Here is a 72,089-nt window from a genome sequence, read left to right on the forward strand (position 1 = left end):
GCCTCTTTTTTGGTGTGTGTGTTGTGTTCTGGTTTCAGAATGGAGAACACAGTTGGAGAACAAATAGCATGTATAGCTGCTGTAAATGGGACCCCCCGGACCCTCCCAGGTTTGGGCCGAGCCCCCATTGTTAACCACGTCTTGCTCCGCCCCTGCTCAGTGTGTGGATTGGTTTCTGCCATATAGTCTTTGAATTCACAATGTTGCACTGGATTACTGATCTGTATGAATGAAATAGCACAAATCATGTCCGGTTTCTCCAAAAGCTAAAGCCCTTGCTTCTCGTTGATTGCTGTTTCCATCTTCAGAGTCAGACAGAACGAGACCGGGCTATTACCAGAGTCCCAGCTCTCTGAGTGCTGCTGTCCTCCTTTTATATTCTGACTAAATGAATAGGCGCTTGAATTAAGTAATCTCCATTAACTCTCAGCGGAGTTATAAGAAGGGTCAATACTCTTTGGCCCGGCTATTCTTTAGATTTGGACGGCTCCCTTCTGACCCATTACCGAAGGTGATTCTCCAGATTTTTTTTTTGTGGAAGGATGACTCTGGAACTTAGCTCTGCCACTTCTCTTCCTGCCAAAAGACAAAATTGGCCTGCGGGGGAGAGGAAAAGTTGTCATTAAAATTACGTATCCCTTGACCCCACTTGAAGGTCGTATACTGGCAGCAATTACTGAGTGTGACTTTAAGGAGAGGCTCTGCTGGTCGTTAGTGTAGACAGTCCCCCGGCTTATCCCCCTGGGGGAGAAGAGAGAGAGAGAGTGTGTGTGTGTGTGTGTGTGAGTGAGGGGCTGGAGGACCAGAGTGCAGTATCCAATCCTTAAGCTCCTGGTTGGCCTGTGAGGGCTCCACTATAGGAGGAGAATGACAGCAGAGAGGTGCTGGAGTGTCCTCTAGTAAATGTCAAAACCCTCGATGAGAAGACTCTCTGAAGGACAGACATCTGAAACGTTACTGATGGGACAAAGCGCTCACATCTGGTGATCATGACAGCATGATATCAACACTATACAGCCATAACTCCTTTCAGCTGTTAGTAACACCTGCTGTCTGTGGGCTGTTTCTCTAGAAAATCCTCTGAGTCATTTCTCTCATATGTTTTACATGGGGGGGGGGGGGAGATTTTTAGAAGAAAAAGAAAGGTGGGTAGAAAAGAGAAACAGCCAACGAAGTAGACAAATACTTAAAGTTCATCAACAGGAAAAAAAACATTACGTCAAACTGAACGCTTGAAAGTTTAACTGACAAACAAAACAGCACACACACACACAGACACACACACAGTATTGATTTGCATTGTCATCTCTCTGTTGATGTGAAAATCAATGGTGGAAGTAACTCAACTATTCACTCAAGTACAGTTTCATTTACAGGTATTTTCTACACTACTACCCTTCTACATAAAAGGACATATTGTACTTTGTACTCCTCTACATTTATCTGACTGTAGAGTTTCTCTGTTGTTGTGTTGCCTCTAAATATTTTTAGGATTTTTTACGACGTATCCTCATACGGTTCATATACCTTACAAAGAGTTACGAGTTGTTGTTGTTCTTCAGTGTGTTTTCACCACCACAGAGTTACTCTTAAATACTTGATGACACCCTGTCACAAATTTCCCCAAGTGCTTTCTGTTGTAGCACTCTGGCTAATTAGATGGGTGATAGGAGTGGCACTGATTGACATTATAAAAGCTGCACTATTACCCCCCCCCCCCCCCCCTCCCCCTCTCTCTTTCTCTCTCTGTTCAAAGTTGCCATCAGAGGAATTATTTAAGAGAAAAAAGATTCTCCCCTGACAGATATTATCATTACAACCCTTTATGGAAAGTGCTAACTTACCTTTTTCTCCTCCCTTTCCTCTCGTTTTCTCTCTCCATCCGTGCCTCTCACTCCCCCAACGGGTGAAAAAAAAGGCAAGGAGAGAGGAAGGAGGAATAGAAAAGTGAGTGAGCTCTGTCAGCTGGAGTGAGTGCACTGCTAAGTCTGGCTACACTACAAAGGTTAGCAGATCTGACTGTCAATAGTGTCTTGTGGGTGGGAGGGGGGTGGAGGGAGGAGACGTGGGGTGAGGTGCTGGTGGGGGTGGTTGGGGGGGCGATCGCTTTGAGAGAAAGAGATACTTTGATATTTCGGAATGTTAGAAGGGTGAACGTGGAGAACTGGAGGTTGGGGATCTAATTACCGGGCCATAATTGGGGGCTGGGGAATAGGTTGCCGTCCTCTCAACTCGCTGCAGATCAATTATGTTAAGAGAACATCTGTAAGTAGAGCTTAATGAGGTCCATTAGAGCAACATGCGCTGCCTTCCCTAACGGTGCTTGTCAGCTTCTTGGATGAGCTGGAGTGTGCTGCTGACTGGGGACCTGGTGGAGGGGCTTAAATAGGAGAGGAGGCTCCACTCTCCGCCGCTTCTTTCTTCTTCCCTGCCAGAGAAACCAGAGAGACGCACAGACGAGACAGGGGTGAGGAAGCAGCAAAAGAGGGGGGAGAGAAAGAGAGAGAGAGAGAGAGAGAGACGACCTGTGAGCCGGGGTCCGGGACGCGCAGAGAGCCGCTGGTGTGGGGAGCCGAGTTTTAGGCTGATTTGACAACCTGAGATCCTGTCGCCAAGTTTTCTTTAAGACAACCCGGAGTTGCACGAGCTCCGAGGGAAAAAAGTTGCCTCGTGGACACTTTGATTCAAAGTGAAGAGGACGGAGAAGACGAGCCCCGCTGCAGCGACCCCCTGACTCTTTTGTTTTGGGCATCTCTGGCTGGACTTGTAAAGGTACGTGTTCGGTCCCGTTGTGTGTTTCTGGACTTTTAACGCGTAAAGTGTCGTCAAGACATAAACACCACCAGCGCACAGCGTCTTCATCACCTAGTGCCCCCCCCCTCTCCATCCGCTGTTCATCACACGGCGCGCTGGTTAAACGAAGCAGCCGCCGTCGGTTTTTTGTGGCGCAGATCCCTGCTGTCATTTTATTTCTTCATTTAGAGACGCGTGCGGAAGGTTGAGGTCAGGTACAAACATGACGAGCTTCTCCTCCGCTTTCTGTCCGTGTGCGCGCACACGTTTGATGGTTATAAACAGGTGCGCGTGTCCTTTGGAGGACTGGATCCGCGCGCCGCGATCTCCCTCCATCCTCCACCGCAGCCGTGTCTCTCCTCCATTCACACGGGAAGATGAATAACCGATCGGAAGGGCACCGGGAGAGAGGTGGCAGCCCCCCCCCCCCCCCCCCCCAAACACACACGCGCGCTGCAGAAAATTGCATGATTACCGAGATAGGCCGCCTTGAAATAATTCAATCCATGACAAAACCTAATTACTGGCAGGTAATACCCTGTCAGCTTTAATGCATCTCATCACTCATAATGGCGCAGAGAGCATTTTATGACCCATCTCATTATCGCTGCGTTTTAGGCTCGAGCCGCATGCCAACTATTGACTTGTATCTCCTCCTCCACAGCCTCCCTCCCTCCCTCCCTCCTTCTCCCTACCAGAATATTCAAGGGACTAACTTCCACTTGTCTAGGCCGCGTGTTGGAACACTGAATGGTGCGTATATATGCAACAGGTGTGTGTGTGTGTGTGTGCGTGTGTGTGTGTGCGTGCCCGTGGGCCTTGCTGTGGTCACAAAGTATGCAATAACAAGGCACAAAGAATAATCCCGTCCTCTTATTACCGGAAACATTGACATAACGGCTGTGGAGCAGAGAGGCGATCATCGTCGGTGGAGCCCGGGACCTCACATGACGCCCGGGAACGCTGGAGGAAGAGGAATCAGTGACCTTGATTGATCTAATTGTCGTGTTGTATCTGCGCTCTACTTTTCCTTTTTCTCCCACTCATTGATAACAGAAACACACGAGTGACTGACTCATACGCACTCATTGTTTTAATGATCGTTTTAATGATAGTCCTATTCGAGTCAAGTCTAACACAATGTGCGTGTGTGCGCGTGACTGTACCTCCGTTTAACTCGGTCTGGACTTGACGCTGTTGTTAACACTGTGAACAACCACGTCAGCAGGTGTCAGAAGGTGTGTGTTTTATGTCTCCTCGTGAGGTGCCCCTGAACGCAGCATGTCCACCTTAAATTCAAGACTAAACTTGTCCTGACGTTCAGACCGCTCTGCGCGCGCCTTTAGACAAACTGTGTTCCTGTCTAATATAATGAGCGCCGCGCGCACCCGCGACTCCAAGATTAAAGGACGTTGAGGGGGGCGGAAATGGGCGTTCCAGGGCCGCGCACGCGATGCATGCCTCTCCGTCATATAGTGGAGCGGCTTGTAATAAGTGAATGACCTTATCGTGGCGGTGTAATGTTTCTCCGGAGAGGGATTGTTTTTTTTTTGGAGGTAATAAAGCTCGGCTCCCCCCCACGTCTCTTGCCACTCTCGCTGATGCATCGGGGACACCGGCCGGCCTGAGCCCCACGCGCACTCCTGCCGCACGCTCACACCGCTTGAACACTTGTAGCCGTCTCCCACAAACCGGTTCGCTCTGACCCACGTGGAGCTCATTCCATCCTGAAGAGCGGCGCGGCGCGCGATGTCAGTTTGGTGAACTTTTTGCTGCTGTTGTTGTTTTTGTCCCGTTCAGAGGAGCATCTGTAGCTGGAGTTCATTCTCACTTCTGCTTCACTTGTTGACAAAGGTGAGTGCGCTGGAGAAGCTTCCTCTGCTGTAAACGTCCTCCGTCACCAGAACGAAGCTGGGAGGGTTTCACAGATAAACAGATAGACCGGCTATGTGAGTGAATACAGGGGAGTCGTGGAAGAGCAGGTTTAATGCTTGGGAAGGGGTGGGTGAACCGTTCCATCGGTGCACGGTGCCCCGGTGGCGGGGCTACGTCAAAAGCGCTGATTAGCGGAGCAGCGTGCAGCAGCAGCCGCTGCGTGTAGCGGGGTTAGAAGGTGTGAGCTCCGCGGAGGGGGAGAAGCGTCTCTCCCTTTTTGTCGTTCTGTCATTCGCTGTCTGCGTCTCTCCGCGCGGCGATGTAAAAAAACGTTCTCTCACGCGCCGCGTGACGACCCGACGGCAGCGAACAAGCTCGCTCGAGCTCCTCATCACATCCGCCTGCGTTTTATTGCCCCCCCCCCCCCCCCCGCCCCCCTTCCCCCTCCCCCCCTCCGCCTTCTTTTCCTCACTGCTCGCTGGTCGCCGTGCTGGATTGTTCCCTCTAACAAAGCGCCCGATCCCAGCCTGCCTGCAGACAGCTGCTCTCCGGGACCAGGCGGCTTTGCGGGTGTTGCGTGGTGAGGCGCCTCAGCGGGTTCAACAAATGCAGAAAAGGGAGAAAAGTTTCGGTAAGAACGCTTACTTTGCGCTTCGGTTTGTGTGTGAAAAATGGCACGTTTCGCGCGTGTGCAAAACGTGTGTGTGTGTGTTTAGCGTGCTCTGCGACGTTGCAAGTTGCAGCATCTCTCTCCGTCGTAGAGGGCGACGCGTCCAGATCCGACCTGCTGCTGCTGTGAAGCCGGCCGACTCTCCGCGTTATTCCGCTGATAACCTTTTCATCGGGACATCACGGGGACGTGCTCTGATGTCGTGTCGGTTGAGAGGCTGCTTGTCAAAGCCGCATGGCAAATTGAGTCTCTGTGTTCAATCCCTTATTGGCCTTTTACCAGCGCTCCGCTGCCATGGCAACAGTAATTAAACTGATAGGGTGAAATGTCAGCATCTCTCTGCCGCCGAACAGCTGGGACTGAAATAGCAGCTCCGCTCCGTGCCCCTCGCCATCATCCTCCATCCGGCTCGGATGGTGATACATGTGGCCGAGGACGCGCGGCGGCAGCAGCATCAGCAGCCTTGAAGTCCACAATGAGAGAGGGAGGGAGGGAGGATACAAGCCGGAGCACAAACAAAACAGATATGATTAGGGCTCCGAGCAGCTGTGATTCCCTTCATGGAGAAAACGAGGCTTTTGTTCACCACTTCCCCTCGGCAGTCGGAAGAGCGAAGTGGTCAAATTCCTGCCATGCTTCTTCTTCTTCTTCTTCTTCTTCTTCTTCTTCTTCTTCTTCTTCTTCTTCTTCTTCTATTCTCCCCCCCCCCCCCCCCCCGGTCTCCCGGGGTTGATTGCATAGTAAAAAAAGGGGGGAGTCTAAACTCTTCCCTCTTTTGGTTTGGTAATGAGCAGCGGGACTTTGTAGTGTTAACGAGGCCCGGACGGATCAGCGCCGCTGAACGGACGCAGCCGGCCGAGCAGCCGCGCTACAGAATCCAGCCAATTAACAGATGAACAGCGCCAACGCAGGGAGCAGTGCGACCCGTTCCATAGGCTCCGCAGATGATTTATCACCAAACATATAGACTGTGTGGCACGTGACAACAAGTGATCTTCATGTACTTGTACTGATAGATTATTTAATTTCAGCACCGTGCCAGTGTTTTGCATGCTTGAAGCCTGTTTAACGCGACTCAGTTAGTTTGAAAACACATTTGTTTTTTTCCTACTTCCAGGAGTACGAGTGTATTTATTTACAACATTGGAATAGAAGTAGAAAGTTGCTTGAGGACGATGAGCATCAGGTTCCACATAGTGTAATGTTGTCAATGCAGACTGTTCAGAACACACAGCACTGACAGCTGACAGGATTTGTACAACTTTACTGCACGTTAACTAGAATCAATGGAAACTACTGGTTTCTAGGAAGAAAGACAAAAATACATCCCAAAAAAAGTAAAACACCACAGCATCCTTTACCTTTACCAGCGGTCAGGCTTTGATTGACACTAAAAAGTGTTTGTACTAATGACACAGCGAGAACGTCTTTGAGCTAAAATAGTGAAATAGAAAGTCCAGTATTTAAAATGACTAAATCTAAGAGACACCGAGCGTGTGTGTGTGTGTGTGTGTGTGTGTGTGTTGAATGGGGCACAAAGGGGAGTGGGGGTGTGCCTCTCCTCGGGGAATGGCAGGAGAATACTAATTCCAGCCTGGTGCGAAGCGGGATAATGGGGCTCGCCCCCCCAATGGGCCAACAAAGGCTCTCCACGGTCAGCTCAGGCCAAACAATACAGGCTGCTGCAAAGCTCTCGCCTGTAGCCACGCCCCTTTAAACACAGAGGAGGTCAATGTAAAAAAACGTGTCCTGGCAGAAATGTGAAACTGTGGCTTTGTGTCTGTGTGGGCCTCGTGTGGGTCTCACTGCACTTCCACAGGGCAGCTGCTGGTGCTGGTCTGTCTCTTCTTCTGGCTGTTGTTTTACAGCGACTATGACTGCGTCCCTTTGACACCGACTGATAAACCACATTTTTCTAAAGTGTTGCTTTAATGCCTCTTTAAATTGGGATTCATTTGATTTATTCTATTAGCGTTATCTTCCATAACAACACTATGGACGTGAGTTACAATGAAATGACCTCCTCACCTGTTTTTACCAGATCAGATCTCCTCAAAGTATTCTCCGTGTGTGTGTGTGTGTGTGTGTGTGTGTGTGTGTGTGTGTGTGTGTGTGTGTGTGTGTGTGTGTGTGTGTGCGCGCTCACAGACCAAAGACTACATCCTCTTTGAGTAATGTGCTAATCAGTTAACGTTTCCATGACAATTAAAGTCCAGCGCTCCTCATTTCAAAGGGTTAGTATTGAAGGTAGCGCTGGTGTGAGAGATGTCCTGCTAGGGCTCAGAGATGTGGAGAACATCAAATATCTAAATGATTCTGACCAACTGCCTCCATATTGCGGTGATATTGTAGGGTTGACTGTTGGTGCTTTTACAAAATGTACGCAATGAAACTTTGAATAAATACTGATCAGTAATGTGGATATAAAATAATACAACAGCTGGTAACTTACTGTAATGCAGCCTTTAAAACCAGGAAGAGACGGCACTTCTGACACATTAAGATACACAGTATATATACTGTATAGTCTCATATCAGGATATCCGTACAGTCGTATTACGTCTAGTATGCATACTGCATACATTTTTGGACTGCACTTAATTGAAGCTTTTTTTCCCCTTTAGTACGCTGGACTTTATTTTTAGTACACTTAGTGTGAACACTATTTGCTCACAATCAGTGTGTAGTTCTTAATTAAGACACAGCTAAACTGAGACTCCACTGCCAGTAAACTTCCCTGAGAAGAAGTAGTTCTGTTCTTCACAGCTCGTTGTACAGTCCGCAGAGGAATATCGGCAAAGTCTACCAACTTTTTCAGTGTACTTTATTTTGTCCCTCAAACCCCTCTGAGAACTGTGTCGTCCAGATGCTGCTCTTTCATATAACATGGCTCCAGACCCACTGTTTAAGAATTGAATCAGTGTTTTTGTTACATTTGAACATGTGCATTGCCGACATGCAGTGTATGAGACCTCATGTGCTGTGTTGCAGTCCAGGTTAAAGTCTGTGTTTTTTGACAATTAGGAAAGCAAAAGATATCGTCTACGAATGCTCGTTTTAACTTGTGTCTTATTTAAATAGTTAAATACGTGAATATTGTTCTGACTTTATACTGCTGCTTAAAGATCGAGGAGCACAATGAGAGCATGTGAAAAACTGTTTTGTTCCCATTATCCATCCATCGCTTCACTTATCAACTACAACCTTTTTAAAAAGACCTCATGCATGTTAAACAGTATTGTGAAAGCCTCACACTCCTTTCTTGGTCATTGGAGCGTCGCCCTGTCTTCTTTTTTGAAACGTTCTCCTCGTCCGTCAGTGCGCTGGTGTTGGACGAGCGTCTGAAGCCTCTCTCTCTCTCTCTCTGTGCTTCTCACAGGTATACAAATGCTCTCCGTCCAGCCGGACACCAAGCCAAAAGGCTGTGCCGGCTGCAACCGGAAGATCAAGGACCGCTACCTGCTGAAGGCCCTCGATAAGTACTGGCACGAGGACTGCCTCAAGTGTGCCTGCTGTGACTGCAGGCTGGGCGAGGTGGGCTCCACGCTCTACACCAAAGCCAACCTCATCCTGTGCCGGAGAGACTACCTACGGTAAGAAAGACGCCGTCTGGGCCACGTTGGACAAAACGCCGCGCGCCATACAGATACCGCACACATGTGGTCACAACATTTAGAGTTCAGGTTGAGCTCTCTTTTATTTTGTGGAATGGAATAAAGCCCGTTTTTATTCACAGGAAGGCTTTGGGCTGTGACCTGTGGCCTGTGGCCTTGTTTTAAAGTGTCAATCCTTAGGACTTGAGCCCAGGTTGATTTCGTGGAAACAGTGGAAGTGTGCAGAGTTCAGCAGTCTGGGGTCTTTTTGTTGATGCATGAGCTTCACGTGTTCAGACAGTAGTTTTTGTGTGTATACAATCGAGGAAAACAGTTTGTAATGCTGCAAATACATATTGGAATACGTTCAGTGGGATTGATCACATCCGTCAGTGATAGTGACTTAACAGACATTTATTGAGATGAAAATCTTCCAGATTGCCATTTTAAGGCTTCAAAATTTGTCATAACCCAGCAATTAGACCGTTGCAAATGTATGCAAATTATGGTATGGCATTCAGAGTATTTAATCAGATACATTTTTGTTCCTTGTGTTTTATTTTTACTGTAATATTTGTATTATTAATATCATTATTTTTGGTGTATTCAGAAAACACTAATATAACATTTCTATAATTTACTCGCCTGTTAAAGTCTGAAATTGGTTTTAAAATATGGTGTGTCAGCGTTATTTCAGGAAAAGCAGGGCTGTTTGAACATGAAGAAATATTTGGTGTCACTCATTGCCATACAGAATTTTTTTTAGTTTTTTTTTAGGTTATAGGTTGTCTTTAAAAAAAATACAACTTTGAAATATGGCAGCTTGTGAGTGAAACCGACAAAGCCTATGAGCATGACGAGTAATAAATACTCTGGTGAATCCATGTTAACTCTCATGTAGACTCTCCGACATTAGGGGTCAAGAGGTTACATCAAGAATGTCAGTTATTCTCAAAAGCATCACAATTAATAAATAAGTCCGTTAACAAAAGTGACAACGAACCCGTTACAGTCTCATCCACGTGTCAGAGGAGACTGGGACATAAATGCAACGAGTCGTTACAACCAATCAAGATAAGGATCCGCACTATGGATCTCTGGATTGACAGAGCGATGCACCAATCGGATCAAGCGTAAGCCTAACCTATGGAACAGCAGCATGTCATTGTGACTGATAGGATTAACTCCTACCTTTCCTTCTGCTTTTATCTGAATTGAATTTATTTGCTGGAATAGAGTTCACTCACCTGTTTGGAAAAGATTGTTTTTACTTCCAAGAAATAGAAGTTCAGCTCTTTCTATTTGCAGTGCAGCGTGTTTTGTTGTTTTTTGCATCTTTAAGAAACTCTTTAGTAATAAATGCGAGTATACTATATGGTCAACTATATGAGCCTTTTAAAAACAATTTAAATCCTTATGTCCAATATGAATCAACCTCATTTCCCAAAAGTGATCAAAGGGATCATCTCTCCTCATTGACTGTCAATTTGAACACAAATCAGTATTTCTTTTTGCATTGCTGGTCAAGAAGGAGATTTCTTTCCTGTCCTTGAGCACAGCATCATTTCTCAGTGTTGTGGTTGCACTGAGACCTGGTGGGAGACAAACAGCCGCTGGCTTTACAGTAGTTTACATAAGAATGTGTAGTTTATGGAGGCCTGCACATGTAAAGCTTTCTGCAGAGACTGACACTGATTTCTGTTTGACCTCACTTCAGCTGGACAAAGGTTCCAGACATTCTGAACTGGATTTCTGAGAGGCTTCTGTGCTGATGTTTAATGTGACATAGTGTATATATGTATAAATGGTACTTCATATAATAACATTGTGACAGACATCTCTTTATTAAAAACACAAATGGATGACAGTAGAGATGTTCCAACATGGATTCCAATGTGACAGCACTGCGTTAAAATGTAATTTATTTATCGAGTAGTTTCAACCATCCCAAAGCCTTTGACGCTGTTACTGTCACCTAAAACATTTGCATAAAAAATAGCCAACATTAACTAGCCGTCCTGCTAATTTCAACACAGATTTGTTGTTGACATTATCGTAGCATTATCATAGAAATAATTAGGGTGCACAAGAGTGTTACAGCACAGGTGTGTAGTATTAGTTTGCACATGTGCAGTAGCTATCAGGCAGCGAGGACATGTGTTTCTGTTGTTTCTGTGTTGTAGACACTTCATAATATTGTATGGTATTGTAGCTGACACAAATCATTTTAGAATCGAATAAATACAAAACAAATCAATTATTAATACATGGTTTATAGACTCAATAAGTCATATTTTTAGAAAAAAATGAATTTAGAGGACGCTTATACCTAATGTAAAAAGAAATCTGCTGTCAAGCTAATGTATGTCGGACGATGTGTGTGTGTTGGTTTCAGGCCTTGGCACACTGCTATGTGCTGCACACTCGCATGCTTTGAGGAGAAGCTGCTGTGCCAGAGAATACATCCAAAAGGTTTGGAGCCTCACTGCTGGATTATCCACCCACAGTCAGGCTCACTTACTCAGCGTGCACACTCACTCCGGCTCAATGTGCAACCTGGTGCTGGTGGAACATTTGAGACCCTTTTTTATCATAAAGTATGTTTCCGTCTATGCACTTTTCACATGTGACCAAAATGAGTGAGGCTAATGCAGAAACAGCTGCAGCTCAGGTAGCTCTCTCTCACCATCCATTCCTTGGAAGGTGGGTCAATGCCACGCTCGCCCTGTCCACATATTGAGAAAAACATCGAAATGCATCTTGCACCCACTTTGTGTGACTGAGGGGTAAAATGTGGAATAAAGTGTCAAACAACACATTAGGTCAGAGGTCGGGGTCTCTAAGCCAAACCCCTCTGTTTGAAGTGTTGTTGAATAGTTAGAGTTAAGATGATCACACTTTCTTTGGATAGCAATCCGAGTCTTAAAATACTGCGTATCTATTGTGTTTAGTCGTCATTTCCCACAAGCCAAACACCACGGTGCTTACTCTAAATGTCTTTACTGGACTTGTTGGCTTGTACAGAAGCTTCCGTCAGCACCACAGCTGGTGGTCAGTCTGATGCAACACAATAAAACAGAGAGAGAAGCAGGTGTTTCATGTTTTGTTTGCAGTGTTGATTTGAAATTCTACTGATGCAAAACTCCTGCTCTCTTTGTGTCCTACAGACCAATACACAGACCAGGTATTTATCTCCACCCAGTGACAACGCTCACCTTAAAACAACTGTTGCACTGGGTGACACTTTCATTCATGACCATGAACACGCTGTAGTTCATTTTGACTTAATAATACTTACACCGTCCTGCTGCTTTAATGTATTAATCGGCCACGTAAAATAGTATCCAGCTAACGCACCATTCACTCCTGATTGAGTAACGTTTGCTAAAAACTACCGTGCCCAGCTGTTAGGAAGTTACTTACTGTAATGCAGCCTTTAAAACCAGGAAGAGACGGCACTTCTGACACACTAAGATACACAGTATATATACTGTATAGTCTCATATCAGGATATGTTTATTTTACAAACAAAGTTTTTAAAGATTTCCTTCTTAAGTAGGAATCAATGGCTAACACGTGCATAACACAAATGTCCGTTTGTTGACAGTAAGAAAATGTAGAATGGCCATCCCTTGGATATGACTCAAACTACTTTGTAAAGGTTAGAAAAAACATCATGGTTTGAGTCTGAATAATAACGTAATGCAACAAGGTGACGCAACAACGTAATGCAACAGGTACAAATAAAAGTAACCTGAACGTAACAACGTAACGCAACAACGTAACGCAACAAGGTGACGCAACAACGTAATGCAACAACAGGTACAAATAAAAGTAACCTGAATGTAACAACGTAACAACGTAACGCAACAACGTAACGCAACAACGTAACGCAACAACGTAACGCAACAACGTAACACAACAAAGGTAACCTGAACGCAACAACGTAACGCAACGACGTAACGCAACAACGTAACGCAACAACGTAACGCAACAACGTAATGCAACAGGTACAAATAAAAGTAACCTGAACGCAACAACGTAACGCAACAACGTAACGCAACAACGTAACGCAACAACGTAACGCAACAACGTAACGCAACAACGTAACGCAACAACGTAACCTAACCGCAACCAAACTTAGCATTAACGTTATGAAGCAAGTGGTAAGTCCATATTTCCTTTTGGTTTTAAACGGGACACGAACAGTGGTCTCCTTGGTGAAAGTCCTAGGTTTGAATGATTTATCCACCCTTAATAGACTTTCTTGCTCTGTATACTTGTAATTTTGCCACGTAACTTCCAATAACGCTCGCTCCATACATTACGTCACTAACTCTGCCCAAATGTACAAACGTCCACATTCAAAAAAGAAAAGCCGTGCTTTGCAGAAATGACAGCATTTCTTCCAGGCGACTAGGCTGCTTAGTCTCCCATGTATATATCCACACATCAAGCTGGGTACCAGGCCCACAGATAAGGCTATTGTATAGCAGAGCTCCAGAACACAAAAACTGTAAATGTCATCAACGAATCAGCTGATTGGGCATTGTTTTCCCCAACGCCAATGCATTCAGTAGCAGCCAGGTAGGGGGCCGGGGCGTTTCAGAACAGGTGTGCAGGCTAAGAGGAAGACCCATCCCAACATGTTATTCTTTCATCTTCAAAGTTCAAGGTGACTGAATTGATTTGATGCTCGGTCTCACGCAAGTGGCCCGTCCCAGCGAATGCGCCCTGACATCTCCTCACTGCTGGCTAATGAATGGCAAATATAGCGAACCGCAGCACTCGGCATCTGCGGAGCGACAAAGAAAGCCGGGGTCCGTCGCTGAGGCAATCAACGGCCGCACCATCACAAAGCAATACAATTTTACACACGCGCACACACACGCACACACGCACACACACAGACTCCCTTACTCAAAAGGCGACCTCAAATGTATTATTTCTACTTATGTTTATCGCAGTCTGTCAGCCCAGGTTAGCGACAGGAGAGGAAAAAAATAAGGACGTCCGCACATTGGGTCCATTTTTGTATTCCATTGGCTTCAACTGTAAATTACTAGGGCCTTCATCACACACCCCCACCCCCCTCCTCCAAGTCAATCCTTTTCTGCTAAGCAGGGTGGCATGTTATTAGGCCTGACATAACCAGGGTTAATAGAATTCTTCAGGGGTCTACAACCATCCCACTAGCAGAGAAATAATAATCCTTTATCGCAACACATGCACAAACAACTGAGGGGAAGGAAAATAAAAATAAATACAGGGAGAAAAAATCTTTAGCAGTGATCAAATATGATGTACAGAGGAGTGTGTGTGTGTGTGTGTGTGTGTGTAACTAAGCCATCCCTTCATAAACCTGCGACTGCAAACATAATTACAGGTATTATCTCCTGGAGCTTGATTTGTGCTTCGCTCTCTGCGAATGTGGAGAAAACGCAGCGAGAACATTTTATCAACAAATGATCCCCTTTGAAACGGAGGCTTCCATTGATGGTGCTGGTAATAGCGCGACGGCACTGTTTATGCTGATGTGTGATTTCCTCAGTACAGAGCGATAATGTTTAAAAGCCCCAGAGGAGGGAGGAGAGCAGACAGACTGACACGTTTAAGTTCAAAAAACGCTGAGGAAATGAAGACGGCCTGCTGAGTGCCACCCGCTCACACACACACACACACACACACACACACACACACACACACACACACACACACGGTGCCGGCTCCAAGGCCGGGTGCAGGCGTGAAAAAAGCTGTTGGGCATCAGTTAATGGAAAACTGTAAATTCCAGGCATCCATTTTAAAGACAGCACCAGGAGAACACTTATTTATTTATCTATCTATTCATTCATTTTTTTTAATCCAACTTCAATTTTCCTCTACACTGGTTTTACTAAGATTGTAAATGCAAGCAAACTCACAGAGCCGTCAACACGGCTGGATTTATTAACGTTTTGGAAAGCTGGCTATCAGCGAGAGATAACCAACATGTAGAGCATGGTTCAGTGTAATAACTTACCCCCCCCCCCCCCCCTCCTTCAGGATCAACTTTGCAGTCCACAGCCACCTTGTATAACCACATATGTAAATGTAAATGAAAAATGTATCTTTTTTTCATCTCACATGGCGCTTGTGACGCATTGTCAGTTTGTATGTCGGCGTGAGGCATGACTGTGACATCAAGTCGAGCTTTATCTCCAGGGACCGGCAGGGAGTGAGGAGGGAAAAGGCTCCGGCTGTCTGGAACTCATCTGTTCTTTTCAGAAATCTCATTTAGATGCATTCCTCCTTATGAACATGTGTCACACCTTTTGTGTCATTACTCACAAAGTGGAGAAATATAGTTTTCTTAGCTCAGACGCACACATTCAATGAAGTGTTCAAGGCCACATTCTGAATCCATTCCTCGTGTCATTTTCTCTTTTTACATCGTGGCGACGTTCACCTCCGCCACATATGTTAATTATTATTATTTAAATGTTGACTCATGCAGCTTAACTGTGAGATAGCGATATTAACCTGCACACATATTTTCCTTCTCTAACTTGAAAATATTATTTTGTTTGTGTGTTCGGAATATTTCCCAAATCAAACAAGCCTAACGTGGTTTCAGATTGAAGTTGAGGATAAAATCATTTTGTGTGCAGCTTGTTTAATCATCCCAAAATGTGCCTAATTTACGTTTGTAGCTAATGTGTATGCTTGTGTGCTTGTGGTGCCTGTGGCTCAGGAGATAGAGCGGGTCGTCCATTAATCTGAGGACGGCAGTCTGATCCCAGTCCACATGGTGAAGTGTCCCTATACCCCAAATTGCTCCCAAAGCATTAGCCATTGGTGTGTGAGTGTGTGTTTGAATGAGCGATTTACATTGGAACCTGATGAGCTGGTGGCACCTTATATGGCAGCCTCTGTATTAACCTGTGTGTGTGGTTAAGTGGTTCAATGTTGGCATGTAGTGTGAAGGGCTTTGAGCGGTCTGAAGACTAGAAAGATGCTACGTATATCAATGCAGGTCTTTCACCATTTGTATAAGCGCTTGGCCTCTAGCTGATCTCAGAACACAAACTCCAGAACTTTCTTGCTCTGGCGCTGCAGACCCATCTTCATTTCTTCTCTCTGTTCCTCAATGATTTGGAGTCCAAAAGCCTCAAGATACACACACTGTTTATTGCGAAAGCTGAAACTTTAAGTACACATTCAGAGCAAATTCACATCCACTTGCGTCTCTACCTGGGCTTCATATGCACGCTCTCTAACATTAGCTCCACATTCAGTCTGAACAGATCTGTTCTATGAGTACAGACGATCAATGTAGACTCTGAAGGTGGCTTTACAGTAACAGTAACGTGTATCATTGTGTATAATTGACATGAATCAACACTGACAACAGCCACTATGAAAGACTAAACTACAAGCTTGTTTGTGTTGCTAACTGGCTAATGTAGCTTTACTGACTGAGTGACACATCACTCAGTAGTGATTGGTTATGAAAAATAAAAACTCCCCCCACTAACGACATAGAGGAAGCACCAGAGAGCAGTCAGTGTCGGACTGAATAATGGAGTGGTAATTAAATGTCCATTCAGCGTGAAAGTCAGGCTAAAGATCCAGCTTCGTTCTAACCAGATTACACACACACATTCCTCAGAGCAGCCTGGACTCCCAGCTACAGAGCCGTCATTGTTACAGCTGCGATGGATGGCAAGCGGTTCCACAAAGACCTGAAGGCCCGCGACTTCACAACAGCCAGTGCACAACGTCCCGCTCACCCGACGAGCGCCGCGCTCCTGGGAGATGTGCAGGAAGCTGGGTGTAGTTTGTCATCAGCATCTCTCCTCCCTGATTCTCTGCAGGCTGAAAGATTCAGGCCAGCTCCTCTTCCTCTAACGACTAATGCGCAGATGTTCAGCCATTCTCCCAACTCACGCTGAAGGGCACAAGGACCGCTGGTCAATGAGCGCTCTGCTGAGAGAGGAGCAACGTTGCACTGGTGTCTACCGTTAAGTCTGACTTCAAATCACTGCTCACCATTTGTTGTGTTACAATCTTATATGTTTGTTCCCCATGAAGAGCTTATTGCTATCGCTAAGAATAATGTTCATATTGAACGAATATGCAGCAATGGAGGTAGACGAGCAACGTGTCACACTTTTATGCTGGAGACTGGAGTCCCGTCAACATACCGTAGTTCATTTAGCAAAACCTGGATCCTTCCCTACCCATCCCATAGTGTAGCTGTTATGTGCAGGTATTAAAATCAATGTTATTGAATGTAATCAGCATTCTGTCTGGCAACAGGCTCACTGGTAAACGCCGTGCTTTCTTGTTACAGTTTCTTATGCAGAGGTTCGTTTTAATTGCCACACAGTGATGACATAACTTCAGTCATGAAACTGCATTTTCATGATTAGGGGAGTGTGACCAGTATACCCACTGGTACGCCATGAAACTAACCACCTAAAACCAGCAACACCTGTGGGTATGTAGGACTGTTGAGATCCCGTCTAACAACGTATCCTCATACGACTGTATGACGTCTTACGAGAAGCTATTTGTCATCTTTTGTGCGTTCTCCTACGACTGTCCAACAACGTGAATGATCAGTACGCCAACCAGTGCACAAGCTGTTAATGCAGCAAAAGTGTTTGGTCCGGTTCAGGAAATGATTGTGGTTTGGGTTAAAATAAGTAATATGTTTGTTGCATAAAATAAGTATGTTTATTATGTAGGTGTCGTTAAAAATCCCGTTCAACGATGACTTTTGGTTTCACATGAGACAGCAGCCTTCTGAGTGTCTCCTTAAGAACCACAATCTGGAAACAAAGTTGTTTCCTGTGAACACGGAAGTTTACTCTGAAAGGACAGTGAATGCATGTAGAGCGTCATGGTTTGACACGTGATGAGTTGGGAGTGAGAACATGTTGAAATGACAATGCAGAACAGTGCAAATTAGAAAATCTGGACTGGATAGTTATTGATATAAAACCATGAGATATTAGCTGTTTAGCTCGATGCGCCAACTGAAGCGAGATGTGTGACATCAAATATAATGTTTTATGTTTGCATCTCCCACGTCTGCACCTGTGCTGGGGGGTAAGAGGAGAATGAAAGGTTACCGTGCCTGCTGTGTCAGTGGATGCCACCATCATTACTTCCTCCTTGTGCCTTGGCGCATTTTCTACTCTTTCTTTGGCGTGACAGCAGCAGAACAGCGCTCTGTTAACTGCAGTTTAAATCTAAAAGTTGAGTCACACACTGGCAGACCAACAGGCTTTAGCTCATCCACTTATTTGATCTCTGAAATGGTTAAGTGCGCTTCCCGTTTACTGAAGTCAGTATCATGTAAATGTCACAAACCCGCCCTAAAGGTTTGTGCAGGTTTGAATCTACCGCAAAGATAAATGAGTTTCTTTGAGGTCTATTCTTTTTCTTCTTCTTTTGGCACCACTTGAGCACTTGAGGGGGACAATGTGCCTGGAATGCGTCCGTTCATTCGGGCCCTAGATTGCATCCCGTCTCTGCTGCTTGTTATTACAATAGAACACTCGGCATGCAGAAAGGGCCTCTCCTGCTCAAGCTCTTAATGGAACTTAACGGTGGAGAATGCAGCACTCGGTCTGTCAGCCTTGCCACTTTACCTTCTTATTCCATCATCTTTGTCACACACACACACACACACACACCGTGTGCCTCTCCATCTCCCTCTTAAGTCTGGGCCCTCTCGGCCTTCTTTGATGCTGCTAATCAGGCTCTCCATCACTTTAGAGGGCCGTAGATAGATGATTACCTGATTCTAATTACATACAAGGGGGAAACATTTGTTTGATGTCTTTTGTGTGTTTCTCTGGCTTCCTATAGCTTTCACTCCCCTTCTCCTCTAAACCCGCCTCCCCCCTCCCCCCCCCCCCCCCTCTCCCCTGGAGACTCCTCTGTATGAGGCCGGTCATACGCGCAGCAGCGAGGCGGCCTCAGCGCTACAAGGTGAACTATTCCCCGGCACGTGTTATTATTAATAACTGCCAGAGAGAGGGGTCACCCAAGACAACTCTTTGAAAAGAACCGCGGGCGAAGCAAGTAGGCCGCAGCTGGGGTGTGTTGTAAAACAATACCCCCTTCACCCTGAGGAGACGCGCTGCTTAAAGCAGGAATAATGCATGGTGGGAGCGAGGGGGGAGCGAGGGGGGAGCTGCGCAGCCACATTTTTCGGGGCCGTGAAAAATTAAGATGTCACCACCTGGCGCTTTGAAGCATACCTTCACCACTGAGCTGAAGGTATTAGAATATGAATAGGTCGGGGCTATAACTTTCAACACCCTTGTCTCCCTTTCTCTCTTTCTCCCTGCTTTGTCGTTAAACTTCCGATGGCGGCGTTAAATTCAAATGGCGTGTGAGCGCAGGGAGGAGGGGGGGGGAATGCTAATCGCCAGTCAAATGACGGGATATCTCTAGTTAGTGGAATCATGGGGTTTTATAGCCATTCCAGCTGTGCCTTGTCTAATTGTCTGTTGTGAGTAAATACAGGTCAAAGCAGGACAGTGTTCTCGCACCCTGAAAGCTTGACAGCGCGATCCACACAGTGTATCTGAATCACACCTGTTCCTGTTTCCTGTGGATTTCTCTTCCACTCGGTTTGCATGCATCACAAATCCAGCTTCAACGTCCTCCGTCTCTGAATGAAATTGCTTTTCGCGGGGTCAAGGTTCACAGAGTGGTCCATGTTATGATTTGATCTGATCTGTGCCGAGGAACAGAACGGGGGTAATTCTACCCCGTGCAGCTTCCTATTCTCCTGCCTCGGCGTAAAGGCCTAAATTGTTGCATTACTTTCTCCTGTTTGTTTTGGGGATTTGAAGGGAAGTGAGATGAGTCCTGGTGATTCCTCCCACACAGCCAGTGAGAGGAGTGTCTGCTGGACTGTTACAGTGAGAGAGATGATCTCCAAGATTGTCTGAAGGGAAAACTCCAACATTATTTATTCTGTTAACTCAGAGATCCCTGAGAATGGCCGTTGATCCTCTCTAAGAAACCAATTATGGGCTTGTATTTTCTACCACTGATAATACAGCCTGGCATGTAGCCAGAGCAGTGATGTAACCTCGTACTGGAGGCAAAGAATGAACAGTCCTGTGTACATAAGATGCTCTGTTTCTCTCCCACATATGATTGAAGGTATGGTTTTCTGAAGATTAGGAAAGTGAGAGTTGACAGAACCACCAAGTGACTGTTGCCTTTCTATTCATTCAAATGACCTTTTCAATATTTCTTTTTTGTTGTAAATGTATCTCCCAACTTGGTGCACCTTTACATTTCTTATGTTTTGCTTTAAAATAGTCACATTTAATGATAGCAGCTCTTAAAATATCACAATCAGCTAAGGAAGTTATAATTCGACCCAGGGAAAGAAGATGTACCTTCATCAGGAAAAAACACAGTAAGAAAATAGAATAACATGGTACAACGTCATATATCTGTATCTTATCTACATCTAAGCAGTGCAACTTTATTCACATGGGTTTCACATTAAAAGCTTACCGAGGGACTGTGTTCAGGGGTTTGACCGTGAAACATATGTGCAGGAAATGTAGCGTAACACCAATTGAAACATGGCAAAGTAAGATTCCTGCAACATCATTGGGTCCTATTTCATCATGCTTTTATAGGTAACATAACCTGATGTGCCTCATGGTTTGTTACACAGAACCATCTGAGAAGCCGTCATTGGAAACTGTTTGGAAAAGAACACGCACCTTCAACAATATAAGCTTGGCAGGTGATTGGATGAATCATCTGTCAATTGAATTCTGATCGAAGCGAGTCGGAAGAAGAAACACGCTCCAGTTCTGATATAATGGATACTATCGCAGCATCTACGCACACACCTAAGCCCCGCCCATAGCTGGCAGTGGCTCCTGATAGGACGCTGATTGGTCCCTCACACTTTAGTTTCAGTCAGAACTTGAAGCCTAACCAGATGGATTCTCACGTGATCTTGTGATATCGCGAGAATCCAGCTGATGAATAACGGCCATTGTAACAAATCTCAGCTTTCATCTAAGATCCAGCAGCACCAACAACAATCACTGGTGCACGGTGTTTAGCAGTGACTCACTGTACACTAGCCTGGAAATATCTCACCTGTGAATGTGCTTGAGGATAAACTCTGTTTGTTACCCAGCGTTCAATCAGACAAACATTATTGTAGTAGATGTTTTTTCCAGGGATTTGACCACAAGCTCCACTCTGAGACCATCACAAACACGCTGAGTGTGAGCAGGAGGTGAGGTGCTGGACACATGACTCAGTAGCTGAGTGGGCTGCGCTGGTGCAGGCTTCTCTTGTTCTGTTGATTCCTCACAGCCACATGGTCCTGGTGGAGTTATGTCATTCTCAGAGGTTGGAGATCGTACAGCTTCACCAGAGGGGCCACCAGGTTCACTTCTTCTCACTGAGACACGTCTGTGTTGTGATGATGTGGTACAGCTGAAAATGGTCCTATTATATTCACTGTTTGTGAACTAAATTACGAGGCAGAATTCTGCAAAGGAATGTACAAGGTGCACATGTTGCAGAAATCAATATAAATGGAGAATTTGCTTGGCTCTATGTCTTAAGCTTTATATTTTGATTTCTTTTTGCCTTTAATAGACGTGTAGCAAAGGGCCGCAAGTCGGACTCAAACCCGGGTGTCTGCGGTCAGGGCTCAGCCTTAGTACAGGGCGCCCGCTCTAGGTTACAGAAATATTTCTGCCTATATCACAATGTTGGGATGAAAATATAATCACTTAAAGGTATGGCTTTCTGGTTTTCGGGGGGAAACAGAGGACACAGAACTACCAAGTGACTTTTTGTTTTGGCTTTCCAATCATTCGATTTCCTTTATAGTATTTATTTTTCTTGTAAAGGATCCCCTCCGTGGTGCACCTTAACCATGAAGGGATTTCTTTGGTTTAAACAAATGTATTGATGAATCACAAGCAGCTAAGAAAGTTAGAATTCGACCCAGTAAAAGAAGACCTGAATTCAGTAAGAGTACAGAATAACATGGTATAACCTCATATATCTGTAGCTATCTACGTGTTTGAAGTGCAGTTGTATTCCAATCTAAAGTAAAAAACCATAATAGATGTCAAATATTACTTAAAGCAAGAAACTTTCATTTTGTGGTAATTTGGCGGTCCCTGTGGACGGTAGCGGTAGTGTTTCTGAGCACCAGATCTCCGTTAGAAAACCTCACTTTACTGCAGAAGGGTCTGACAGTCCTGGTCCTGGGTCACCTGTTTAAATGAAGAGCTCCCTTTACTTCGTGTGGCTCAGGTTAGCGGTCACGTAATATCGCAATAAAATACAAATCATATTATGTTTTTATGTCTTTTAAGAAATTGCTCTGACTTTCTAATTTCCGTGACTTAGTCACAAAATATTTAATGCCAATTCAAAGGGGTTTCATCACTGGAGATGTTTGAGGTCTGCTCACTTAAAGCGGTTTAGATCATCTGGATGACCTGTTGGTTCTTCCTCACCCAGCATATTTCTTAGAAGTGATTTCACTCTTTTGAATACTGTTGCCCACCATCTTTACTTCCTGTAGAAAGAAGGACAAATAGTCCTTATTTGCTCGGTGTTGACGTGTGGCTGCTGGAGCACTTCTTCAGTGTTACTGTACGCCCGGTCTAGGGGAACCTGGGCGCAGCATAATAATGGATCTCCCTCGCTCTCCCAAGAACAACCTGTGCTGCCATACAGTCCATAATATTTGTTATTTTACACAGTTGAGCCTGGCCCAAAACAATAAACAAAACAATCTTTATTAACCTACTAACTTGCCTACTCCAAACTGAACAAAAGAAAAGACAGGCAGCTTACCTACACATGTGAACAAAAAGGGCTTCTCACCCCTACCACGACATGGACTGTCGCTAGATTGCACACCATGATTTGTCGCCCCGGTCTGGACAACAGCGACCCCCTTGGCTGTGCAGCGCGGCCCGGTTGGGAGCCGAAGAGAAAAAGAGAGAGCGAGTCGGCCTCCACAGGTTCCTTCTTATCTCAGGCCTCATCAGTCTCCAGTCCAATCACCTGCAACTCAGCAGATACAAGAGACACGATGTACAGCACCACCCTCAGGCAGGGAGGCACACAGCATTCATGTTTAAAATCTTATGACGCTCTAATAACAGTTACCACGGAGCCTTCGATCAGTCATCATGGCTCAGGTCATGCTCAGCTGTAAACATGGACGGCCGGGTGTCCCGTCCACCCAAACCTCATCATATCTCTGTGTCTACTGGGATGCTCCCGTCCGGCCCTGAGGGCCGGCTGATACACAGCCTCGGCTCTGTGTTTCATCAGGGGGCTTATCTAATTCACTGTCCCAAACACATCAACCGGGGTAATGAAAAATTCATTGAGTCAGTTACTTTGCACAATTGAACACATCCATCATCTCCCGACGCTTTGTAATATTGTAAATCATGTGACCGTCCCAGTCGCGAACCCCCCTCCGACCAGGCGGAGCTCTTTGTAATGAATATTGACTCGTATTCAATTCATTCGAGCAAATCAAGCCTTTTAAAACGTCTAGAAGCCGCCTGCCCCCCGCTCTGGTCGCAGAGGAGCCCAAGTGTCAGCGTTCAAGGTTTTCATTTCATTTTCAAACCATGTAGAAGTTGATGTTGGTAACTCCATTACCTGCTGACTGGACTCGGGTTAAATTGAACTTCCCTCCGCGGTGCCGGCTCGTGTGGATTTCTCTCCTCATCCCGACTATTTGATATCCTCCCTCCTTCCAGATTAACCTTTATGGCCCTAATAAATGGTCCGTATTGACATCAAAGGGATGGGAAGATAACGCTATGCCTTATGGGGAAGGGAACGCAGGGCCTCCTGAAAGAGCCCGAGCCGGCTCCCCTTCTCAGCGAACAGTAATTGTGCCTGTCCTCTCCGAAATGATGCTCTTCTTTGTCTTTTTAATTAAACTCAAGAGCAGTTTGGAGGCTATTTGACCTTTGCTGGCCCCTCTTTATGGGGAGTGCCGCAGGTCATTTCCATGCATATATTAATGGCTCGCCCTCCTCCCTTTTCCTCTTAGGCAATGATCCGCGAGGCTTTGCAGATTAAGGAGAGGTTTGGGTCTCGGGTATTGCCCGTTTTTAATCTGCTAGGTTGGAAGTTCTTTGATAGAGAAGAAGCAGAAACGCTTTAGACTTTAGTTCAAGTGGTTAAGGGGAAGTATATTTTAAGTGATTGTGTTTTGTCCTCCCTGAACCCGTATTTTTCCCTCTCAATTTCCTTAGGTTACTGTAAAAATATATATATATTTTACTCACTTCATTATATTTAATTGCTGTGAGAATCAAAGTTGAATCAATTTATGAAACGTGCTGCAGGTGTCAGTACAGAATTTAGAATTTTATTTAAAGGAATGCGTGATAGAAACAAATAAAACATATGCATGAAAATTACACATCAATATACAAATACACAAATAAGCAATCACTAGGGACAGAATGTCGTCTCATATGTGGATATGGATATCACATGGATACATTGCCCCGCCCTAGCTGTGTGTTGATGATGGGATCCTGTGGAAGAACATGAAGGCTGAGCTCTGGTGCTGTGTCTGCAGCGTAGTGTGGTCACCACCTCTGCAGCTCGGCGCCGCGCCTCGTCTGGAACACACCGCTGGCTGCCACATATTTGGCTGCCACCTCTCTTCTGCAGGCATGTGAGAGTATGATAACAGCGCTGCTGTTGGACACGGTGATATGCAGCAGCAACCCCACAGGCTTTTGGCATCGGGTTTTGTTTTGTTTCGGGGGGCTGTGTGTTTGGGAATCATCCACAGCTCTCATCCTGTATATCACGAGGTGGAACCTGCCTGAAAGGGGAGACAAACCCCTCTCCCAAGTGAACCTGCCCTCCTCTCCGTATTCAGCTATTGATGCCCAAACGCTCCGAGTGACTAAAGCAGATGTGTTGTGGCGGGCGGGATCAGACCCGGCCATGCATGATTAATGCGGCCTCGCCGGAGCAGACGAGGGTCTGGCTTTGTGCCTGCTGACGAGAGGGTGGAGTGAGAAGGATGGAGGGAGGTATATGGACAGAGAGAGAGAGAGAGAGAGAGAGAGCACCTGTTAGTCAAACACTTCCCCTCCAGTGTGACTTCCGCATGTGTCAGTGTAGTTAGCAGCTCAGTGAGAGCAGCTCCGAGACCACCAGGGCTCTGGTCTGGGATCAGCCGAGGTGATGCTGCTGCTGCAGGTTCAGAGAGCCTGCAGAGCTCCATGGCTCTCTCCTCCGTCCCCTCTGCTCAGGGCTCACCGGGGGGGTTCCAGTGATCGCTGTAGGCTAAAGCCTCAACAGGACTCCAATTACCAGTTAATTGTGGGATGGAACATGTCCAGAGACAGAAAGGACAGTGTATGTGAATGTACGTGTCACGTGAGCCTTTTCACTGAGAAGTGTGACGTTTTTAATTTACCTTGCTTGACAAAACTGTGCACTTCCTGCATCATCTGATAATATAATACATCGTTCAAAAAACGATCTGAGGTGACTGAAAAGTATTCTGACAGAACAAGAAACAAGAGCAGACGATGTGTGGGTGCAGTTGACAGGTCCACTTCCTGCTTCTACTGTGACCTACTGTACTCACACTCACTTTCCTCTGGTCGCCGCACTGCTCGGCTCTTTTGCCCTGTTGGACTTCTTTGATGGCACTCGTGTTCACTAAAGTTTGAGTAGAACTTTTAGTGTCTTTATATTGTGTTGGACTGTGATAGTGGTTGTCCTGCAGCCCCCTTGTGTCAGAGGTGGTGTTCCACATTGAGGAGGTCGCCTCATAGTGTTAATGTCAGTATGCGCCATGGAGTTCCAGCTCTGCTGCGGCAGCACGGAGGCAGCACGTCTGCACGCGTGAACCTGAGCTGCTCAGCTTGCCAGCAATTAGCGCGGTGGTGTGTGTGTGTGTGTGCGTGTGTGTGTGTGGACGCGGTGGGCTTCAGCCCACCTTCTGTGCCACCCCTTGGTTAATGAGGCCTTTATGGAGATGAAGTGGGGGGGATGTGGGAGAGGTGGGCGTGGAGACAGTGTGACTGGAGCTAGCTGCAGCTGTTAGAACCATGAGCGGTGAAGGGGAGGAGTGTGTGTGTGTGTGGGGGGGGGCAGGGGCAGCACTGTGGAAAACAGGATTTCAAAATGCTGATTGGTCGGTGTCAGCCCCACTTACAGGCGTTATTTGGATGGTATAGGCAGAGCTGTGAGGCCTGCGCTGAACCCCTGAGCGACTTCTCAATTAGTGGGCGGCCTAGCGGAACTGCCAGACACACTATTGTGCGCCCCCACCCCACCACCACCACCACCACCCACCCAGCCCCGATCCAGTCGCCTCCTACTCAGGCCACACGCCACCCGGATCTCTGCAGCTGGTCAAGTCGTTCTGTGCGACTCGGTGTGAACATGCTACGATAGAATCCTTTTGTCAGACGTCTTCTTAGGTAAAAACACCACGTGGGCGTCAGAGAGCTGAGAAGAACTTGTGTACACGGTGCAGAAGCTTTAGATGTGGCGCTGTCCTCCATGATAACCACAGAGTGTGATGCTTTGTGCTGCGTCCAGCCTGGATCTCTGTGATAACACGCGTCCTGTCGAGGAGGGGGGAGCAGTGTTTTCTGCGTAAACTCCAGCCGAGCCAGTTGGTGTGAGCTCGTTGTAAAATGAGATGTAAATGCAACAATTTGAACAGCTTGAGTTATTCATGAGGAAGCCAAAAGAAGGAGAGGAATGCTAATGCTACACACTGCTTTGGCTCAGGGGCGCATCAACAAACAAGACACTCAGTGAAGGAATTAACAACTTCATTAAGTCACCTGACGGCGTCACTTTGTCTGCGCTGGCTAATGCCAGAGCTATCGGCTGCTGCTACATTTCAGACTTAACCTACGAGTTAGCTTAAAATGTGTTTTAAGGCATCATCTCAGGATGTTTGTCCAACCGAGACTCTGGAAACTAAAAAGAAATCTGTCAGGCCAAATCCATACAAAGATTCATTATTGAGAAGACATCCAATCTATAATTGGTTTTGGAGGTATAAAATAATCAATGTGTTGCCGGGGTCACGCCCGCCTCTTGTATATCTGATGTGTATCTGAGAGGCTGGGGGACACAGCAGTGACTGCAGAGGGGCTGCTGCTGCCGCATTGATTGCCCCTTCCACCAGCTTTCCATACCATTTTAATCTGTGAAATGCTAAAGAGGCAATCAAAGCGATCTGCAGCCGCGCTGTCAGAGCAGCGTCCATGTGTCAGTCTGGTGATTTTCACAGCCACCTCCGCTGCATTAAGGACGCCTGATCAATGGGTGGGAGAGCCGGGGTCTTGTGCCGCACGCAGGACAGAGATGGTGATGAGCTGCAGAAATCATCCCGCCAGCTGACTTCACAGCACATCACACAGAGCCAAGATAACAACTCTGCTTCATTTCCTCTATGACCACGTGCATTTGTTCTCTGCGTTGATTGTCAACCTTACAATGTGAAGCGATGTGATGAAGTAACCACATCGCTTCACGTTGCAAGGTTGGTTTTTTATTTTAAATTAGTGATTTTTTGCTCATACATTTGCCACATTTTTTATCAGAATATCCAAGTTTTTTAAATTTATATATTTTTTGCTTTCTTGTTTACCGACATTGACCCTCCTACTTTGCTGTAGCGTTGACCGCTAAACATCCAAGAGAACAGGTCAAAGCAAAGTAAATGATTTATATATTTATTATATATATGTATATTTCTGAAGAACAAACACAGTTTTGATATGACAAGAGGTCTTAATCATGGTTTAGTCATGCTTTCTAGCTCATGATGTAGCAGCTCTACTCCAGCTGCTGCTAACACCAACTGTATAAAGTTGCTCTACAGCAGTGCTATACAACGCCTCTGACTTTAATGGTTTTTCCATATTTGGGTTTGGCCAGACCGGAGGCTTTTGGAGGCTCTCATTAATAGAATTGGCTGCACTTGGTCCATTCATTATCAAGATCTCCTTTGTTCCACAGCTCGCCTAGCTTCATTTGCCTCATCACCACGTTGTTCGTACAATACAGAGCCATTAAACCAGGACATGTGGGCGTTCCTGTCCACCATGCCTGTGATACCCAGATGTACGCAGTCATAAAGCAGGGATGCCTTTGATACTCTCTGACATGAATATTTCGATTTTCTAACATTTGCAAGACAAAATGTATTGAGAGTTCATCTGTTTTTATCATTATTTGATGAATTACAATTCTAGTAGAATCACTGTATCAGTGACTAAATGTGCTTCAGTCAATGGCATGGCCCTCTTTGATTGATCCCTAAACAGTGTATTGGTGCTGTCCAGCAGCCGTGCTAGTCAGTTACCACCGTGTCCTCTTACAGGGCTGCAGGGATGACGTAACCCAGTAAGCATTGCCCCGGTTCCCTCGACAAAATGCCAATGAGATTTTTCCATAGGGTTATGGATTATTGCAGAAAATTAGTTGTGTCAAACAAACATGATTGATACTTACAAGTTCTGTTCAGCAAGATAATCTTTACAACTGAAACCCACTTTTATGATTTTCGAAGCATAAATGGCTAGAAGCAAAAAGCTAGCATTAAACAAAGTACACCAAGGTCACATGACTTAACGTCACCACCACTAAGCTTCCAAGCTATTTCATTTTGATGAATCTACAAGTTGAACAGTTTCAGTTAGAATAGCTTGCAAGTGGAAATATAAAGCCAACGAGGCTGTAGAGGACTAGTAAGGAGCATGACGTTCAGCATGCCGTCTAATGTCGACAACCTTTGTAGTCTCATTTAGCCACTTGATAGCATCCGCCTTTCTTAATACACGAAAAATTCACGAGTGCTTTATTTACTGACAAATTTGATGTCATAAAGCAATCTCTGAAGCTCGTGTTAACAGACCTTATTTCAGGCATCACATGACTTCAAGACAGGGGAACCGTTTTCCAGGTTTTCGGGCTCATTCCTCGAGCACTCTAAGCTTTAGCGCTTTGTGGATCATTTGATTGGTGGAGGTTGTTGGAACAATATACGACCTGAAAGGGACATCTGCAGACATTATTCAGCTAGATCAGGCATGGGCAAACTACGGCCCGCGGGCCGGATACATATTGGGCATTTTAATCCGGCCCGTCAAATATTGGTACAAAATTGTCCATATTATAGTTAAGACTAGGGCTGGGTGGTATACCGGTTTTAATTTCCCGTATGATATGAATTCTTCACACACCATCATACCGGTGCATATCCGAAACAACTGCTGTCTGCTTTCAACAGGCAGCTAAATGTATTCTTTGCCGCTTCTGTACAGCGGTCAGCGCTAGTTGTCTTATATGTATTGAGAGGGAACCCTAGTCATGGTCATAACACAACAATTAACAACCCACAACTAACGCTCTTTAACAGAGAAAAACACAACAGCACACAACAGTCTGTGACACATAAACAATTTGTAACACTAATAATTGTACATTTATAAAATTTCACCGCCGAACTGCATGCTAGGTACAGCTCGCGAGCGAGCCTGCTTGCTAGCACAACAGTCTGCTGGGAGAGGCTCGTCGCTCCACTTACGTTACATTAAAGAACCGGAGATGCACCGATAGAGTTTGACACATATGCAACGCTGATTACCGTAATATGTGTGGTATTTGTTATAAATGTACATTGGTGCAAAGAGGGTGATAATAAACTGTACGTGGAGGGGCTTAGGACCCAGGGGAATGTAGGTGAAGGAAACAGGAAGAGACGTAAGACACGCCACACAAACAGCTGTTCACCGCTCGTCACGATCCTGTAGACCAGTGATTCTCAACTGGTGGTTCGTCGCGGACCCGTTTTCAGTGGGTCGCGGGACTTTGCTTTATGCAGCGGAGTTATTCACGCTCCTTTCCAGCATTTACGGCACTTGTTCAGCGGTGCAGGAAAAACACCGACCAATGCGTTGTAAATCACATCACGTGATGCAGTTTAGCCAATAAAATAAGGGTATTCTGATACGTTTCCTGACTGCAGTGAGATGCACCCACACCGTGATACAGGGGGGAGAGACAAGGAAAGACATTACAGAGCAGAACTCTGATAATGTTAGATGTGACAGTCAAACATTTGTATGATCCGGTCAAAGACTCAAACTGCTAAAAAGACCACAGTCATTAACCTTTACACAAAAAACACTGTCGAAAATGACTGCTTAATAATTAAGTGCACGATAAAATATGCATTAATGCGATAAAAAAATAAATGCCATGTAAGATCCCAGCTAACTGATGAACACCTCAGATCTGTTCTGAGAATTGCCACAACCAAATTGACACCAAACGTTGACGCACTGGTTAAAAAGGGTGACCAACAACACTGTTCCCGCTGAAATTAAATTGTACTTGTAATTTATATTTGTTCACACAAACACTCCATTCATCTGCTACTGGCCCGGCCCGTCTGTCAAATTTTAAAACTCAATGTGGCCCCCGAGCCAAAAAGTTTGCCCACCCCTGAGCTAGATGCAACTAATTACAATCAGTGAAGGAAAAGATGAAAATGCATAATTATTTCCATAAGTTTTTCCATTTTTTTGTCAGAATGCATTTCGATTTGAAAAGAATAACATGATGAGATAGTTAACAGAAACGTAATTAGCAGCAGTTCTTCTGATTGGTTAATGCCAAACACCCTCACTGATGCAGGTATCGGCTTTTCTTCCACTGTATAGGAATGGTTGGGGGGGTTCATATTGTCTGACCGTGAAAGCTATTTAATTTAGGATGTCAACTTTTGATGAGCTTATTACACCATTTTCTGACTATATACCGGTACACTAAACAATTTGCAGAGGAATAAACAATAACGAATGCGAGATAAACAACAACAATAACAGTCGTTATTTTGCAGGCCTACTGCCGTGAAAAGCATTGTGACCAATGTCATCACGATCATGTTTAGGTTGATATAATTGTATATAAATGCAGGAAATATGATTTTAGTCATATTCTACAAAAAATCATTCCAGTTGCCATCTGAAATCCTTCACGATGTTAAAGTCCTATAAGTAAGTGGCGCTTAATACTTAGTAAAAACTGTGGTAATGAATTACATAATGGTGAACTGGTAGCTTTCTTAAGAAAAGGATGTACACAGTTCAACACGGGGGACGCTGGCGAGTCTAACGCCGCTCCGTCTGGCAGTTTTTGTTTTGTTTGATTTTCCTACCGTAATCACAATTTAACCTACATTTTTTTTTTTTTTTAACAGTGTCGTTAAGTTTAATCATCGTAAATAGCCATTATCCTCTGTTTTCAACTCTACTGCAACGCTTCGTCTTGGATTTGTTTGGATTTGGATTTGTTTGCTTACCTGCTGCACCTGCTCTCCACTGCTACCGTCTACTCCCTGGACAACTAGCTGGCTAGCTGGCGGTCTCTCGCTAGCCGGCGGCTACCGACGAGCCAGCCGGCTCCCTGCTGGATACCCTTGTCCACGCTCCTTGCTACTGCCCTGAGGCGGGTTGCCTGGATAGCCTCTCAACTGTCCTGGTGCGGTCAGTCTGACTGCTGCTTCTTCAGCTAGCTGTTAGCTAGCCGCCCTCCAGTCAGCGTGTAGCTAACGTTGGCAGCTGACTGAACTGCCTCCTCCACTGTTGCCAACTATTTTTCCGGGGAAGTTGCTAGAGGCAGGTCGATTAGTTGCTAAAAGTTGCTAAATGATGTTGTGACGTCATTACGTGATGACGTCATTACGTAATAACGTAAAACTGCGTCATTACGTGATGACGTCATTACGTAATAACGTAAAACTGCGTAATTACGTAGACTACACAATTTTAGGCTGTACAATTTTGACTGAGACATACTGCTGCTGCTGCAGTCAGCCAACAATGATTTGCTGCGTGTCACTGTCGGGCTGTCGGCTGACTCGGCTCGGCTCACTCGGCTGCTGCCCCCTCCTGTGCACGAGCTGAGCACATGCTGTTGACGTCACCCACAATGCACTTTTGCAGCCAGGCACGTGTATTGTGGGTGTGGCTGTGTGTGTGATGGAGAAAATCTTTTTTGTGTCATTTAGAGGGAAAATGCCTGCGTGCATTTTAGCATTTGAGTCACTTTAAAAAAGTTGCAAAATTTGTTGCTAGGTGCTGTTTGAAAAAAAAGTTGCTAGGGTAGCCTGAAAAGTTGCTGAATCTAGCAACTAAGTTGCTAAGTTGGCAACAGTGGCCTCCTCCGTTTCCTCGCCTCATCCATCACCACTTTTTCAGCTCCGATCACCTGCCTGCTGTGGATTATCCTGGCGTGCCTGTCACTTCTCCAACTCCGGTCATCAAGTCCGTGGCTACCGACTAAAGACCTCAGGCTGGCATGGTCCTGCAATACTCCACCTCGCAACTCCTCCAACTCAACAACTTCTCTGCTCCTCCGTTTATCTCAGCCATCAAAACACTTGGACTCCTCCGTCGGCCCCGGTACATCCACAGAGCCTCCTGCAGAAAGTTTGTTTACTGCTGGCCTGATCGCTCCACTCTTTCCATCCCCTCCCTCTGGTCAGCCGAGCGCACCGCTGCAACTCCTGCACGTCATCACCACAACAATCTACACGAGCGAGTTGCCTGCCTCCGCCCCCTTACCAGAGCACCCCAGCCTGCCCAAATTCATCCACATCTCAAAAAAACACCCGATCCCTAAACAACAAGGGCCTCTTACTCAGTGAATTCATAACTGACAATAAACTGGACTTTCTCTGTTTAACCGAAACATGGCAAAACCAACAGGACTACTTTTCACTAAACCAAGCTACACCCCCTGGATATTCATACATGGACAAGCCACGCCTCCATGGGCGTGGTGGTGGAATAGCCACAATTTTTCGCAAAGAGATCACTACAACTGCAATAACCATCCCGGCTCCCTCCTCATTTGAACACCTTGTTTTTAAACTGTCTGGTCCCAAACCCCTGGTTACTGCAGTCATTTACCGCCCCCCAAAACCTAACCCTGCTTTCCCTTCTGACCTGTCTGAATTTCTCATACAACTTTGCGCCATCTCTCCATCCATTCTGCTACTCGGTGATTTTAACATACATGTCGACTCATCTGACTCCACAACTTCTACAGAACTCCTGGACATCTTTAACTACTTCAACATCACCCAACATGTCGACTTTCCCACCCATAAAAAAGGACACACACTTGATCTGGTCTGCACATCCGGCATTTCCATCAGCAATCTAACCAGCATCGACCTCACCATCTCTGACCACCTGGCTATCACCTTGGACATAGACATCCCCACCCCCCATCTTAAGCAGAATCGCACCATAACATTCGGGAACATCAAGTCTATCAACATCTCCTCACTCTCCACCTTGGCTGCCACCGTCTCCGCATCTGCCCCGATTTCGACTGCCTCCCCCACTGCCCTGGTCAAGTACTATAATGATGCACTCTCCTTCTGTCTTGACGTCATCGCCCCCAAAAAATCCAAACTCATCTCCTTCATCCACTCCGCACCCTGGTACACTGACCGACTTCGCCTCCTCAAAGTGCAGGGCCGTCAACTGGAACGTCTTGCCAAAAAAACTGGACTTACTGTTCACCTGGATGCCTTCAAACTCCACCAACAACAATATAAAGATGCCCTGAACACTGCTCGCTCCTCTCACTACTCCTCCATCATCCAATCTGGCTCCAACAACCCCAAAACGCTTTTCTCCACCATCAACAAACTCCTCAAGCCCATGGACACCATCTCCACCTCCTTCACCACCAGCAAATGCAACTCATTTCTATCCTTCTTCAACGACAAAATCATTGCAATACACAACCAGCTGGCAGCCCCCACCGCCCCCCCCAAGCCCTCAACATGACTCTCCCCTACTTCCAAGCCACTCACTCTCATCCTTCAGTTCAATCACGGAAATGGACCTCTCCTCTATACTCTCCAGCATGAAGACCTCCACCTGTGCCCTTGACCCCCTCCCCTCTTCCTTAGTCAAGGCCTGCCTCCCCACACTCTCCTCTCTCATCACCAACATCATCAACTCCTCACTGTCTTCAGGTCTCATACCCCCCACACTCAAGATCGCTGCTGTCACCCCCGTGCTGAAAATACCTGGTCTTGACCCCGACATCCCCAACAACTACAAGCCCATCTCCAACCTCCCCTACCTGTCCAAAGTCCTCGAGAGAGCTGTTGCATCACAACTCAAGTCCCACCTCAATCTCCATAATCTCTACGAACCCTTCCAATCCGGCTTCCATTCAAAACACAGCACAGAAACCGCCCTACTGAAAATCACAAATGACATACTTCTCTCTGCTGACTCTGGATTCCTCACCATCCTCATCCTCCTTGACCTCAGCGCCGCCTTCGACACTATCAACCACTCCATCCTCCTCTCACATCTCCAGTACTCCCTTGGCATAACTGGAACTGCCCTCTCCTGGTTCACCTCATACCTCTCAGACCGACATCAATTCATTGCAATAAACAACTGTAAATCCTCCACCTCCCCAGTCACCCACGGTGTCCCCCAAGGTTCCGTGCTTGGTCCCCTCCTCTTCATCATTTACATCCTTCCCCTTGGACAAATCATCCGTCATCATGGTCTCAACTTCCACTGCTATGCTGACGATACCCAACTCTACTTCTCCACCAAGACCATCACCTCCGTCACCCACTCCGCTCTCACCACCTGTCTCACTGATATAAAATCATGGATGCAACAGAACTTTCTCAAACTCAACTGCAACAAATCTGAAATACTCATCATCGGCCCTAACTCCCTCACCCGTTCAGCCCAGCCCTTCTCCCTCAACATTGATGGCTCCATCGCCACCCCCTCCACCCAGGTCCGCAACCTCGGTATCATCCTCGACCCCACCCTCTCTTTTCTACCCCACGCCAACCACATCACCAAAACTGCCTTCTTTCACCTCAGGAACATTGCACGCCTCAGACCCTCCCTGCCCTCTGCCACCACCGAAATTCTCATCCATGCCCTCATAACCTCCAGACTCGACTACTGCAACAGCATCCTCTACGGTTCTCCCAACAAAATCATCAACAAACTCCAATATGTTCAGAACTCTGCCGCTCGACTGCTCACTTCCACCCGCCGCTATGATCACATCACCCTGGTCCTTCGCAACCTCCACTGGCTCCCGGTCAAATTCAGAATAGACTTCAAAATACTACTCACCACCTACAAAGCTCTAAACAACCTGGCCCCTCCCTACCTTTCAGACCTCCTCCCCCTCCCCTTTTTTTTTCTTTTTGTTTGTTTGTTTGTTCTGTTTGTCTCTGCCTTGTAAAGCGTCTTTGAGTATCTAGAAAAGCGCTATAGAAAATGTATTTATTATTATTATTATTATTATTGTATTTTCCACCAATTATCTTGAAGGACAGAATATGCAACAGTATTTATCTAAGAATGACTGTCAGAAGAAAGTGTTGACCTTTATTGATGGCAGATTGTTCCTATTTTTCCTCTGATGGGTAGCAGATAGAATAATAAGGACATGCAATAACTAAGAAAAAGACATGGCTGCTGACAGCTTGTTGTTGAATTGAAGGCAGTGGTGGGAATATTTATAATATTCCTCAACAATGTGTCAATCAGAGAGATTTCACCTGATAGGCCACGTGTCATGCCCGCATCCTCCAGATGCTGAGTTGGAGGTGCAATAACATGCTTCAGCTCTGGTTGTTCAGCTGCACATGCATTCCTTTTCTGTCAAAGATACTTTTGAGAAAAAATAATTGAACCACTGTGAACCAGACAACTGGATTGGACCATCACAAGCTACAAACCCAAAACAGGAAGTTGCTTGTTGGGGTTCTTGGGTGTGTTCTTCCGTTTGTTTGTTTCTAAATTCTCAATCATTTGTCCTATTTCTTTCTGTCCCTTAAAGGTTCGCATAGCAGATAATATTATACAAATAAATCTGTGTGTGTGTGCGTACCTTGTTTAATGAAATGGCACATAGATGTTAAAAGCTCTGAAAGCACCCTATAATTGTTATGTTGTGATTTGGAAAGCTTGGCTGCCATTAACCTCCCAACACCACATTTCACTTCACACGTCTAGCAATTACCTCAGCAATAATGCCCGAGCTTGCAAATGCGTGTGTTCTGAAGTTCCTGTAATTAAATTGGGCTTTTCACATGTAATCTGAAAATGCTAAAGGGGTCAAACTGGGCACCGGTAATCACAAGCGATTGAGTCTGAAGGAGGGTCTTGTTTCCTTCCAGCGCTTAATTGTCCTGAAGAGAGGGGTCACATTTCCTTAAGGGGAGGTCAAGGGTGGGGTGCCTTTGTTTTGTTTCCCAAAAGCAGAGAAGGAATGTCGTTTGATGAAAAGAAATGACAGGACCTTCAGTGACAATATCATTTAGCCTGCATTTAAAGTTTAGCCTGCATGATGTGTGAAGAAAGCTCTTAAAGCTCTCAAAGGGTTGTCATTTCTAATCTCCAGATAAAGCAGCTCTGCCATTTATAAATAGCTAAAACCCACTCAGGTGAGGAACACGGCTAACTTATAGCAAACAGGAGTTTCTACATGACCTTCACTGACACCTCGCACTGTAAACATCTAATTAGTAGCAAGTTACTATAATTGAGTCCTTAAAGGTTCACAATTTTTCAAGTCTTTCTTCGAGGACTAGGTATGTAGGACTCGGGGATATCTACTGGTGTGGTTGCAGATTGCAACCAACCGAAATCCCCTCTGCTCACTCATTACTTTCCAAGGCTGCGGTAACGTGAGCAGCTGAGTGCAAAGCCATGGTAACGGCGTGGTATCAGGGCCTTTGCCTTGACTACTTTAGGGGCAATGAACTTCAGACAGCAGCTGGCGTTGATACGGTTTTGCACTCTGCGGCTCACGTTACACAAGCATGTCGGTGAACCACGTAGGCCTCCAGGTTAAAAACGCTAAGGACTCCTACAAAACACAAGGATTCTTAGTTTCAGGGGATTATAAAATATTGACAATATTATATAGTTTAATAATAGAGTTTCGAATATCTATTCCATTTCGGCCAATAGATCTCCGTAAATCCTACAAAGTGGTCCTTAAAGATAATAGCCAGGTGACCATATGAACATCCCTATAGTCCTGTGCCTTGTAACTCAGTGCGAGGCATTCCTTAAAGGCACAGTCTGCCTAACTGTAAACTAGGCTCTTCTACACATTGTTTAGGATTAGGTGACTTGGTTGCGTTCAAATTAATTTGAAGAGATTACACGTTAGGTTTCATCTGTTTGAACGAGAAACTGGCTGCTGGAAATACTCACTAGAGTACCAACACTTTGATTAACTTAATGAATCTAATTAATTAATGCTTAAATAGTCCCCAAAAAAGCATTTTCTGTATTTTCTGTTGTTGTGCATACTTGGATTGGCAGATTTCAGTGTTCAACGGGAAAGAATGGACTTGGGGTTGAGAGCAGCAGTCAGGCAGGGTAGGGAAGTCAGAGTATTAGTGTGCAGAGACAAACTAACACATCGTGGCTAATTTGGTGACTGCTGTAAAGAATAAGGTCTTCTTTTTATTCTCGTGTTCTTAAACTTTCATAGTGCTGCACCGGTTCTATTCTCTTTCAGTATTTTCCAAAACCTTGTTCCGGTTCTTTCTCGATTCAAAATGCATTCACAAAGTTAATTTGATCAATCAAGGCCACCATTTTGTCTCCATGCAGAACACTACACTGGTATTTTCATTTGTACTAAAATGCTTCAGTTCAGTCGCCTGGACACATCATTCGCTGGACCGTCCCCTCCAGTTGAGATTAGCTAAATTAGCTGTGAAGAGCAGTGACTCATGGGACCGTGCGTGTTTGGTGCAGATAATTGCAGGGCTGGTGTGCCACAGCCTGGCACCCAGCTTGGGATTGCAGGTGGGTTGGCGTGGGGAAGTGCCTATCAAACTGCACATCTGGCCCCTGCGGGGCTCCAGAGCTTTCATTACACCCTCTTCAAAATGGACCCAAACAACTGTGCTGAAAGCCTGTTCCTGGTTACTTTGTTTGAAGCATGTTTTTTGAGTTGTTTTTTAAAGAGTTGTTTCTTGTTTAAGGACAGTGGATCTTTGGTGAGTTTTGCCCAGGAACAATGTGGTTAGTGTGAGTAGATTAAGGGTTAGAGATAAGCCAGAATCTCTTAAGGTTTGATTTTGATGATAGTAACTGAGGACAGGACTGCCACCAGCAGTTTATTTTTTCTTCTAACAGTTTCAGAGAAGCGTGGAATGTGGAATGGCGAGTGTTTTTTGACCTTTTGGAGGAGTTTTCTATAGGAGCTAATTAGGTAGCACTCTGCAGCTGCTCTTCAGGCTGACAGTTCAGGGGAATGTTCCTCTGTATGGTCGGCAGTCTCTCAGAAAGCAGGCCATAATTCATCATTAGGATATCAGAGTCCAGGTGCAGATGAGAACTGATAGAGCCGGCAGCCAGGCAAGTCGGGGCACTCAAGGAGGAAAATCTTATCCCAGGGACAATTCCCAGGTCATGCCCGTGGTAATTGAAATCATTTTGCCCCCAGAGTTGTTTAATCACTGACAATCACACGTGCGAGGGGAGACAAAATGGAGAAACGCACAAGTCTGATTATACTGCCACCCTTAGCTGTCTCCCTTCCCCCCCTCTGCCACAGTTCACATCAGCCCCTCAGATTTCTGCAGCCCTACCTTTCTGTTTCTTTTCCCGCTCATGTCTAGATTTTCTTGAGATGAAGCATTGATGGGAAAACCATGTCAACTATTACTTGCCTCTCTTGTCCATTTTTTTTATGGACAAAACACTAGCTTCTCACTGTGAGTAAATGTCAAGTGGGACACCAGAGTGGCTCCAGCCAGGGTGGATCATCAAATGGACAAAGCACATACCCATTAAACAGCCTATGTTGAGATGCAACGAATCATTTGTCTGTTATTAACCCTGAGCCTGTGATTATGCAGATTGCCATAGATTTTCCCTGGTTTCCTGGAAGTGAGATCCAGGGGTTGTTCTCCGCGTGGCAGGCGGACGAGGGAACGGCCGTGCATTACTGAACTTGCCACATTCATCATGTTGACTGATGGCACAGGGAGTCGGTCCCCGGGTCCCGGTGGTTAATGTAGTGGGTAATTAACTGTCATTTGCCTAGTAATAGGCCGATGATCAATGGTTTGAGAGGAAACAAATTCTAATCCGGCAGCTGATGAATGCATGCCGAGGCTGGAGCAATTGAAGTGGTGGGAGGGATGGAGAGGTTGGGGGAGGGGGAGTGTGTGTGTGGTGTGGGAGGGGGGCAAAGGCGCCTCCGGAATTTCAAACAACCACTGGAGAGGCTCGTGCTATCAGTGCCCCCCCCCCCTCTCCCTGCTCTAAAAAATGGATTAACCACCCCCAAAAATTTCCCTTGGTGGCGCAAGAATACCCAGTCAGGTGAATGATGGAGGAGCTGATTGATCATCTCGACAAAAGTTTGTTCAGTAAGCAGCCTTCTACAACTACTGTAGTTTTAAAGGGTTGGTTCACCCAAATCACACAAAACATTTTGTCTTTCTTTCGTCTAGTTTGGGTTTTGTTTGTTCCGGTCTGTCTCTTAAGATCTCAGTCGATGGGAGGTGAGTCAAATGTATGTTATATGCAGCAACATGTATCTCAAGAAACAGTAAGTGTGTGTCTATCCACCTATTTTATGCACATTTTTAACTTGTGTGAAAATGTTGAAAATTAAAAAATATTCTCGATATATTGTACAAAAAGTTTTTTTACGCTTTGCTCAGTTGAAAAACTTGGTGAATCGATAAATGTGACAAAGTGGACACAGATACATTGGGTCCGATTGAAACAGCGTCCTGATCGCTCCACGCGGATCTAATGTAACGTTTCTGACATTAATATATGAAACAAACAGAAATGTCATAATTCACTGAGTTCTCCAAATCATTTTCCTACATTGGGTTCTCTATATTGTTTTTCAGCGTTTGAGGTCGATTGGCGCTCTTTTAATTTGGTCATCTGGTTGTGTCCCCTCCTCTGCGATGGTTTAATGACTTTCTGACTTGAGAATTGGAACCACCTGCTGCTTAATTGCAAAGCGGTAGCAGATGGAAACAGGTGTTCGTTTTGCATATTCTTTTGCAGATTTCCTCAAAATTCTATTAAACGTTGCGATACATTTGGATAGAAACCTGACTATTGTCGCTCCCTACGGATTAATCCACAACACAGTCATTGGGACTATTTCTTCGGTACTCAACAGTTCCCACCAAGACATCAGACATGCTTGCTTTCGTACAGTATCTGTGCCTCCATGTATGTATTCCAGCATTATGCATTTTACTTCCTACACCCCAGTAATTGGGCGGTCACTGTATTTGGGATTTAGCTTGACAAAGCTCAGAAAAAGCTTTGGCATGACACCACTCCCGCATTCTCCACAATGGGCGGGGGGGCCTGCACACTCAGATTGGGTTTTGGGGTCCACTGGGCTAAAGCCTTGTGGAATAATTTAATTGGTGTCTGTTTTTCTCTCACCAAATAGGTACCACTGAGCCGTACCAGGCTGTAATGCACAGTGAATGCCTTTTGACTGAAACAAGGTATTGGGCATCGACTGCCTCGATTCTCTTTCAAATTCGGATTTGAGCAAAGCATGAATTTTAATTTCATGTTGTATCCTCAACCTCTTCAAATATACATGCTGTCTTGTCAGCCATGGATATGAAGTGTATGTCAAGCCTGCTACATATGTTATTCTGTTTCCTTTCTATTTTTTTAAGCAGACTCACAGTTAGAAGACCTCTAGATATGGCAGACAGCTCTGCTGTTGTAGGCCTGACAGAGATGCATTAGAAATGTATATATTTATTACCAACTATAATATTATAATCCAGCGCTGAAGGCACTGAGTCCCAGGCACAAGGCCTCTAAACCGTCATCCTCTGATTGTGTTGGAGCCTGGGCCTTTGAATTCATTGCAACCAAACCACGCTTAATTTGCCTCCCCCCTTGAGAGCCATTAGCGTCTGTGGCATCAAACTGGCGGAGCAGCAAAAGACGAGTGGCAGGTACGCTCCATCCATCTTCCCTCCCCAAAGGGTGAGCCGGGGCTTCCAGTGCGCTGCCAGTTTGAGGAGTGTTTGCCACACAAGAGCCCAGCGAGCCGGCTGGCTACATGCTGGCGCTGCCACAGATACAGTTTGGGCAAATCTCTGAAGAGCCTTATCAGCCGCTCCACTTCTTTAGCTCAGCTTGTCGAAGCCACTAAAAAAGATTGAAGATTTGAGTGTATGTGATGAATGTATGTATTGTTCCCATAAGGCGGTGTTTAATCATTTACAGTAGTGGTGAAAGTAGCACATGAAGGTACGGGATGAATTATGCAGCAAAAAAAGTGGATGAGAAGCAGCCAGAAGTTTGGATGTTCGGTTTGGGAACCCTGAGGGTCTTTGGATCTTTTACATTTTTTTTATTTGTATTTGATTTGATGTTATTGCATGGGTCTTATATATGGATTCCATTTCCTTAGTAAGTACAATCAATGCGTGTATAGGCTGAAAAATCTTCTCAGGAATAGAATTTCATTTTTTCAGAGTCCAACAACCTCAGCTTGAATGTTGGTGTCCACAAGCATTACCTCATACAACTACCTGTAAGAAATTCATTTGAACTGATGTGCTTACTTCATTAACTTTCACTTAATCAGACATAGATTGTCCTGATCAAAAACTAAACTATAGTTGAGTTTTTCGCACATTGTGTTTCTTGCTAATCCATCCATCCATCCATCCATCCATGTAAATGAGTGTGAATGATTAGTTAGAGTCCTGATGGGCAGGTGGCACCTTGCATGGTAGCCCTCATCAGTGTATGAATGGGTGAATGATGACATGACATTAAAGCACTTTGAGTGGTCAGACTAGAAAAGCGCTACACAATACGCAGTACAGTCCATTTACCATTTATCTATCGATCGGTCTGTCTGTCTGTCTCCGTCCGTCCATCCTATCGTTCTCAGAAACACACAAATACTGGTTGTTCACAGATAAGAAGATCTTCACCCAGAATTTCTCAGAGCAAAGTAATGTGACAGTCTTTTCAGCCATGCAGGCCACCTTACATTTGAAAAAAAAAGAGTGCGGACAGACGGCGAACAGTGAAACAGAGGACTGTTTTGATTCAAGCTGGCAGGCAAAAAGCTTAAAACATCACTTTTTTACACGAATACCTTCCATCATTTATAATAGAGAGCCTTGAGTGCATGCTATCTGAAAATGACTCCGATTACTGGAAGACAAGGACACTCGCCCCTGCATGGTGAGAGGCGGCTGCATTGTGACTCTTTGAGTTGTAAGATGCCGTACAAAGTGCTGCTGTTTTGCTCAAACACGCTCATTATCTCGCACAAATCTATCATTTCTTCCTCTTTTTTAAAGTTTTTTTTTAGATCAATTACTTGACTTTGTAAGGAGAAAAACAGATGAAATATCTATTTCATGTGAAGGCCCTCTGGCAATGCACATTTGTGCGGAAAAGAGAAAGGACAAGAGATCCCACAAATGTATCTAAATTTAGATTGCTCAAAGGAAAAGGCATAATTCTTTTAATTAAGTCAGCACTAATCCATCCAATTGGCCCTCTTTGTTTTCTCCCACCTACCATGTTACAAGAGATATCCGTCATTGTCTCAAGGTGTGTTGACAGTGGCTCTTAATTCTGTAGATATTCATGAGGGCACAATCTATCTGCTTCCTTTGCCTCGGGGAAACATACTTTCTGAAGGTTAATAAACAACCCTGAATATCCCGAGCCCTGAGATCATTTATCAGATTGCGATCTCTTACAGACTCTGAGAGTGGCATGCCGTTTTATCATTTTAACAACGACGGCTAAAAGTGCCTGAAGAAGTCTGCCTAATAGGTTATTTTGTTATATGATTTCGTTATCAGATTTTTTTTTTCCTTGCTAGTCTGGTCTAGGTCGCTGTGAAGTAACAGCCCTGAATCCGTAATGAATACTCACATTAATGTCCCCGGAGCAGGAGGAGAAATAATAGGGTCCTCCCTGGGCAGTAGAGCTAGCCATGGCCCATCTATTTCTACAGCACAAGCTGTTGCCCTGCTATGCTTTACTGCGCTACTGTTGCCCGGCTCTGTACAACCTATTTTGGAGACCCTATCTGTCTCAGCAGCTCATGTTAGTGTGTTTACCACAATCTCTTTGACAGCTGTCACTCTGGTTCTCAGAGGCACCGAGAAGCAGCACAAGCAGTCGGCCTCTTGTACTTCTGTTCTAATGTGTGGGACACAGTGGTGGGTGGAGTCAAGTGCACAAATTCTGGACTTGTTTCGTCCATTGGGACAATGGAGTTCAACCGTTGTGTTCCCAAAACATTTAGGAAAACTGAAATCTCATGTCTTGATCATTACCTACACCAAAGAGTTTGTGTTTTTGGTTTGGTTTGGTTGTCTGTTTGTCTGCAGGATTACGGAAAAACTACTAGCCCCATTTTCATGAAAGTTGGTGGAAGGGCTTAGCATGGACCATAGGAGAACCCATTACATTTTTCCGATACACATTACTTTTCACTTTCTTTATCATTGCAAGATAGGGCATATGGCCTTGGTGGAGGTCTGCTCTCTCCCAGTGCCCTTCTACTTTTCATTGTTTTTATATAAAACTAATGGACTGACAAATCCCCTGACGACTTTTCATCAGAGCCCGTATGACAGCAGTGAGCTTTTATATTAAATGTTATATCATGCCATCAACAGTCAGTGGGAAACCACGCTCTGGAAAAGATCCATAAGACCCACACCTAAATAACAAGTAAAACTAGAAGGCCAGACCTCCGCCAAGGCTGTTCTATAAGTAAAACATAATGTGTGTATCCACCCCATGATTTGGAACTGCTTCGTAATGTAATGGGTTTTTCCTTGGCTCATGCTGCAGTCTTCAACCAAGTTTCATGAAAGTATGGCCAGTAGTTTTTCCATGATCCTGCTGACAAACAGGCAAACAAACTGGACTGGAAACCCCTTGGCGAATATTAAAATAAAAATGAATGAAGTCACCTCCCAGACTTCCTGTTGTGTACTGAGATTTTGGGGGAATGACTAACATCGTGTGTCTTCTTTGTGTTTTTGTGTTATCTCAGGTTGTTTGGCGTTACAGGGAACTGCGCGGCCTGCAGCAAGCTAATTCCAGCCTTCGAGATGGTCATGAGGGCCAAAGAGAACGTCTACCACCTGGACTGCTTCGCGTGCCAGCTCTGCAATCAGAGGTGAGTGATTGGACCGTACTCCTGCTCCTCTCTTGTACCTGCGTCGAGGCAGATGGCCGGTCAGGGAAGCGAGACTGCAGCATGGTGAATCTCAAGTGCTGCTGAAAGTTGAAACAAAGATCCCACATTGTAGATTCATCACTCTAACCAGTGACCAAGAAGACACAACCGGGGCCTCGGGGACACCTGCTGGACCTGGCGCAGTGATTACAATCCTACACTACTGCTGTACGCTGTCCGCCTAGAGCGACAAGTGCAGTTACATGTCCATACATATGCTCCCCGTCAGTCTTCATGACCAAGCCTCCTTCTGCATTCTGTAGACAGGATGTGGTCAGAGATTTTAGGACATACAGCAGCAGAGGAGAGGGAGCTGGTTGGAAGCATTGAACTCAGTGATATAAAAAGCCTTGTTTAATAAAAGCTAGTGTCACCCTTACTGAACCTCTCTGGTACCCGTACAATGGGTTTATTATGTACATTGTTTCAATTTATTACAATCCAATACAACAGCCCTAAAATATGTCCCCTCCCCGTAAAGCCTACAACATTCAGTATCTGAGTTCATAGTTATTGGTTGTGGATTGATTTGTAATAGTGCTTTTGTCCACCCTCCTTTACATACATGGATGGAGTATTAGAAACATTGAAACAGAAGTTTCACAGTCACGCAAAAACATTGTCAGTGACAGTGTAGTGTTTGATGGACCATTTGAAAAAACACGATTGCCAATTTGGACATTGGTCTCTGTAGCGGTATGCAGTGTCTCCTTCAAATGAACCAGTATGTATGACACTTTATGACAACCATGTCTTAAGGCAACAGTGTTCATACTATTCTGAACGGCTGTAGTCTTTTTATGAATAATAGTTTAAATGGGCACGATGGAGCACACTTTCAGATAGTCTCTCATTGAAATGGAAGTAGCTGTTAACCAAGGGTTCGTCAAATACCGACACCTGGTCAGTACACCTCGGCGTCTGATACCGATGCACCGCGGCACTCTTTAATGTCTGCTTTCCACTAACTCCTTTGTAGACCGATTTGAGTCTGACTTAGAACAACTGACACAGTGAAAAGAGCAGGAGAGAGGTTGGATGGGTCAAACAAACACAGGACTTTCACTCAGGAGAAGGCTGTTCTTGTCCCACGTAAAACCAAGTCAGCGTATACCGTAGTTGTTTTACATAACTTCCATACTTAAGTTACGCTAGTTATAGAACAAACATTCTAATTTTACAAAACCAACATCCATATTTCAACCCAAACCATGATCTTTTTCTGAATCTGAGTAGTTTCTTTGCTAGGTAAATCTAAGTAAACCTCTGTGGGAAGTCTGTATTTGAAAAGATGTATGCATGTAACAAGTGGAAACTAACAGGCTGTCCCTGACACGCCCAAAACCTCCTAGAGTAGTACCTAGATCATGATAGTTTGCAGTGTAGGGCCACTGACCAAGTCGTTGGTATCTGACGAGTTGGAGGATGAGAAAACAAATGTGTTGCTAGTAGTTGTACACATGAACAGTGGAATAACACACCGCAAATCCCTTAAATGCTGTCGGAAGGAGGTTTTCAGACGCCATTACAAGATCTCACAAACTCTTTGTTCAAAAACGTACTAAAGCCCTGCATGCCCGGGGCCCCAAAAAGTCTTCTCAACGAATGTTAAATTCCTTTGGACAATGTTCCTGCAAGGTTCTCAGAACTATGCAAACAGGAGAGCCTCAAAGAATCCATGCTGCCACGTTTCTTTGAATGAGCGCTGTCTGAAAATCTTCTTGAAGCTAATGAATATACCAAAAAGTTATCAAAGGTTTTTTGAAGGTTACACCATCAACATCACAAACAGAGAACCTCAGGAAGGTTACGTGTTGGCCGGCGTCCTGTTTCTCTCACCTCTGTTCCCAAACTTGCCTTTGTTGCAGACGGATAAATGGTAAATGGACTGACCACTCAAAGAACTTTAACACTGCATGTCATCATTCACACAACATTCATTCATACACTGATGACAGGGGCTATCCTAACCCATGCAATGTGCACCTGCCCTTCACAACTAACTAACATTCACACACCGCAGGAACAGCCTGCAGGAGCAATTTGGGGTTCAGTGTCTTGCCCAAGGACACATCGATATGGACTAGCAGAGCCGGGGATCGAACCACCGATCCTCTGATTGAAGGACGACCCTGCTCTACCACTGAGCCACAGTCACCCACAAGCACCCGAATGCAACCACACACACACACACGACCCAGACACATTGCGCATGCTAAAGGCAAAGGACCTTGTTACGCACAATTAGCACTCGGTTATTGTCTTGCCACTTCAGCCGGTTGCACCAGACAGCCTCTCCTAATGGAAGAAGTCAGCTAATCTTCATCAGCCAGACCCAGGCAGGCCAACTCTGCTCCCCCACATTAAAACCCATTAAAGCGCCAGCAAATCTTTCTTTTTACATTAGGCCAGTTGATGAACTGTTGAATAAAATCGACGTCAGTGTGTTTCACATGGTCCGCTGTGGCCTCGCAAGCACCGTTCAGATGCCCATCACAATTTCACCGGGGCCCGGCCAAGATTTATGGCGTGGCACCAGCTTTAATTGAAGCTGTTCCTCAGCTCTGACTTTTTGTTTTCCAGTTTGTTTCTCTACAATGGGGGAGAAACACCTGTGCAGGAATATGTATTTAAAAGCGAGTTCACATCCTAGAGACAAGAGACAATGGGAGTGTAAACTTACAAAATAAAGCTCTGATGCAGAAATGTCTTTTTTTACCCTCTGTCTGCAAACAAGAGCCTACTAGCAGGCTGTTGTTCTCAGAGGGACTCTTTTGGAGTTTTATGCCACTGCAAGATTTAGTCTCGAAGATTTTGAATTCAGAACAGGTTTAAGGTGACAGTTCACCCCAAGATCCAAATGACATATCTTTTCTCTTACCTGTAGTGCTATTTATCAATCTAGATAGTTTTGGTGTTGGAGTGTTTGAGATATCTGCCGTTTAGATTCCTGCCTTCTCTCCATTATAATGGAAGTAGATGGCCCTCTGCTTGTGGTGCTCCAAGCACCAAAAAATCTATTTGAGAAAAAACAACAGAAACCATGAGCATGTTACTCAAGATGGTCCACAGACCTTGTGAGCAGCTTCATGTAGGAACTATTTTCTTTCTATCTAACTACACCTACCAGCTCAACTTATCCTCGTACAACGGGTGGTATGATATCTTACAAAAGTTAAGCCCATTATTTTTCGTAGGTATAGCTACGAGCGCTGGATGAGAACAGCCTGGCCAGCTGCTTCACCGCGCAGAAAGAAATGTTCACTAAAAACTTGTCTGATGAATATTTATATTTTTGGGTGCTTTGAGCACCAGAAGCCCAGTGCTATCTACTTCCATTATATTGGCAGACACCTCTACACCCGATATCTCAAACCTTCTCATCTCAGACCAAAACAATCTAAAATGATGAATAGCACTACAAGTGTAAAAATATGTCTTGTTGATTTGGGGGGGACTGTGTCTTTAATGCTATCAGTGATGAACCCAACATCACTAAATAAGTCTTGTCTGAGCGAGTTTCTCAACATTTATATCCAGATTAATAGAATGACCTTTTACAAATGTTCCCAGCCTGAGATCTATCAGGAGATCTCACTTAAGATTTCCTGAATAGTTTCTCAGCGTCTCGTTGCCTGGAAATGGGCTTCTGGTCTTTGTCTGGCATACCGATCTGCCGCCTTGTTCATCTACACCCGCTCTGTCCCCTCTCGTTTCCCAGCCTCAAACAAACATGAAAGCCCCCCTCCCCTCATCGACCCCACCTTCCCCTGACGGGCCCTTCAATAAAGCAATCTAATCCATCTCACAAATGGCCCAGAGATTTCTCTGCGGAACATCATCAGAAAATGTGAAATCTGATAAACAGAGCAGGCGATCGCGAGGTCAGCAGGGGTCCCGCGGTGTAATTACCCGTCGCTCTTGCGGGTCAGTCTGTGTTGCTGTTTGAAGGTTGGATCACTACAATTAAGTGTGAACATACAGCCACCCCCCCACCGCACCCAAACATACTCACTCATGCATCTATCCGTGCCGTCAGTTGCTTTGTGGGTACATCCACGCTACTCTATCCCACAGTGATTATTCTAATTTCATCACAGGCTCTCTGCAGGACTCTAATGGTCATTACTAAGCTATTCAGGGTCTTGTTTAAGTTTTAGGCCAGTTTGTGCCAGACAGAAAGACCGGCCCGGTGGCTTAGAGTGGACAAGTCACAGCAATCATGACCCGCAACCGCTTTCTTCTTCTTTGTCATCATCGCCATCAAATTGGCAGCAATCTCTTGCTTGCCATGAAAGAAGCATTGAGAGCTGAACCTGCTTCAGGAATAAGATAAATGGAAAAGCCTCACCAGTTATCTTACTTGTTTATCTGCCAGAGAGCAAAAGTCCACCCCCAACCCCCACTCCTCTCTTCGGTCCGTGCACGACTTTGAAATGGTATCAAGCTGAGGGGAGTGAATAGCTCCTGTCCCTGGTCTATCAGTGGAAATATAGGATCCTACATTGGCTCTGATTGCTCATGTCTGCACCAAATGTGGCCTTACTCTGTTAAACTGGACATAAATCTACCGTCGTGACCTTCCCACCAGCCAGACCTGTTATTTTTCCTACCTGAGCTGGAGGAAGGGAGTGGTCTCGGAGCCAAAGGGACAGGGGGGCTAGTTCTGAAAGGAGAAGGGGCTGTTGGCGAGGGTGGGGGTGTTGGGAATAAGGACAGAGATATGAGACTCCATCCAGCAAGCAGTTAGCCACAGATCAGCCCTGGGGGACAGCTAATCGATGGGGCTGTCGTCCAGCCTCATCATCTAGCGAGTGCTGGCCCAATTTCCCCCTGATGAGCTGGAGGCCACAGTCTAGGGAGGCTGAAGGAAGGTTAGAGTAGAGGGGAGCGGAGGAGAGCAGGATGGGTGACAGTGCAGGGGAAGGTCACTGCTGATAAGGGAGGATGCTCCATACTGGAGCCCTGGAAGGAGAGACTGACACCAATTGGGTTCAGCACAGCTAAACTCAGCCACTGGTGCCTTGTATGTCACGAGTTAGGCTTGTTAGACAGGGGCCTAATAGCCAATAAGGGACACAGTTGTCACTTTGTGTATGATTGGTGTTGAGAACTTGGAGCCTGTGCAGCCAGCCTACTAGAGAACACAATTTCACTGCGTAATCCTGCACAATTTCAAGTAAAAATGACAATTTTTTTACAAATAAATGTCAGTTTATCTCCGCTCATGGAGATGATAGAACAGTGTTTCAACCAATAACCACTACAGATATTTTGAGCTTTCTGAAGACCCCAAATGTGTTGCCATCAAAGGTCAGATCCCTTAAGGTTTCGTCATAATGGGTTCACTAGTAATACACATTTTAGGGGCTGTCTGTTCCAAAGGCTGCAAACGGGGAATGCATTTGGAAGAACCTTTAGGATAGATGAACATGTGAGGCCGCATTTGAAATACTGACATGAAAGTGACACAGGAAAATCTATTTATGCATTCTTGTAAGGCCGGTGGAGTTCGTCGATATAATTGTCCTCATCGATAACAAAATGACGTGGATTTACATAACGTGCGATGGTGCCCGGTGAAAGCATCCATTCTCCAGAGAACAAGCTGCCGCTAAAAAAACCTCGCCCACGATCCTCGAAAGTGTGGAAGTATTTTAGACCCACAATGTGGTGCTCAGAGACCTGTAACCTGAAAATGGCTTATCTGCTATGCGAAAGTGAAAATCCTCCCAGACCGCTTCGTCAAGACAGCAGCAGGTCAGCACCGGGTCCTGTTTACTTCGTATATGTAGGGATTACTCATTTCTGTTAGTAGTCACTTAAACTTGATTCTCTCAATGTTCTTTTCGCCTCCATGTTAAAAGAAATGACTGCAGCGTTGTTATTCATCCATTTTATATTTTCTGTTTATTTTACAGCCATTCATGAGTGACAAAATGTTTTTAGCGTATAAATTGTTTGCAAAAATACATTAGCCAGTGATTATCCTAACTGCATATTACTCCTTTTAAGTCAAGTACTGAAAAGAAGTCAACAATCCGTTCCACTATTCTTCTATTCAGACATCTGACAACTAGGGTCTGTTATCTTGTTACATTTGTTTGAATTAAATATTTAAATATTAATCAGGAACGTTTTGGATATTTACTTCCTCGTTGTAGGGACTACTTGTTAGAGCCACTAACGAGGCAGTAAGTTGACACACATCATAGGGAGTATTTGTAGCATCCACTCCTGTCTCATGACAGTGTCGCATGTCTTTCGTGGTCTTTATACTCAGGCAGGGCAGGGTCATATTGAATTTCCTCATACTGAGACAGAATGAGGAAAAAAAGCAAAGTGTTTTCAAATATAACAGCAGTAGACATTTAGCCCAGTAACTACAGTTACAGACATTTATAGACAGACAGAAACACGTCAGTCTCCTCCTGAAATGATCCTCTCTACATTACACTCCCTCATCTTCAGTGTGTCCTTGTGCTGCCGTGTGATTGCCCAGCAGCAATCTGCCAAAGAAGATTTACAACATGCTGTTACAATTAAGAATCAGTGTCACAGGGCCAAGTGTTTCTGAACCTGTATGCATCCTAACAGTAATTAGATTTGCTGCAGTTGAGACTATTTTCTCTCTTTGACAATCTCCCTGTTTCTTCATTTGAGTGGAAAGTGAATACTCTAGTTAACACGGGCCTCCGAGGCAAATCGCTGGCATCGCAATACATCTTTTAAGTGTGTGCCTGTGGAAGCCATTCTTTCTCTTCCTCCTACAACAAGAGGTCTCTAAAGACTCATTAGTCACAGTCACCTCCAAGTAGAGGAAGGAGGGAAGTGAAGGCAGTACAGGGAGAGGGGAAGAGAAGCTGACTGACTGTAAAGATAGAAACCATGATATGATTGCCCAACTGTGTAGATACCAACAGATGTGGTGTTAAGGGGGAACTTAATGAAGGTTGAGCTATAGCTCCTATGAGCTGCTCACACAGTTACACATGTTATAAGCATATATGGGTGCCAAAATAAGGGAAGAACCTGAACCTGAGTAAATGCTAGATAATGAAAGCAGATGCTTCCACACAGGGTTCAGGGGCTCACTGAATGAGTTTGAAACTGCATTAAACCATATGCTATGTTCTTTACCGTAGACACATCTCAACCCTAATTGAACACCAATTTCAGATGTTGGCGCAGCATGGCAAGTGCTTCAAATGAACTAGTTCCTACAAAAATGTGCAAACGGGTCTAAAGGGCAAAACTGTATATACATGTTTCTAATGAACACAATGTAAACAGTGAGTACAGACCTACATCGGTAGGGCTGAGACATGTTACAGTTGTTGATAACAATGCAGACGTTTAAGCCCCTTTCCCACTGGACAAAAACCCCACTAACACCCACTAAGATCTAGATGGTGTCATCAGTGGGAAAGGTGACAATCAGAATCAATTTCAATACAAATGACTCACAGGTATTTATCAGCTTCAGCTCTGATCTGCAGTGATGGAAACATGACACCATGGTGGACACGCTAGTTCCCGCCCCTTTATGAATATATAATTAAAAAATCAACAGAGATTTGGACAATTGTTAGAATTTATTAATGTACAAAACTAACGTACAAAACATACAATTAATATGCTCTTTTCAAAGCCACAAGACTCCATTGGCCGTGCTTTTGACGCGCTGATCATCGAAACACTTCAAACTCAACAGAAACAAATGAAAACTCATCAAAACACACTTGGTTAGTCTTTCCACTGTTTCAACAATCACCAACTCTGGTTTGGCTGAAATGAACCCATAATTCACAGAGTTAGATGTGAATACAAACAGACATTATACCTTCTCTTCAAAGCCAACAGACTACATAGACAGATAACAAAACCACCATTGTTAACCCTTCCACTGTTTCATAAGCAGATGGAGTTCATATTGTGTTTTTTGCCCACTTCCATGATATTCTCTCATACACAATAGTTACGGACATTTAAATTCATAAAAACACAATAGAATATAACAGATATAAAACAAATCCATTTTCAACTGAAAGTCCAGTCGTACCATACCAATATGTCAGCATAGAGATCTGTATAAAAGATGCAATTGTTTTTAAGAAAGTGGAAATACTAGGGCAACACAAGGTCCTTTATTAGACAGGGCTGTGTTGGGCCCAGTGTAATATCCTCATCATAATTGGTGCACAGATGTCACATATGCTGTTGACATTTCACCGAGCAGAAACAATTTGGCCGTGTGAAATAAGTGGAGGGCTGGGATAAGAGCTGCGAGAAAGGGGGAGAAGGAAGAGGATGACAGAGAGGGAGAGAGTGACACTGCGAGTGGAGAGAGAGGGCGTAATAAAAACAATAAAGGGAGATCAAGTTAAAGTGGGAGTGGGCTGGGCCTCAGAAAAGACAGACTCTAATAGATTCTGAGGAGGGAATGTGTCATTTTAACAGGACGTTTTTATTAGAGTGGATGACAGCGTGAAGCGCACCTCTGCCTCAGCATAATCACTATGTCAAACAGACCACATGAATGGATATTAGTGTTTAGTTAGGTAAAAAAGGAGTGCTAGCATCTCGGCATTAACCAGAATACTGTGCATGTGTAAGAGAAGAATTGTATTTCAGAATAAACTTTCCTCTCTGCTGAAAAAGATATCTAATCTTAAATAAGGAATGCCCCTCGAAAGCAGCTTCTAAACGGGGACTGCTTCTACATTAGTCAAACTAAAGCACCCATCCATCCTCGTCCCCTGCAGGTAACGTTAGCGATAACTACGGAGTCAGCTAATAAGAATGAGCCAATAATGAACGCTAACCACTTAGCTAATTGTTAAGGTGAGAATGTATTTGAAAGATTTTGGAACTTCTTGTATTGCTGCTCAAGATAGACTATTTGTTTACATACAAGAATAATAAAGCAATGACGAATCAAATCGATAAGTAGTATCGATAAGGAATCAAACTGACTAATTTCAAGTGCATGTCTCTTATGTATGTGGCCACAGCTTTCAAAGTACTTCATGACATTTAGGTTGTTTCAAGGAGTTTTGTGTACAAAGCTTCTGAGAAGGAGTCAACAAGGCCCTTGATTCATTTCCTATAGTGCTGTGGAATCAGCTGGGAGTGACCTACTGTACTGTGTGGGTGACAGTCCCACTGTAACGCATGTCATATGTCGCTGAAATACTAAATTCAAGAAGCTGCGTCAGTGTGTGCAACTTCACATGATTCATGTCAGCTCTTCCTCAGAGCATTTGGAATTCATTTCCAGAAACACTTCACATTCACTCACACTTTTTGGTACTTTGTGCCAACACCTACAGTGTATTTGAATCCTGCTAATTGGTCCCGAATGGATGCAACAAATCATGCTCTCAATCTGCCCTGCAGCCCTGAATAAATGCTGCTCATCAGGTACCTCCATCTCTGTGTGTGCAGCTCCCAGCCCTGAACTTGGCAGTCTCAACATCCAAGGAAGTCAAACGGGGGCGAGGCTCGCTGTCCCCCCCCAACCCCCGGCTCCACCACCCCCCGGTAAACACTGGCACCGCTGCTTGCCGACCTTGTCTAACCTGCACAGTGAGGGAGATAAGCAGCCCTCAGGACAATACAGGGAGAGTTACTGCTCTTACGCGTTCAACATAATCTCCACTTGGCACTGCGCTGAAAGGTCAAGCGTAACTGTACACAACCCCCCCACCCCTCACCCCCCCGGCTGGAGCAGGACTGGCGGCTGCTGAGGTCGGTAGGGGTTTCTGTAAGAGCTGCAGGTGGAAAGGAACCCCGGCTTGGAACAGAGATAATCCCCCCCCCCCCGTCACAAACCCTGCATTTCGCCCCCTTGTAATTGAGTTGACTGTTTCCTGGAGGAGAACCTTGCCTGCATACGGCTGTAGCTGAAGGGGGGGTGCTGGCACCGAGGTTATGCTCGCTTAAGTAGAGATTTTGCACAATAGTCAGGAAGCTAGCAGCTGGCTATGCCTGCTAGCCTACAGCTCCGTGCTAATGATGAGATTCTTGCTTTGATGCTTATGTAAATTGTGACCCCCCCCCCCCCCCCCCCCCCCGCTTTGTCTCTTTGTGTTGCGCAGGTTTTGTGTGGGAGACAAGTTTTTCCTGAAGAACAACATGATCCTGTGCCAGACCGACTACGAGGAGGGGCTGATGAAGGAGGGCTACTCTCCCCAGGTCCGCTGACCCTCGTAGGCCAACAACAAGGAAGAGGAGGAGGAGGAGGAGGAGGAGGAGGAGGAGTGGGAGCAAGAGAGAGACCTGAAGGAGAGCTTGCAATCACACAACAAAAAGCACTATCGCCTCCTGTCCAGCTCCTGTCCCCCACATGTACATAACTAAGCAAGCTTCCCCGGGAGGGGAGGGGACACACTCTGCTGTACAGAATAGCCATAGAGACATGTGGCAGGAAAGGCCCGGGGAGCCTACAACAAACTACAAGTGTGAAAAAAAAAATAGTTTGGCCATTTCTTTGTTTATGACGGATCCTGCCTCTTTCCTTCTGGCCAGCAGACACCGGCCTCAGAGCAATTTCTAACCAACGGCTGATCCCGGCTGTTGGAAAGCAAAAACAAGATATATATTAACCCACCCAAAAGCAGTTTTGTGTCTTCTTATCTGAAAAGGACAGACAACTTCTACTTGAATCTAAAATACACTGAGGTATTGTCAATGTAATTTTGAGGTAACAACCTTTTTACTGTATGATATCAGATTTAAAACACAGTGAATGTAAGCGAAAGAGCGGCAAAACTAACGCTGATGACTAATTTGTTGCTGTGTGTGTGTGTGTGTGTATGTGTGTGTGTGTGTGTGTGTGTGTGTGTGCGTTGAGGACTTCTCTGTCTCGCAGTCTTGCAAGGCTCGGTCTGGTCCATGTAGTCTTTACAGAACCTTAAGATTCCAAAATTGATCACAAATATCAAATAGTATCGCCATGCTTCCAGATCGCACAGCTGTGTTGCCGGGCAAAAAAAATCTATTTGTGACAAAATGTGTGTGTTTCTCTGGATGGATGGAATCTCTCACAATCACTACATGCATATATTTGAGACCATCATGTCACTAGAAGACAATTGATCCTTGAAGACTAGTGTCACATACCTTTCTGGTAGCACAACGTTAACGTGTTTTTGGCTGTTTTGATTGTTAGTGAAAACACTTTTCCTGATCAAAGTTGGCAGCTTTTGAGGACATTAAAGGGGGTATATCATGCTCATTTTCAGGTTCATACTTTTATTCTGGGTTACTACTAAAACATGTTTACATGTGTTACTGTTCAAAAACCACATTATTTTTCTCATAATGTTTATCTGAATATACCTGTCTTCACCCTCTATCTGAAATGCTCCGTTTGTAGTGCCTGTCTCTTTAAGGCCCCCTCCCGAGAAAAATCCAGTCTGCTCTGATTGGCTTGCAAGAAAAATTTCCGATTAGAAGACGACCCGCGTCACCGCCCAGGCAATGGTATGTGTACAAGCACAGAAAAGGGAGTTTTTTGATTGGGCCCCAAAAAATCCTCACAACTTTCACCTCTCCTGAGCTTTATGTCATCTCGCCTGCTCAGCAACAAACGGCAGTCAAGGTTAGCAACTACTTGGAGCATTTAGCAGCTAAAGAGCCACATATTTTTCACAGAAATTGGTGGAGCCCAAAACAGAGCTAAAACATTGGACTTCTATTCATCCGGTGTACACAAAGATCGCTCCAAGGAGATGCAAATGTTGCTCTGTGTCTGCTGGATGTGTAAAGAGGCAACAAACACGTTGCAACAAAAGGATTACAGTATTTTCAATCTTTTCAGCTCTACTGCCCCCAAGTGGTCAAAATACACAATTAATGCGGCTTTAAACGTAATGGACCAGACCTGATGCCTGTGGACAAACACGTGGTTTTGCGAGACTGTCATGGGGTGACAAGAGTCACTGTTCCATTCCTGAAATGCATTCCGTCAGAGCTACTTTCAGCAGTATTTGGGCAGCCCGGCTATGTTCTGAGGGAGGATTGTGTGTTTTTTGCTGGAGACAGTCTTTCTATTCATGAAAACCTTTTCTTTCACTCTGGTCAAAACAGAAATGTGGGGGAATGCCCATGGCGGCATGTTGTTGTAGCGGTTGTTAGGGATTGGTCGGGGATGGTAGGGGTTGGTTACTTTTTGTACACTATTTATTTGATAAGCATTCAGTACATCGCCCGTTGTCCAAAATTCGGCATTGTTTGACATGCTGATACTTGAATCCAATTGAGGATTTCTCAATCTACATTTGGCTTATGTTGAGGGCGGCAGTGTGATTTTCAACACGGCTTTGGGTTCAGGTACTGCACCCTGCGGCAGGTCAGTCCCCTTAAGGGCGTGGTGGCTCCCTGCTGCAGAGGAGTACGTCCAGTAGTAAATATCAGCATCTGAGTGTGTGCAACAGCACTCAGCACCATTTCTTAGCTGGAAAAAAAAAGTTCTTTCATTTGTAAATTGTGGGTGTACATAAAAGAAATATTCATTTTTGCTTGCTATTGTACAATGATTTCTTTTTATGTGTCATCCAGCATGAGATGTTTATTTTTAGGACGCTTGTAAATACTGTAATTGTAATAATTTTAAGCACAAATGTAATACAGTTTTATTGTGTTAATTGTGAGTGTGGTGTCTTTCTTTCTTCGACTGTTATTTCTGACCTGTATATTTGTCAGGCTGAGATTTATATCTGAAGAACTTTTAGACTTTCATACTTCTCATATCCATTTAGAAGTCACTGAGGTTAAGCATCCAGCTCAAGGGCACAGCGTTGGATGCAAACCAGCCGCCAGAGAGAGCCTGTTCTCTGTCCATTAACCTAACCAGCAGAGCATGGTGCAGCCTATGATATATGATTGATCTAAAGTGCAATCATTTCCTCAGTTTGTTGTCTCTGCATCTTGTAAAATGCCCTTTTCAGTTTTGTCCCGGTGATGCGGAGCTCACAGAACCTCAGAAAGAAGAACGTTGGTTGCAGGGTTTGAATTTCCCATTCAAATGAGATTCTTTTTCAAATCCATCCTTTGTTCAGCTCTAAAAGCACAATAGGCTTTCATCTTGTCAGATGTGGATTTTCTATTTTGGTACTTTGGTTGTCAGGTGTCAAACATGGAACAAGAGAATAAACCAATGCTTCAATTATATGTTGCCGTCAGCAGCTTTCAAGAAGGGGTGCAGCTATCTCCTCGTGGGTTGTTTCAGCTAATTACCTGGATTTCAATTTAGAATCATCCGAAATGTCGAAGTAAAACATTTGGATTAAAGTTATTGCTCTAATTAGCGAGGTGCTTCCAAAGTGCCCTGTGAAGTTTGTCGACACTGATGCTTACATCACATTACAGAGCATAATATCCAGGCCAATTAAGCTAATTGAATTTCCTTTTCCAGAGACACAGAGGAGAGAGAGAAACTCTTTGATTAGGCTCAAGCTGTTCGAGGTTCTTTAGTAGATGAAAACACATGGAGGTTACAGCCGAGTCAAATTAAAAGAAAGTGTGGCAACCATGGGGAGAATTCTTACTAATGGCAGACATGTGTCATGTGTTATTATGGCTCAGCTGCTCTGGAGTCAGATGTTAACCCTTGAATCCGGCTGCTGATGAAGTAGCATCATTACCGCCGTGTTGTCTGGTGTCACGGGGATGACGCAACACCAAGCGATGGCTGTTAGCAACAACGTATGCAAACAAATGAAAGTCTTTGTATGGCCTAGGAGAAGAATACTACAACCATGTACCCTTATTTATATGACAGATGGTGTTATGACCACTGTGGTCGGAGTTCACCAGAGCCCATGAATAGAAAAGAAACAAAACAAAATGAATACGCTTAGTTTATGTATTTGTTATCTTGGAACCTTTGAATGCAACACACTGACACAATAGTATGCAGCTGGGTCAAAAGGTTTAGCCATGCGGCCCTTGTATAACCAGGTGAGGGCTGTACCTCTGTAATGGATTACACAGGTTGATGTACCAACTATACTTATAGCCCAACATATACTGTTAATAGAAGAAACCCTTTGCTCAGCCTTCAGGTGAACGATGTTAAAACAGCTCTCCCTCCCTCGACAATCATTTTTGGCTGCAAAAAATGACAGTTTAAAATAAGCCCACCAACACACAGGTTTACATAGATTATATATGCGTGTTTAACACCTTCACGTTTTGTGACTCAAAAATGACCAAAGTATGATGTATTTCCACCAAAATGACAGTCTTCAATTTAAACTTGAAGTTTAAGTTCACCTGAATTACTTTTTTTTTAAATACGATGATCAATTCTTTACTTACTTCAACTTACATGCAGAAAGTTTAAAACTCATATTGGTTTGATCCAAACAAGCAATTGTCAGTGTCACTATTGTAATACATCATCTGATTCTAATACTTTGTTCAGAATAGAAAGTCAACTAAAAGCTTTTTGTTGTCTTTTGTTTTTTACATCACTACGTCACTATGTTACAGATCCCCGGAAGGGACATGGTGGGAAAACGAAAGTTACGAATGTAACTACGGTTCTATGAATCCTGGATGACCGCCAGAGGCAGTGCTTCACACTGGATATCTTCTGTCTCGCGCAGGCGCAGGTCGAATATTTATACCAAAAAAGTCACCTGTGACCTCGGATGACCCCCGTCGTCTATAAGTTCATCAAGTTCATCAACAAGTGTCATCCCGAGTTCAGTCCTATGGAATCTTCTCGCGAGTTCACAGGATTCCGAGTGACCAAGAACTCTGGCGGTCATCCAGGATTCATAGAACCGTAGTTACATTTGTAACTTTCGTTCTATTTCATCCTTACTGACCGCCAGAGGCAGTGCTTCACACTGGATGACTTATACCAAAAGAGTCACGAGGAAGCACAGTAACTACCTCGTATAGCTCCGGCAGAGAAATTGGCCAAAGAACCCTCCCCAGTGGGTGAGGGGTGGCAAAGTTAACTCTGTAGTGTTTGGTGAATGTGCTCGGTGATGCTCATGAGGCCGTAGCACACATATCCTCCACAGGCACACCTCTCAGGGCTGCCCTTGGCGTGGAGACACTCTTGGTAGAGTGACCCTTCACCCCGGATGGCCGAGCGCAGTCGCTCGCCTTGTATGTATAGGCAATGGCCTCCACTATCCAGTGGGATAGGCGCTGTTTTATTTTTTGAAGGAGCACAGCCCTTCTTAGGCTCACCATAACTGACACAGAGCTGCTCCGACTGCCGTATGCAGGCGGTGGCTTCCACATAAGCTCTGAGGGCCCACACTGGGCACAGCAGCCTTGACCTCTCCTCTCCCGATGGGGGGTCAACTTTGCCAGCTGGATAGGCTGGTTGATATGTGAACGTATCAACACCCTTGGGAGAAACACTGCATTAGGCCACAAAGTGACACCCAAGCCATCTGCGTTCCACCTCAGACATGATTCTTTCACCGACAGGGCATGCAGCCCGCCCCCACATTGAGCTGAATTGATGGCAAGGAGAAAAAATGTTTTGGCCGATAGCCATCTCGGCTCCGCCTGTGCCAGGGGTTCAAAATGAGACAAGCATAAGGTGTCCAGTACCAAGGGTAGGTCCCATGCAGGGGAGACCGGCCCTTACCTAGGAGGGACTGTAGAAACTCAGTACACCAGGCACGGGGCGCTGTACTGGGACCTTGTTCTGAGCCGCACACCAGTCAGAGAACAGCTTCCACCTGTTTTTGTACTGCAGGCAGGTAGATCGCGCTGGCATTCAGAATAGTCAGTCTGACTGGTTCTATGCAGCCATTCAGCATCCGGTCGGGCCCTCCCGTGACCCATAGTTGAAGGCGGCAGGGATTGGATTGCCAAATCCGCCCTCTAGATCCTTCCTGTCGGGGAAGAACTCTGACAAGTGTTTAGCAAAATCAGAGGGAATGGTGGAAAGGCATAAAGAAGATCCTCTGGCCACGCGTGAGCCAGGGCATCTTGACCCAGAGGACTGGTCCTCTCCGTCAGGGAGACCCAGTGGGTCGACACATCTGGATGCAGCCGCCACTCTCACGGTGGAGGCTTGTGACGGAAAACAAAACCACAACCTGGTTCCGTTCTCCTGGTGGGTACATTGCCCACAGGCTGGTCAGGCGAGGGGCCTCCCAAGTCAGAAGAGCACGGTGATCCCCGTAGCAACTTCTGCAGATCTGGTGCCCCATTGATAGTTTATGTGAAATCACAGCAGAGGTGTTGTCCAACCGGACAAGCACATGCTTTCCCTTCAAATATGGAAGGAAGTGCTTGAGCGCTAGCTCTAGAACCTTGACCTGCCCCTGCGGTCTTTGAGCAGACAACTGCCCCCAAGCTGTCTGTTCTGTCACACTGCACCCCGCCTTGAGAGGCAGGTATCTGTTGTGACAATCTCCCGGTGGAATGGAACCGAGCCCATGGGGACACTGTTTGCCAGATATGCACTCTCCCTCCATGGGGATAGAGTGAGTAGGCACTGTTTTGATAATAGTATTGCCTTGTATCTGTGTCACTTGGCATCCAAGTGAAGGCTGTTCAGCCATCTGCAAACCCAAGGGAACGACAGTTGAGGCAGCTGTCAGTTTACCCAATAGTCGGAGAAAAGGATGTAGGGCAACCTCTGCCCCCTCGGAAGGGGGAGAGGTTGTGGGGGTTGTTGTCCACATGCTGTGGTGACAGACAGGCCCTCATAGGGCCACACTAATGAAGGTTATGCTCTGAGAAGGGCTCAGGTAGCTCCTCTCCATGTTCACCTTGAGGCCCACCGGGCCACGTGAGAGAAGGCGAGCAGTGTCCTGTGGCGCCTGAAGCCGGGATGGCGCCCAGGTCAGCCAGTCGTCTAAGTACGGCAGTATGTTCACGCCCTGTGATTGCAGGGGGAAAGGACAGCAGTAACACACCTTGTGAACACCCATGGGGAGATGGGAGAGTCCGAATGGAAGCACCCTGGACTGAAAGTGGCGGCCTTAAAAGGCGAAATGTAGAAACTGCCTGTGGTGATGCACCATGGGAACATGGGAATAGGCGTCGATAGACGTGAACCACTCTCCCTTGGAAATCTGCTGCTGGGAGGAAAACCCCGACAGCCGGCCCGGAGACATCTCCTGGCCCCCCTGCCTCTGGAGGCTTTGGGGGGGGGGGGGGGCGGGGGGCGACTGTTCGTCCCCAAGTTCGGAGGTTGTCTGGGGGGGACGTAGGTAGGGTTGTATGGGTAGCGGCCCGGCCTCTCAGCAGGACGCTGAGGCCTGTGTCGTCTACTAGGGTAAGCTGGAGGCTGAAAAAAATGGCCTTGTGGGGCCAAAGTGGGACCCCTAGGTCTGCGGGGTGCAGGCATGCCCCTGCGAAGACCAGAGAACTGCTGCCTGGTCTGGCTAGCTTCAACAGTTCGCTGTAGCGCCTGTATAGCAGCTGACTCGAACAGCTCACCAGGTTCCACTGGGACAGTACAGAGGGTCCTCCTACATGTCTCAGATAGGGGTGACTGCGCCAGCCGAACCTGGCGGCGAGTCTGGACCAGGGTGGACATACATCCAAGTTCCCTCGACATGAGCGCAAACGCCTGCAATGAAGCATCACTGAGGCTGGAGGCGGAAGCGTCGAAGTAGCCTGCTGCAGAGAAGCTGCGAGGGCAAGTATGAGGTGGGAGAGGGGGTTGTCGATACGGTGCACAGCGCTGCTGTGTCATGAGCCCTGGATAGCAGGTCATCTTTGACCCGACGTTGGGTCGTGGGCACCTGGCATCGGGCCTCAGAGTCTCCTCAGGGGAAACTATGATGGACGCAATAGTCTACTAAATGGCTTGCATACGTGCAAGGCCAAATTTTGCCACCTCCTGCATGGCCGTCAGGGTTCGCCATCTGATGTAAGGCGGGAGAGAGCCCTGGTGTCTCTCCAGCATGCATGCAACTCCCTCAGATATTCCTCGGAGGGAGGAACAGAAGAGGTGGTGAGGGCGGGAAGGCACCTGAAGAAGGCACTCACAGGTGGAAGTTCCAGCTGCTGTGTATCCCACTGTAGGCGTGCCAGCGCCATACAAATGATCAGGGTAGGTTGGGCTGGATTCAGCTGCCCTGACAGGGGGAGGTAGACCTCACGCATCAGGTGTTCCACTTCGGCCAGCCTAGCAGACCTTACTGCTCAAGGCGTGATGCCGCAGGTCCTGCCTGGGTTCTCCGAGAGGCCCTCCCTCAGATGCTCGAGGCTAAGGCAAGAGGTCAGGGCCGTCCTCAGGCTGAAGAGGAGCTATACAGGTCCTACAGCCGGGAGAGTTTAACATGGCCACGATTCTGGTGGAACCCTTGTCCCACTAGTTGATGCGGAATTCCAAATCAGTCTGAGCGGGAGCGCTCTGCTGAATGTTGAGAGAACAGGCAGGGGGCAGTCAGAGGAGAGTGATCTTTTCGGACACTCTCTTCACTTGGACAGTCGCTGCGGATATTGGTGTCCCACCAGTTAGCTTGAGCGAGAGCACTCCGCCACTGTGGAACAGGCCAAAAAAACAGTCCCTACAGTGAGAGGGGAGCGAGGACACTCTCTTCACTACGATATTTGCTGCAGATATTGGTGACCCACCAGTTAGCCTGAGCGAGAGCACTCTGCCACTGTGGAAACAGACCAACAAAACAGTCCTTACAGTGAGAGGGGAGCGAGGACACTCCTCACTAGGACCGTCGCTTGTAAATAGTGGTGTCCCACCAGTTAGCCTGAGCGAGGACACTCAGCTAACTGTGATAGCCGTAATGTTGCAAAATCAATGGACACAATCCCAGTATTAACTTAGTCTAGTTAGTGTCCCACCAGGTTAGCCTGAGTGAGGACACTGCCAGCTGCGACAGCCGTAATGCGTAAAAAGCATCAATGGGCACAACATCAATGTTGATTTGGTATAACTAGCATTCACTGAGTTAGCCTGAGCGAAAACACTCTACTAACTGTGATAGTTATAATGCTACAAAGTTGATGGCCACAGCCCCAGTATCAGCTTTGTTTAGCTAGCTTCCCCCTGAGTTAGCCTGAGCGGGGACGCTCTGTTAACTGACAGCCGTAAGGTTACAAAGTTGATGGACACAGTCCCAGTATCAGCTTTGTCTAGCTAGCATCTCACCAAGTTAGCCTGAGTGAAGACACTGCTAACTGTGAATTATGTCAGATGTAAAAATCTCAATGGACACAATGCCAATGTCGATCTAGTCGAGCTAGTCTCTCACCAAGTTTGCCTGAGCAGGAACACTCTGTTCACTGTGATCACTCTGAAGGGCGGCCCGACAGCGTATATTCTACGCTCTTGTTAGCACGCCACTCGATTAGCTAGAGCGGGAGTGCTCTGCCAACCGTGGAAAACGAACAACGGTTATAGAAAACAATGTTAATCGATCTCACCGATTGCTGTCTTCACGACTTCCCTTATCAGACTGGTGACGACCGATGATAGGGGCGTCCACCAGTCCGGGGCTCGATGTCCGAACGACGAACACACCGCTCCCTCCGAAGAGGGACAGCTTGTCGCAGCCCTTGGAGGGTGAAATCCGCAACTCCGACCGGTGGTCACAAGGCTACAGCGACAAGCTCTAATATGTCTTGATCGTAGACACATCTTTGTTTATGCTACCATGGTAGCTAACCTGCGTAGCGAGAAGATGAAAAAGGACTGAACTTGGGATGACACCGGAACTTATAGACGACGGGGGTCATCCGAGGTCACAGGTGACTTTTTTGGTATAAATATTCGACCTGCGCATGCTCGAGACAGAAGATATCCAGTGTGAAGCACTGCCTCTGGCGGTCAGTAAGGATGAAATAGAAAGCAATCACGTGAATGAAAAAAAGATTACATTTAGGTCAATGTGAAAAAAATCGAAATAATAATATCAATATCAATAATATCAAATTACCATGAAACCACCACAGCAATGCAGCCTACACACCCGTGGGAGAGGTTTGTAGCATTTTATTTCGAGACTGGGCCAATGAGAGAAGGATTAGCTACTTGCTAACCTGCCTCAGCCCCTGTACCCTGACCCCTACCTCGTCAGGAAGAGCGTGGTCAGTGGTAAGAGAGTGGTGACCTGCCGTTAGCGGCTAACCTACTTCTCGACGGATCAGTAAACTTTCTGTTGCTGCCGTTACACAGGTTAGATCCTGCGCTGCCGCTGGCCACTAGCTCACTGTGAACCCGGTGCTGTCGCTTGCGCTGGCTGAAATTCCTGAAGGGCCGTCTGGACCTGCCGTCCGCTCTCCTCCCTACAAAGTAGACTCCTAGCAGCTGGTCGTGAGGCAGATGGGCTGTTGGTGTGCTAGCTAGCTAACTCTCGTCTCATTTGTGCTCTGATAAACAGTCAATTCATCAAATTCAGTATCGCAATTTTTCCAAGCTACTGTCGTTGTTCTGGGGGCCCGAAATGAAAGAACTTGAAAAGTACTTGGCTATGTACTATTGTATTTCAATAGAGAGGGAAGTAAAGCACATTGGACATTTCTTCTGTCTACAGCTTGCTTGAGTAAGGCACTTGTTTCTCCTCTTGCTCCCTCGTGTCTGTCTGAATTTGGAGTAGTCCTTCACATAAACACTCAGCTTTACCAAAGGGAGGCTAGACTGCAAGACTGTGTTTTATTTAAGAGCCTTTATTACAATATCAGCCGCTTGCAGTTCACTGGGCCCTTCAGTGAGATGTGCACTCCACTCCCTCTGCCCGAAAAGAGACAGAAAAAACAAAATACACATCAAAATAGAAGAAACCCTGAAAAAAGTACAGAAAATGAAAAAGCAACAACTCGGCCAAGTCCCTGTCAGCTGCAGTGAGCTGACGAAGCACAAAGCAAAACAGAGATCCCGAACTCTCCCGCATTAGGGTTCGCAGTCATTAAGAGCATTTAGAAAAAGCATTAGCTGCCAGGCTGCGTATCATTAGCATCTTCATCCCTGTGTTACAGCTGACCCTGGAGTTAGCACTGGCTGTGCAGTTAGCCCTGCTCTCCTTTACCAAACGGCTCCAGGGGTGAAAATAATGATCTTTACAGACATGCCAATGCTATCTGGACCAGATAACACTGCTTTAATGACTCCTTATCCTTTGGCCCTTTTAAGAAGATGGGTGCCCTGGCAAATGTATTCCCGTTGTTGGGTCATTAGCTCTTTATTGCAGTGATAATGGACTTTTGTATTTTTGGTCTGATTTGAGTGTACTTCCCAACTGAGTGCAGCCCTCTGAAAGATGAGTCAGTCCTCAGTAAACACGCAGGTCACCATTAGTGCTTCACCAATCAGAGGCCGGCAGCCCAAACAAATGATGACATTTGATCTATCGAAAGAAGACAAACATCAAATGAATATATAATTGTCTGGTTAATGATTGTTTGTACCAAAGTTGTAGATCTCTGAAGCTTTTAAAGAACTAGCTCAGCACTAATTATGTAGATGTTCCATCTGTGTTGCCAATCTGTATTGTGGCACTTTTCAGGGCCAGTCAAAGCCATTTTGGGGTCTTATTCAGATTTTGACCATAGCAGTCGTAACAGAGGGAGGGAACAGGGGGCAAGGAGCAGTAAAATGATTCCATACAATGCTCTTTCATTTCATAAGCAGTACTAAGAGATAACAGCTGTGGCGTTAGAAATGCAGCTGCTGCCACACCTCAGTCGTGGCTGTCAAAGCAGCTGTTTTGACTTTGACTGATGGAAAGCAGCTGCTTGGACAGCCCTTACTGAGTGGTAGAGAGATTCCATCATGGAGAATTGAATATGGATATTTGTGTGGTGTCTCATAATTCAAATGGCAGATTGCCTTCAAAGTTGATAAGTAGGTTTATGCTCACAATAAGATGAAACCATTTAATGACCGTATGCTGTTGCTGACTGTTTTAATGTATACAGTCCCACTAGCAATGCAGTGTTAGTTCCCCGTCACACCAGAAAGTGGCATAACTAAATGTAACTGCACATTCTTGAAAAGAAAGGTAGTTTTTGATTATTTAGACCTGGACAGCTGTACGAGCAGCTGTGAATGCACCAAAGACACATTGGGGATGCATTGAGATCTGATGGCTCAGACCACACTGAAGGACCACCTATTCAACTGACGTCCTCTGCTTAAGCGAAAGTACTCATTTGGCAGCTTTGGCCATGAGAGATATATTACAAATAAAACTCTTGGGCGATTTGGTTTGCCCGGAACACGGCAAGAATTAGATATCGATATTAAAGTTATATTGTTGTGATTTTTTAACTCATTTTCTTATCAATGCCAAATGTGAACCATAGTACTTAGGATCAGCCAAAGAGCACGTTGATGCCAGGTGTGAACAGGGCCTGAATGTGCTCTCGTTAGGGAGGTGATGTACATGGTACAATAGTTACAGCTGATAGGATACCTTCCACACTTCACCAGAGTTGAGTTCTGCAAAGGTGAATGCACTTCGCCTGTGCGAGTGAATCCACTGACTGCAGGAAGTTCCACTTAAATTAAGTGATTAAGTCCAATTTGGCTATAATAAATGCTGACTGAGCTCTAAGAACAGCAAAATCAGAATGTTCTCTACAGTGAAGAAGCATTTGATGCACTGTCACAAGTTAACCCGGTTGATTATTAACATTTTAGATTGCAAAAAGACACACAATTACCGCCGCATTGATTGTGTAGTTGCATCTCAAACATGTTCCAGCACTAATCTGACCCGGTCAACTGATCCTCCATTCAGGGAGCGCATTAGGCGAGTTATCGTCACTGAGGAATCCGCCTGTTTGCCACAGTACGGTCAGGATGCATAGCACGATGCTAATGGGCGGTGAGATCCAGGATTCTGCAGGCATTCAGCTTCATGGGTCTCAGAGATCTGTCTTTTGATGTAGCAGGGTAACCTCTACCAGATGTCTATTTAGGCCTCAGTCTACCAGCTCACCCATGCAATCCACCTCCCATACACACTCACCACAGCTGACCAGCAGAAGACATGCACTGCAATGCTATTTTAAGTGTTTTAGTGATGAAAGTGGTCCTCTAGTAGTAATAAGAGAAATATTAATGCTCTTCTCAGATGGCGGCGCTGATGTCAATGCCGTCGTATCTCAAACACTGAGAACTCGTTTGTTTGTTCAGATATGATTTATGTTGAATCAAAAGCAACAGCCAAAGCCGTAGTGTGTTTACTGATCCAGCCGCAAATCAAACATCCAATCTGGTCATGCTGCTACGGAAGGAGGGTGGGGGGTCGTCAGCTTCTCTCCTTCTCCCAGTTAGTAACAGAGATCTGTGGATTTCGGTTTGTTTGTTGCCCTGGTTTCTGCTACTGCCAGTGTCATGGCAATCAAGGCTGGATGCACCCAGAACAGGGGGAAACGGTGCCACCCTCCCCATCCTCCAGCACCAGCGTGCCGACCCTGTGTGTTTACGATGCGCTGTTTCCATATGACCTAATCTCAAACAAATTGGAAAGATGATTGTCATCTGCAGGGGGGCAGGAGCTGCATTATTCTCAACAATAACCTTCAGAAAACCTTTCAGGAGGGAAAAAAGAAAAAAAAATCAAGAAGTGGATTATTCAAAAGGCAATTCTCTCTCAGTTTCCAACCCACCCAGCTCGTTTGGTGGAGACGCGTCGTGCGATGAAACGTCTTATTTTGTTGTGTGAAATGGCAGAGGAGACTCAAAGGCACTGCTCCCTCTCTCTCCTCCTCTCTTTCTCTGGAGGATGAGTGTAATCAAACAGTACAGATGGGGGATCTGAGGAGAACTGTGTACCAGCGATAAACAGAGGTGCAGTTTTAGAAAATACAGAAAGTAATAGGCCTCCTGCATACACCGTTCACAAACTCACGCAGTTAAATGTGCAAAATGGAAATCAAAAGGTATATGTGCAAGCAAAAATATATGACAAAAAGTATGAGGACAACCCTGTATACTTTTGGTTGACTGATGCTTTGTTCAAGGCCCCATATGGTGTGTTCATGGCAGAAAAGAACACTATTGCTGCTTTGTACATGTCCTGGAAGTCCCAGATACATCGTCCAGTCTGGGTTCATAAAATCATCTGGAAATATCACCGATCTGTAGTCACTGTATCTCACAAGGTGCTTTACTACAACGGTGAGCCGATGAACCCCTTGTGCTGTGACTTTATTGCAATAAACAGATTTAAAAAAGGATGCCGAAATAATTACATAATGATGGCAAATTTATAAAAAGTCAAAATTCGTGCGATGATAGGTTTGTCTGCAAGACGACAAGAAAACAACTTTTAAAATGCTTGTTTTTTGAATGGAGTTTACAGCATAGAAGTCTGTGGTTTATACACACGTTTATACAGAGTTGTACTATGTACTATCGCAGAGCTCTGGGTGACCACGGACAGCTGCTATATGTTTTCCGACAACAGAAGGAGAACCCCTGATAGGCTTTTATGACACCGCATCATGCAAATATTGCCCTAAGCAAGTTTGCGTGGCTACTTTAAGGCACGAAATACAAGATTGTCTCTCAACAACTCTCAACATGGCGACAGCTGAGCCGGCAGCTCACAGCTAATGGTGCAAACAGCGCTAAGAATGAAAAGTACAGCGTTATCGGCTGTAACCACTGCATGATAGCAGTGAGCTAGCCAATAGGACACGCTCACATGCACTAACATGCACTAAAAGCATGCACGGCCGGCTATGTGAAAGCAAGGAGAAGCTCAGAAGGTCATATATTGTACCTTTAATCTGTTTCTAAAATCTGTTTTAAAACTTTGGACTTGATTTCTTTTTTTTTTTAAACATCCAAATTTAACATACATTCGGAATGTGCATTTCTTTCCTATTTCTTTCTAATAATGTCTTGACTTGGATGTCATATTCTGCCTTCATCTTTAAGCTTAAAGCTCTACTTTGTGGTAATTACAGATATTAAAATATGCACATGAAACACAAACTACAGTTTAACTGCCCTCTGACAGTTGACTGTTCCTTTTTTTTGCCACATTGTTGCCACGGGCTTCACTGGACCAGTGGAGCTGGAAATGGCTAATATTGTGGTAATAGATGTGTTCTATGAAGCTACTGTAATATGACTAGTAAACAGGGAGAAGAACCGAATGGTTAAAGTCCGCTTCTCCAACAATACGATGCAATCGTTGATGTGAGGTCTTGATTGTCTGCTCGGCCAAATCTCATGAAGTGAAGTGAATCTGGTTGTTTAATTGGTTAAAGGGCGCTGTCTTCTGCATCTTCTTTACACCCATTGACTTTACATAAGAAGTGAAAATAGTCATCGTGACGTCACCCATTGATTTGTGGACGAATGGTTTGAAGCCTCGAGATCAGCATCTTTGCTGTCTCCATCTTGTTCTTTCTGGAATCATTATGAAGCAAACCCTTCTTCATAATGACTATTTTATACTACTTTCCTTTTGATACTTTTTAATTAAATTAAGCTGATAATATTATGTGAATTTTAACTGAAGTATAATATTGAATGCAGGACTTACATTACTTTGAATTAAGTATATGTTGCATTGTGCTTTTTATACTCAATAAAGTACATATATTTTTTTCATCTCTATTTAAATTGGATTAATGGATTATCACTGATGTAATGATGTGTAAGCAGCATTTAAATGTCGTAGTTAGTAGTTATATACATATAATGTACAATATTTCCCTCTTAAATGTAGTGGAGGAGTACGAGCATAAAATGAAAAATGACGTGTAATTACAGTTCTTGGCAAAGGAGCAAAGCGCTGCAGCCAGGTTGCAAAATACTGAGGAAGCCGTCTGGAGGAGTGGAGGCTGTTCTGCAGATTATTGCGATAGGTTTTAAAATCTCTTCTTCAACTATTGCATGTCTCTGCAATGTTCATGTATTCACAAACTTTGCTCAGGTTCCACATACTTGTAACCACATAGTGCATGTACTTATAAACAAAGTGATGCAAACAATGAAAAGATAATACCTTTAACCCTCAGTAGAAACCTGATGTGTCTGTATTTCAGTAGCAAGACGGCCAGAATGCGTCCTGAATGGAATATAAACCCAAACTGTCCTTATCAACCCTGAGCAATTACAAAGCCTGCAGTCGGCTTTTTCAATAACAGGTCCGGTGCACCACGAGGTCAGGATCTCTCTTCCAATCAGATCTCATGTAGCATCACACGGAAGACATAACCCTCATCATTAAGTCGACCTGCACGTCTCGCCCTGCTGGCTGCTGGTGTGCGAGCTCTTGCTGCTGACTGTGGACCGAGGTGACGCTAAAAACAGCAGTGAGCTCCACAGCTGAGTGGGCCTAGCTGGAGTTGTGCAGTGGAAGTGCACAGGGGTGGCTTGATCAGGGACACTGGGCTTTTGTCCTAATGGGTCCTCTGGAGACACCAGAGCTGGTGCTCCTCCTGCCAATCCAGCGCTGTCCTACTGACACCAGGGGATCTTGACGCAGTAATTACTGTTCACAGTCCCCGTCACGGAATCTGACACCTCTAATACCCCGGCAAGCCCCGGCCTAAAAGGCCAAGGTGGCCCGCAGAGGCTGAGAGAGTTCCATTTTTTGATCAGTTGGATTGTGGGTCTGTCACAGAAATCACCCAGAAAACTGCCCCGTTAGCTCCTATTAGCATCGGATTCAAAGCGTCATTGAGGAGATCCTGTTGTGACAGTTTGTGATTTAGATTCAATCCCTCAGGGAAGAGAGACATGTGTTTAGATTACAACATGTTACTCTTCATATTTCACACAGCTGCTATCAGCATGTCCCTCCTCTCCGAGTTTGTTTGGTGAGATGTATTTGTATTGGGTGAAGCCACGAAAGAAGTCTTTTGGCCGCCTCCACCGTCAACCCCTTGACCCCACTCGCGCAATTTTGAAGAGCACACCCACACGCGGCATTCGTAGGGTGTAAATCACTTTGGGTTGAATATGTGGGCAGAGCGAGAGAGGAAGGGAACATGAGAGAAAGCAGAAACAGAGTGGCTGCTGATGGATACTGGAGCATTAGAGTTTGTCTCTGAAGACGGAGCGGACCAGTTGAGCAGGGCTGTCTCTGGAGAGCGGCTGGGCCAAAGCCGTTGCCCAAGGCTCTACCCCGGGGCCTCCCAGCCCCGAACAGCCCTACTGAGGCACCAGGACTTACCTGGGACTGCCTGCAGGGACAACAAAGAAACCAAAAACTGTGAGCGTGAATTATAGATATGTGGCACAAAGGGAAGCTGCTTAACAACACAGCAAGACAGGGAGTGAGTTTCAGCTGTGATTAACATGTTACATAAAAGATTTTTCCTTAAAAGACGATGCACTGAAGGTGCTTTCACTCTCATTTATACTTGACTCTTTCTGTTCTCTCTGTGTATACAACACATTCCTAGAGTGAGTCAAATACTCTCTTCCGTTAGTGCAATCCGTCAGGCTCCAACAGAAAACTATTGCACACTGTTAGCTTGTTGCCTTGGACAATTGGTACTTATAGAGAAATAAATATATATGCCATATTTTTCATGTTGCTAGACTTAACCTTAAGAGGTCATTTTGAGCTATTTATTATTACATAGCCTCTAAACTTGCTAGACACAGATTTAAATAAGAATTAGTCTCAAGTCCAACCTCACTGTGGCATGAGCTCCACCAGAGCTGAAGACATTATGCAACTATTGTCACTGGTTGAGTAGTACTTTTTATAACAATTGAAATTATCTTCATTTGTAAAATGATGCGAGTCCCCCCCAAATCAAGTCCCAAACTTGACAACATGGCTGCATCTCTCTTCAGATGATAGCACCATGATTTGTGCAACCTTTTTAACTGCTATCTGCCCCACCTC

The 72,089-nt window shown here is 45.4% G+C and overlaps 1 protein-coding gene across 1 annotated transcript; it reads left to right on the forward strand.

The window, feature by feature from the left end:
- Positions 1–5,274: 5,274 nt before the first annotated feature.
- lmo3 (LIM domain only 3) lies at positions 5,275–54,513 on the forward strand. Its single transcript, XM_076076094.1, has 4 exons — positions 5,275–5,299; positions 8,718–8,931; positions 44,122–44,247; positions 54,408–54,513. Exons 1-4 carry the CDS (start codon positions 5,275–5,277, stop codon positions 54,511–54,513), a joined length of 471 nt encoding a protein of 156 aa, XP_075932209.1.
- The last annotated feature ends 17,576 nt before the right edge of the window (positions 54,514–72,089 follow it).

The sequence above is a fragment of the Anarhichas minor genome, unplaced genomic scaffold (genome assembly GCF_050575085.1).
Source record: "Anarhichas minor isolate MPS153535 unplaced genomic scaffold, ASM5057508v1 ptg000055l, whole genome shotgun sequence".
NCBI classification, from domain to species: Eukaryota; Metazoa; Chordata; class Actinopteri; order Perciformes; family Anarhichadidae; genus Anarhichas; species Anarhichas minor.

What these genes read in the sequence shown, in the direction of transcription:
- lmo3 (XM_076076094.1), top strand. Translation starts at nt 5,275, where the DNA reads ATGCAGAAAAGGGAGAAAAGTTTCG. An exon ending in GAAAAGGGAGAAAAGTTTCG is followed by an intron (nt 5,300 to 8,717) that starts GTAAGAACGCTT and finishes TGCTTCTCACAG; the next exon opens with GTATACAAATGCTCTCCGTC. An exon ending in TGCCGGAGAGACTACCTACG is followed by an intron (nt 8,932 to 44,121) that starts GTAAGAAAGACG and finishes GTGTTATCTCAG; the next exon opens with GTTGTTTGGCGTTACAGGGA.